Genomic DNA, 71,461 nt, shown 5'->3' with positions numbered 1-71,461 from the left:
ATTCGGCCATGTTCTAAGTGGCTAATCGGCAAGGTAATTTTCTACACTGAAGTTCTCTCATGGAACTTGGGTGGGATGGATTGGCGGATGTGCTAGGTGGAGTGCCATAGTATGGGCATGTTAGTGGGCAGAATCTCCTCTCCCACACACACGAATTTGAGTTTGGCAAGGAACTGTGTCAATACTACTATCCTTTGGCTTTCCAATGGTGATTTGGATTGTTTTGTTTTCTTGAATCATGGTGGTTTAGTTAATTTGTTAACAGGTGTTTCAGTTAGGACTAAAAGTAGAGAGTGGTTGACTCGATTGAATTTGGCAGAGGATAACCCATTTTTTTAATAATTGGTGGTTTAGTTAGTTTTAATGAAATGGTTCATGGGCTCAACTTCTATTTAGGTTACTATAGTGTATAGTATAGTTGTGTGGACTCTCGGTGATGAAAAATACCCAATGCATTGCTTTATGTTGTCCAGTGTACTACAGTTTACTATCTCTATTGACAAATCTGCAAGATGATGCAAAAATATTGCTTGCTGGTAGGCTGTGAACACATAGGCTATGTACAGACATGCATGTTGTAAGCAGTGCTCTCGCAAAACGGTGCTCCCTTTCCTTACCGTTGTTGCTAAATATTTGTTTTGTGGCATATCAGGGTTGGACGACATAATGCCAACGACCTCACCCTAGGAGTCCACTTCACGGTCATGGCATCCGCCTCCACCAATTATCTAGAGGTAATTTATTCGATGCCCTCCGTTGGATGAAGATGCTCTATTATGTGTGGTTCAGTCACATGTGGTTCATGCAAGCTGCCCTTAAGTCTTTATTGACGTTGGATAGAGCTGAGAAAAATCTTTATATGCTTACAATTTTGTGTGCCTTTTTCTAGGAGTTAAGTTCCAGAGACGAATGGGGAGGTCAACTTTGAGATGCAGCACACTATGTGTTCACGCAATCGGAATGGCCGAAATATCATGCCAATATGAGGGACGTCCGAAATATCAAGCCAATATGCGTTTTATGCCTTTCCTGTTAGGTATGTTATCATTGATTCATATGATTAGTTGGTACTTCAGAATAGGCACACACATGTTTTCCATCATAATCGAGAAAGTACAAATTTTAGATATGGATGTTAAGCTATGAGGAGAACCTTATTGGCTCGGACATCATATTTTTTAGGTAGGCAATCTTTAGTTCATTATGATCAGTTAATATTCCTGAGCGGGGGAAGCCATATTGTCCACAAGGCTTGAGCAAGTCGGATTTCTGATATAGATTTTAAATGATCAAGACAACCTAAGTGGCTCTTTGCCAGGCCACCATTGCCGATACTTATGGAGCTGTTTTTAAATGTGCAAATGTCCAACCCATTAAAACACCCTTTTAGGATACATAAGCAACTGCCAGTATTTGTGGGAGTGCATTTTACAACGATTTGCATAAATTCTGCTGAGGATAATTATAAAATGCACAAAGCATTTTAAATTCTTTTTCCAGTTTTGTAAATACTGAATCAAAATATCGAATAAATATTTTTAGGTTCATTAATAAAGATATAGTGCTCATGTTTAGGCAGTGCCAAGTATTAGATGTTCCATGTCTTTATTAGCTTACTCTAAATTTAAAGTACTAAAAGGTCTGAGTGGTGAGCGCTACTTCTTTGTTATTTTATTGTGTCTTCACATTATAAAAATACAACTGATGGTCTTGCAGGATTTTCTCCCTTCTCCATGGATAAATTGCTTGATGTGTTCCATGGTGCAGTTGAATTAGATACAAGCATGCTACAAATCTTATAGTAATTTAATAAGGCATTTGATGGGCTCGTGTCATTCTAATCTACTTCCCACATTTTAGTGTTGATGTTAATTAGTACTCTGTAGTGAGACTAAGAAATAGTCCTATGGGGAGAATCAGGCAACACCTAATATGTGTGTCGTTTGAGAAAAATGAAACTTCCTACTTTCCAACGGTCGGGTACGTATGTACATGTAAAAAGCACCATCTTAGACAAATATATCATTCACCAAGTTTAGTGAAAGTTAGCTTAAATACCATGTATTTTTCCGCACGCAGATTATTGCCTACTGTAGGTCATCCTCTATATATATATATGATAGTCTAATAATAGTCAAGCATGACAAAAAACTTCACTCCAGTAATTTTGTTGCTCCATAAGAGCTAACAATTGTTAAAAAAACAAATCACATACTCCATGTGTCCCAAATTAAGTGACTCAACTTTGTAGTAACTTTGTAATGATTTCATCTCTTTCTAGGAATAGGCACTTTATTTTCACTCTTATGCAAAAAGACTTTAAATCACGATTTTTATTTTATTTTTTCATGATATTCAGAGGAATATTAGCTTGAGTACCATAAAGAGGGTGACGCAAGTGGTACTTGACATACCATGGCGTCCAATGTCTAGGTTAGCAGACCCACATCATGTTTTGCTCTTTGCGTTCTGTACATCAGCAATGGACAAGCGCAGTGATGGAGTCCTAAGAAAGAACCCAAAAATAACTGCACTGTCTTATTCACATTTGAGGGAAAAACTACTTCAAGGAATGAGGTTAAGCAAAGATCGATGCTCAAGATGTTACGAGACACTTCTCATGCATGTTGATATTCTCCTTTTTTGAGTTTCCTTTAAGGTGCAGTATTTTCTTTTATTTGTTATACAAAATAGTGCATCTGTTTGTGATTTGATATGAAGGCATGTAATTCCTTGGAAAACTCCCACACTATATTTTGATCCAAGTTCAGTTGTACTGATGTCGATTAATACATTTACAGTACATTATTAAGCTCTTTGTCGTAACGCGACATGTCACCACTCAGTCTATTTACTGTACAACACTATTGATCTTGATTAAAGTAGGACCGAAATGGTGCAAGCAAAGGATCTTTTTGAATGGGAAACAATAGGAGAGTGTCAGAATTATATTAATATACTATTAAATAAAGTATAGTATAAGGATCTTTGGAAGAAATCTTTGTAAGAATAGACATTTAAGGAAAACATAAGGAAATAAGCTATAAGTTGTTGTATCCATAAATTGAACTCATTGAGGTGTTTGTTCTTGAATCTACCTATCCAGATCATACTTAAGACCCCTCTTCCACTTCTGTATCTAAGGGCTTTCATCCTCAGAAGTCTTCCCATTCATACACTATATATTCCAGCAGCTCAAAATGAAATACCCCACTGCAAATGTTTCCCTTATGGAATCATGGGCTAAGGCCACTTTAACAAAAACTGATATAAATCTATGCCTATTGGGGATGAATTCTTACCAACATTCTATAGCAAAAGGATAGTCCCAAAGGAAGTGTGGGTTTGTTTTTTCTGACTTATCTGAGCATAGAACATTCTACATGTATGCCTATTCTAGGAAGAGAAAGAATTTCCTGTGCAGTAGATTGCCAGGTATATTTTGAAATATAATTCCTTATTTTTTTTGCAAGGAGGTTTACATAGATTTAAGATTATTCATTATTATTCTAAGAATTCTGAATTTCTGTTTTCTATTTAATCATCCTAACTATTCTTTTTTGGTGCATTCTTCATTTGCCATTCTCATCTAATATCATACAGTATGTTTTTGTTCCTATGTGAAACTAATAATTCACATCTCTACCTTATACTACTTTATTGTTGTACAAAAAAGCTTTTGTAACCATGATGCTGATATACGTGTGATAGGTACTTCATGTGCTACCACGTTAGTAGGCAGGTTTCAATAGAAGTATTAGAAATTACATTCTTCCACATTAATCCAATATTAAGTAACCGGTTTTGGTTCTATTTTTATTGCAAACCAGTTCATTCTTCGCAAACAAGAAATCCTACATGTTGTCGAGAATTACAACTACAACAGATCTGGTTACTTGGTGGGAAGAAATATCCGTCACATTTTATAACTATCATACTTTGTAGTGCTTATAACAGGTGATAGATTCTGAGATGTACTATCAACTCATGTCTGCTTATTTCATTTTGTGGAATTTAATTATAGTAAAAAACATTCAATATAAATATGCTTCAAGACATGTAGTTGGTGCAAAGCAGGGAGAGGTGTTTTGGCTCCCTCGTGCATTTGCACCCGAATAAACAGCAACACACAAAAAAAATTAAATGTTTTTGAAAAATCTATTTTTTTATGGATGTTTGTGTTACTGTTGCACACATGCTTGACAATTTTCATGCAAATTGGAGCAGTGGTGTTTTGTCGATAAAAAGCATATTTGAATGTAACATTTTGGGGGTAACAATTGATGTTCAATTCATTTTTTTTTTGCACAGGCCAAAATGCTTAACCATTTTGCCTGAAAAAAATTAGGTACCATTTGACTGTGACAAAGAACACACAATTTTTTTTGCGATTTTTTCACATTTCAAAATTCATTTTAGATGGGCTGGAGCACGTGCTCCCTGGAGCCGAATTGCATTTCCCATGCAAAATATCATACTATCATACTGACTTTGTTAGCTATGGTGGTTTGTGTATGGATCAATAGAATTAAATTATGTAGAAAAATTACATCGAACCACTTGCCGATAAGCTTTAACCCGAAATGGCATTCTGAAGTGTGTAGTCAAACTATAGTTATGTTTGACAACTAATTTAAGAAAATTGTTCTGATTTGCTAGGTCAAAATGGAACTTCAGATTATATGTAATTTATGTAGTAGTACTAATATATACATAAAAACAGTGGCCCCGGTTGCACCATGAGAACTACGTCCCTATCCAAAAGTAAAACATAAATGTGTTCTAGAACAGAGTTAATCCAGAATCAAAATCATATAATTTCAAACTGATTTGAGACCATAACATATTTAGTCCTATTGGTGACTATGAACAATATTCGATTCTTTTAGTATAACTTTCGAAAATGTATTCTCAATGTAAGATATAGTCATGTACTTAGATATGTAAAATTTAAAATTCAAAGAAAAGGAAAAATAAAGCTAGCCCGCGCGTAAGCACGGGTTGGCGACTAGTATATTACAATGATGGGTTTTCTCAAAATTGTCTTAGGTCTTCGTGAGCAAGCAAGTTGGATGCACACCAACTAGTTTTTCTTTTGAGCTTTCACATACTTATAGCTCTAGTGCATCTCTTCTATGGCAATCCCTACTCATTCACATTGATATCTATTAATGGGAATCTCCATAGCTTTTTGATACGCCGAGTCAATGTGACCATCTCCTCCTTTTTTGTCTCACAACCACCACCACACTCTATTCCACCTATAGTGCTATATCCATGGCTCACGCTCATGTATTACGTGATAGTTATAAAAAGTTTGAGAAAATAAGAGTGTGAAAACAATTACTTGGCCAATTTCGGAGTTGTGCATGATTTACATTAGTTGTGTGGGGATGATGGAGCATAGCCAGACTATATGATTTTGTAGGGACAACTATGCTAGGTAGCATTCCACATCAAAAATTCATTCTTTATCACTTCCCTACTCGAGGACGAGCAGGAGTTAAGCTTGGGGATGCTTGATATGTCTCCAACTTATCTATAATTTTTGATGGTTTGTGCTATTATCTTGTCAAACTTTGGATGTTTTGCATGCCTTTTATATATTTTCTGGGACTAACTTATTAACTCAGTGCCAAGTGCCAGTTCCTGTTTTTTCCATGTTTTTGACCCCTTTCAGAGAAGATTTTGAAACAGAGTCCAAACGGAAGAAAATCCCCGAAAAGATTTTTTCCCGTAGCGGAAGAAGATCCGGAAGCTTGAGAGCCAAGGCAGGGGAGCCTCAGGGGCCCCACAAGCCCCCACCCCGCGACCAGGGGATCTTCAATACAAAGCTCTCCATGATCTTCATGGAGATCTATCTGATGTAATCTTCTTTTGCGGTGTGTTTGTCGAGATCCGATGAATTGTGGATTTATGATCAGATTATCTATGAATCTTATTTGAGTTTCTTCTGATCTCTCTTATGCATGATTTCACATCCTTGTAATTCTCTTCGAGTTGTGGGTTTTGTCTGGCAAACTAGATCTATGATTTTTGCAATGGGAGAAGTGCTTGGTTTTGGGTTCATACCGTGCGGTGACCTCACCCAGTGACAGAAGGGGTAGCGAGGCATGCATCGTGTTGTTGCCATCAAGGGTAAAAATATGGGGTTTTCATCATTGGTTTGATATTATCCCTCGACATCATGTCATCTTGCTTAAGGTGTTACTCTGTTCGTCATGAACTCAATACACTAGATGCATGCTGGATAGCGGTCGATGTGTGGACTAATAGTAGTAGATGCAGAAAGTATCGGTCTACTTGTCTCGGATGTGATGCCTATATGTATGATCATTGCCTTAGATATCGTTATGACTTTGCGCGGTTCTATCAATTGCTCGACAGTAATTTGTTCACCCACCGCGATATTTGCTATTTTGAGAGAAGCCTCTAATGAACACTATGGCCCCGGGGTCTACTCCACACCATATTTTCAGCCTTACACTTTTTACTTCGTTGCACTTTTCGCCTTCAAATCTCATTTTGCAAACAATCTTGAAGGGTTGACAACCCCTTTGAAGCGTTGGGTGCAAGCTTGTTTGTGTTTGCGCAGGTACTCTGGACTTGACGAGACCCTCCTTCTGGATCGATACCTTGGTTCTCAAACTGAGGGAAATACTTACTGCTCCTGTGCTGCATCACCCTTTTGTTTTCAAGGGAAAAACCGACGCAAACCAGAGCAGTAGCAAGAAGAATTCCTAGCGCCAAGGAAGGACTTTTGTTGCCGTAGCAACTCGTCACCATCAACATCTTCATCAGCACCATCTCATCTCCAAACCCTAGTTCATCTCTTGTAACCAATCTCTGTCTCGCGACTCCGATTGGTACTTGTAAGGTTGCTAGTAGTGTTAATTACTCTTTGTAGTTGATGCTAGTTGGATTACTCAGTGGAAGATTATATGTTCAGGTCCTTGATGCTATTCAATACCTCTCTGGTCATGAACATAACTATGCTTTGTGAGTAGTCACTTTTGTTCCTGAGGACATGGGATAAGTCATGCTATAAGTAGTCATGTGAAGTTGGTATTCGTTCGATATTTTGATGTGTTGTATGTCGTCTCTCCTTTAGTGGTGTTATGTGAACGTCGACTACATAACACTTCACCATTATTTTGGCCTAGAGGAAGGCATTGGGAAGTAGTAAGTAGATGATGGGTTGCTAGAGTGATAGAAGCTTAAACCCTAGTTTATGCGTTGCTTCGTAAGGGGCTGATATGGATCCACTAGTTTAATGCTATGGTTAGACTTTGTCTTAATTCTTCCTTCGTAGTTGCATATGCTTGCGAGAGGGGTTAATCATAAGTGGGATGTTTGTCCAAGTAAGGGCAGCACCCAAGCACCAGTCCACCCACATATCAAACTATCAAAGTAGCGAACGCGAATCATATGAACATGATGAAAACTAGCTTGACAGAAATTCCCATGTGTCCTTGGGAGCGCTTTACCTCCTATAAGAGTTTGTCCAGGCTTGTCCCTTGCTACAAAAGGGATTGGGCCACTTTGCTGCACCTTTGTTACTTTCTACTTGCCACGAATCATCTTATCACACAACTATTTGTTACCGATAATTTCAGTGCTTGCACAGAATACCTTGCTCGAAACCACTTGTCAAATCCTTCTGCTCCACGTTGGGTTCGACACTCTTACTTATCGAAAGGACTACGATAGATCCCCTACACTTGTGGGTCATCAGGCATCTTTGGCCTCTTTTTTTTTATTTCCTCACATGGGACAATGCTCTAATAATGATGATCATCACACTTTTATTTACTCACAGCTCAATGCTTAGAACAATGATGACTCTATAGGAAATGCCTCCGGGAGTGTACTGGGATATGCAACGATCTAGCTTAGCGTATGACGTTGAAACATCTCGCTAGCTATCTTACAATCATGCAATGGCAATATGAAAGTGACGTCACAAGTCATGAGACGGAACGGTGGGAGTTGCATGGCAATATATCTCGGAATGGCTATGAAAATGCCATAATAGGTAGGTATGGTGGCTGTTTTGAGGAAGGTATATGGTGGGTTTGTGCACCGGCGAAAGTTGCGCGGCACTAGAGAGGCTAGCAATGGTGGAAGGTGAAAGTGCATCTATACCATGGACTCGCATTAGTCATGAAGAACTCATATACTTATTGCGAAAGTTTTATTAGTAATTGAAACAAAGTGCTAAACGCACTCCTAGGGGAAGGGTTGGTAGGTGTTAACCATCGCGCGATCCCGACCACCACACAAAGGATGACAATCAATAAATCGATTATGCTCCGACTTCCTAACATAGCGGTTCACCATACGTGCATGCTACGGAAATCACTAACTTCAAAACAAGTATTTCTAGATTCACAACACCCATAACTCTAATATTACCAAATCCATATCTCAAAACTAATTGTTAGGAATCCAACTTTTCTTACTAATCAATGCACTTGAATATGGAAGTTTTTATTATATCCTCTGTGGATGCCTGTCATCTTTAGGACTACTTTCATAGCACAAGCCAATTACCAAGTTACTGAGAGAGAGCACTCTCAAAAAGATATAAGTGAAGATCGAGAGTTTTTATTTCTTCAAAATATGATACCGCCATGCTCTAAAAATATCTAAGTGAAGCACTAGAGCAAAGTTATCTAGCTCAAAAGATATAAGTGAAGCACATGCGAGCTAAATTCCCTAACTCAAAAGATATAAGTGAAGCTCAATGAGTATTCTAGCAAATTCAAGATGAGTGCATGTCCCTCTCAAAAAGGTGTGCAGCAAGGATGATTGCGACAAAACAAAAAGAAAATACTCATATAATACACGACGCTCCAAGCAAAACACATATCATCTGGTGAATAAAAATATAGCTCCAAGTAACTTTACCGATGGATTGAAGACGAAAGAGGGGATGCCTTCCCGGGGCATCCCCAAGCTTAGGCTTTTTGGTGTCCTTGAATTTGGCTTGGGATGCCTTGGGCACCCCCAAGCTTGAGCTCTTTCCACTATTCCATGGCTAGTACCCCCGATACTATCCATAGTTTCATCAAAATAAGCAATCAACACAACAAAAACAGAATCTGTCAAAAACAGACCAGTCTGTAGCAATATTTATACTTCGTATACTTCTGGTATCTCAAAAATTCTGAACAATTATGACAATTAGGGCAATTTGCATATCAACCAGTAGAAAAACGAATCAACTCAAAAGCTCTTTCTGGATAGGAATTAAAAATAATTTCGTGAGCACAAAGTTTCTGTCTTTCTCAGGATGATCAAACAACCATCACCAAAACTGGTCATAAAGGTTTTACTTGGCACAAACACAAAAAGAAACAAAAAAACACAATCATAACAGAATTATGATGGTGTGGACACAACAAAACAGAAATCAAAAAGCAAATATAAATTCATTGGGTTGCCTCCCAACAAGCGCTATTGTTTAACGCCCTTAGCTAGGCATAAGGCGATAGAATCAAGTATAATCATGCTTGGTGCTCAAACCATAAGTAGCCATCATCATGGATTCATAAGGCAATCTTATTTTCTTTCTAGGAAAGTGTTCCATGCCCTTCTTTAATGGAAATTGAAATCTAATATTCCCTTCCTTCATATCGATGATAGCACCAATAGTCCTAAGGAAATGTCTACCAAGAATGATGGGACATGTCGGATTGCAATCAATATCAAGCACAATGAAATCTACGGGTACATAGTTCCTATTTGCAATAATAAGAACATCATTGATCCTTCCCATAGGTTTGTTAACAGTAGAATCCGCAAGATGCAAATTAAGAGAGCACACATCAATCTCATTGAAGCCTAGAACATCACATAAAGACTTTGGAATAGCGGAAACACTAGCACCCAAATCACACAAAGCATTGCATTCATAGTTTTTAATCTTGATTTTGATAGTAGGTTCCCACACATCATGAAGTTTTCTAGGAATAGATATCTCCAACTCAAGTTTCTCTTCAAGAGATTTCATCATAGCATTGACGATATGATCGATAAAAGCCTTGTTTTGGCTATAAGCATGTGGAGAGTTTAGCATGGATTACATCAAGGAAATACATTCAATCAAAGAGCAACTATCATAATTGAATCCCTTGAAATCCAAAGTAGTAATTTCATCACTACTCAAAGTTTTGATATCCTCTACTCCACTTTCAGTGCTTTTAGCATCAAGATAGATAGACTCTGAATCATTGGGGCATTTCTCAACCAAAGTGGATTCATATCTAGCCCCATCATCATTAGGATTGACATTAGAAAACAAGGATTCAATAGGAGTCACACCCAGCACTTTGAGATCTTTGTGATGAGCACGAATTTGGGCGGTTCTTTCTTTACTCTCATTCATGGAAACACGCATAAATTTCAAAGTTTCATCCATATTAATCTTGGGAGGAGCACATCTCAATTTCAAAGCATCAATATCAAGAGATATTCTATCAACGGTCCTAGCCAAGTCATCAATTTTGAGCAGTTTTTCTTCTATGGACGCATTGAAAATCTTTTGCGAGTTGATAAACTCTTTAATATTAATCTCAAGATCAGAGGCTAATTTATTGTAATTTCCATGAGCATTGTTGTAGGAATTTCCAAAGTTATTAGAGGGATTACTAGGAAAAGGCCTAGGAATAAAGTTACCTCTATAAGCATTGTTGTTGCCAAAATTATTCCTACCAACAAAATTAACATCCAAGCTTTCATTGCTATTCTCAATCAAGGAACACAAAGGCATATAATTTGGATCTAGAGGAGCACCTTTACTAGCAAACAATTTCATTAACTCGTCATCTTAGCACTCAAAGAGTTAATTTCTTCTATAGCATGCACTTTTTTACTGGTAGGTGACCTTTCAGTGTGCCATTGAGAATAGTTTGTCATGATATTATCTAGGAGTTTTGTGGCTTCTCCTAATGTGATTTCCATGGAAGTTCCACCGGAGGCGGAATCCAAGATATTTCTAGAAGCAAAATTCAAACCAGCATAGAAGGTTTGTATAATCATCCAAAGACTCAAGCCATGAGCGGGACAATTTCTAATCATCAATTTCATTCTCTCCCAAGATTGTGCAACATGTTCATGATCTAGTTGCTTAAAGTTCATGATATCATTACAGAGAGAGATAATCTTAGCCGGTGGAAAATACTTGGATATATAAGCATCTTTACACTTGTTCCAAGAATCAATACTATTTTTGGGCAAAGATGAAAACCAAGTTTTTGCTCGATCTCGTAAGGAGAACGGAAATAGCTTCAATTTAATCACACCATTGTCCACATCTTTCTTCCTTTGCATATTGCATAACTCAATGAAGGTATTAAGATGGGATGCGGCATCTTCACTAGGAAGGCCGGAAAATTGCTCTTTCATAACAAGATTCAGCAAGGCAGCATTGATTTCATACAATTCCGCACTAGTGGCGGGAGCAATCGGAGTACTAATAAAATCATTATTATTAGTATTCGAGAAGTCACACAATTTGGTGTTTTCAGTCATGGTGACTCAGCAAGCAGACAAGCACACAAGCAAACAAAAAGCAAGCGAAAGAAAATGGCGAACGAAAAAGGCAAATATTTTTGTAAATTTTGTTTTTTTCAGAAGTGGGGGAGAGGAAAACGAGAGGCAAAAGGCAAATAATGTAAATGCAGGAGATGAGTTTGCGATAGTTACTTGGATATGCTTCACTTTGAATACTCCCCGGCAACGGCGCCAGAAATTGGCACGTTGACGGGAGACTATTCTTGACTTGATCCTCCCCGGCAACGGTGCCCGAAATTCTTCTTGCTACCTCTTGAGCTTGCGTTGGTTTTTCCCTTGAATAGGAAAGGGTGATGCAGCACAGTAGCAGTAAGTATTTCCCTCAGTTTTAGAACCAAGGTATCAATCCAGTAGGAGTATCAAGAAGAGGCACCAATGTACCTGCGCAAAAACAAACAAACTTGCACACAACGCTATAAAGGGGTTGTCAATCCCTTCACAGTTATTTGCAAGGTGATATCTGAAGGTGGAAAGTGCAACAAAGTAAAAGTGTAGATCTGAAAATATGGTGTGAAGTAGACCCGGGGGCCATAGTGTTCACTAGAGGCTTCTCTCATGATAGCAAGTATTACGGTGGGTGAACGAATTACTGTCGAGCAATTGATAGAATCGCGCAAAGTCATGATGATATCTAAGGCAATGATCATACATATAGGCATCACGTCCGAGACAAGTAGACCGATACTTTCTCCATCTACTACTATTACTCCACACATCGACCGCTATCCAACATGCATCTAGTGTATTGAGTTCATAACAAACAGAGTAACGCCTTGAGCAAGATGACATGATGTATAGGGATAAATTCATGCAATAGATATAAACCCCATCTTCTTACCCTTGATGGCAACAACACGATGTGTGCCTCGCTACCCCTTCTGTGACTAGGTGAGGACACCGCACGGTATGAACCCAAAACCAAGCACTTCTCCCATTGCAAGAATTATAGATCAAGTTGGCCAAACAAAACCCACAACTCGAAGAGAATTACAAGGATATGAAATCATGCATATAAGAGATCAGAGGAGACTCAAATAATATTCATAGATAATCTGATCATAAATCCACAATTCATCGGATCTCGACAAACACACCGCAAAAGAAGGTTACATCGGATAGATCTCCATGAAGATCATGGAGAACTTTGTATTGAAGATCCAAGAGAGAGAAGAAGCCATCTAGCTACTAGCTATGGACCCGAAGGTCTGTGGTGAACTACTCACGCATCATCGGAGAGGCAATGGTGTTGATGAAGAAGCCCTCCGTGTCCGAATCCCCCCTCCGGCACGGCACCAGAACGGTCCCCAGATGGGATCTTGCGGAGACAGAAGCTTGCGGCGGCGAAAAAGTATTTTCGTGGCTCTCTCTACTGGTTTTGGATTTTTAGAGAATTTATAGGCGGAAGAAGTAGGGCAAAGGAGCCACGGGGGGGGGGGCCCACAAGCCTGCTAGGCGTGCCCCCCAGGCCGCGGCTAGGGGGCTTGTGACCTCCCCCGGGGTCCTTTGCATCGGTTCTCAAGTCCCGTGCGTATCTTCTGTTATGGAAAAAATCATTCCGCAGGTTTTATTCCGTTTGGACTCCGTTTAAAATTTTCTTCTGTGAAAAAGGTCAAAAACACGGAAAAAAACAGAGACTGGCACTTGGCACTGAGTTAATAGGTTAGTCCCAAAAAAAGATATAAAATAGCATAATCATGCGTACAAAACATCCAAAGTTGACAAGATAATAGCATGGAACCGTAAAAAATTATATATACGTTGGAGACGTATCTGCCACCCACAATTATTTAAAAGGGTTTTGATGGGGTTATAGTCCTAGGGTAGGGTCATAGGCCTGACCTGTAGGTCCTACCCAAGGACTACCCCTCCCAAAGGACAAGGGCCTTAATCAGTTCCGACTGAACTAAGGAATCCCCATCATCTAGTCGGAGACTAACATTCGGAGGATATCAAGCTGACCGACTGGATACCACTCGGTACACCGTAACCCCCTGGAGGGAAACGGCCGTACGTTTCCGGGTGCATTTATTAGCATTTAGAGCATACGTTACCTGTAACGTACGCATTCAATCCCCACTACTCCACCCCTGTACCGGAACCGTTGTGGAGGGCAGCGCACTCTATATAAGCCGCCCTCCCCCACTGGTAGAGGGGTTAGCAACTCATTGTATTCCCTATTCCACTCGACAACAAAGCTCCCTGAGCAAAGAGACGTAGGGTTATTACCTCCACCGCAGAGGGGCCCGAACTCATACATCCTCACAGTAGCTGGGACTCTGCACATCCTTTCCGTACCCTACACATCTACTGTCAGGCTTATACCCATGACAGTTGGCGCCCACCTTGGGGCACGCGTCTAAGCGACTTCCAGCGAGTTTGCGACTACTTCCTTTCGTCATGTCGTCCGGTGGAGATTCGAGCATGGGTCACCAGATCTTCTTCGGCGCTCTCTCCTTCATCGTCGACGATTCGGCGTGGCTTTGGGACGCGCCCCTCGACGTCGAGGCGCTTCCCCGTCGCGGGGCTACGCACTTCCGTGCCGGCGCCCGCGACATTCTTCTTCTCCAGCAGTCGGCTCCGGTGTGGACCTACACCGCCATCACGCGCCGCGTCAAGCGGTCCCACCGTCCGCGGCTCCAACGTTGGGTGCAACATGCCCAGGCGCGCCAGAACGCATCTTCACAAGTGGCAGTTCTAGAGTCAGTTGTGGTTGCCCCGCTGTCCCAGCGCTCGGGCTCGATTCCGACTGAGTTTCCTTCCGAGTACGCGGGTCACGGGCCTGCAGCAGAAGTACACATGGCCAATTCCCATGAAGATCCCCGTCAAGTTGGCCGGAACGAGCACGAGATCGGTGAAGCGTCCGGCGCGCGTCGTCCACCTCGCCGTTCTGCTAGTCGGCACACTCGGCGGAGCAACGTGGAGCTGTTCCGCACACCCCTCCTCAACTTGGCTGCAGCTGCCAAGATAGCCGATTCCCTCCAGCCGACTGATTCAGAGGCTCGTAGAGGGATCGAGCAGATCCGAGCCCTGTTGCACACGGCGCAGCAACAGAATTCGGCGGTCTCCCAGTCGCACAACAGGATCTATAATAGTTATGTTCATGCGAATACGCATCGGTCGGTTCACAGCCCAGGTTCCCATCAGCGGCACAGAGGAGGCAGCCGTTCCATAAATCACGAAGATCGCCGTCGTTCACGCACCCCTCCGCGGGGTGGGCCCTACGGGCCCCGACATCATGATGATCGGCGTTCAGTCGGTGACACTTACGACCCAAGGCCCGACGCAAGAGGGCATATCGCCCAGCGGAGGGTCGACAGGGGTCGGGCCCACCGCGATGGTCGCGATATCGACCGTCCGAGTGGAAGCAGGACCATCGTGTCCGGTCCCGAGTGTTTTAGTCGAGCCATCCGCTCGGCTGACATCCCGCCCAACTTCCGATTGGCAGCGGGAATCAGTAAATTTACAGGAGAGTCCAAGCCAGAAACATGGCTAGACGACTACCGAGTGGCAGTCTAGATTGGAGGAGGGGACGACCATGTCGCCATGAAGCACCTCCCTCTGATGCTCGACGGCTCGGCGCGAGCGTGGCTGAACCAGTTGGCCCCCTCAAGCATCTACAGTTGGGCAGATCTGGCCCGAGTGTTCATCAGGACCTTCGAAGGGACGTGCAAGCGCCCTGCTGGCCTTGTGGAGCTCCAGCACTGCGTCCGGAAGCAGAATGAGCCGTGACTTCATCCAGCGCTGGACAACTCTCTATCACACGGTGGAGAACGTCACCGAGCATCAAGCAGTCTGCACCTTCAAGGCAGGCGTGCGGTACAGGGATCTGTACCTGAAGTTCGGCCGAACAGGCGACATCTCCATGAGCAAGATGATGGAGATAGCAACATGCTATACAAATGGTGAAGAAGAGGACCGCATCCGAAGCGGCAAGCACAAAACAGTCGCTGATGGCGATGGGGGCAACACTCGGAAGCAGAAGCAGAAAGCTCCGACCGCTCCGCAAGCAGAAGCTGAGCCGTAACCAATGCCAAGTTCAAGGGCAAAGGGAAGGCTCAGTTCACTCCCAAGAAGAAGCAGTTCAATAACCCCATCCTGGACCAGCCATGTCCGGTTCATACGAAGATGGATGAAGAAGGCAACCCCATATATGCGAAGCATACCACTCGACAGTGTCGCCTCCTGATCCAGGGGTTCAGCGAAGGGCAACCGAGTGAGAAGGACAATGAACAGGATGAGGAGGATAAGGAGGGTCCGTTCCCCCAAGTCCATGCAACCCTGATGATCTTTGCTGACGTCGAGAGCAAGACCCGACTGAAGCTGGTGAACAGAGAGGTGAACATGGCCACCCCTACCAACCCCAAGTTCCTCAAATGGTCTCAGACTGCGATCACCTTCGACCAGTCGGATCATCCGGCACATGTACCCACCCCGGGGAGACAGGCCCTGGTCGTCGACCCGGTGGTAGAAGGAGTCGGACTGCGCAAAGTCCTCATGGATGACGGCAGCGGCTTGAACATCATGTACGCCGACACCCTCAAGGGGATGGGCATCCCGATGTCCAAACTCAGCGAGAGCAGCATGCAGTTCCACGAAGTCGTCCCTCGACGGAAGGCCAAATCAGTCGGCCAGATCGCGTTGGACGTCGTTTTCGGCTTCGACAAGAACTTCCGCAAGGAAAAGCTGACGTTCGAAGTGGTTGACTTCCAGAGCGCTTATCACGCAATTCTGGGTCGCCCAGTGTATGCGCACTTCATGGCCCGTCCATGTTGCGTATACCTGAAGCTGAAGATGCCAGGCCCGAAGGGTGTGATCACCATCACAGGCAATCGGCAGCGGGCTGAAGAGTGTCTGCAGCAGGGACCAAGAATCGCCGACCAGCAGATGGCCGTCCTCGAGCTGGACGAGTACAAGAAAACAGTCGACCCCGCCGACCTGATGCGCTCGAAGAAGCCAGCTTCAGATTCTGCATTTCAGTCGGCAGGAGAGACGAAGAAGGTGAGCATCCACCCGACGGACGCCACTGCTGCCCCGACGAACATCTCCACCACCCTCGGTCCTAAATAGGAAGTCGAGCTCACCCAATTCCTCCGTGAGAACTGGGACATCTTTGCATGGAAACCCTCGGAGATGCCAGGTGTACCCAGGGAGTTGGCTGAGCACCGACTGCACGTGGATTCCACGGCTCGGCCTGTCCGAGAGCGCCTGCGCCGGTCCTCCGCGCACAAGAGGAAGGCAATCGGGGAAGAGGTGGCCAAGCTGCTGGAAGCCAACTTCATTCGCGAGGTTCACCACTCCGATTGGCTCACCAATGTTGTCATGGTGCCCAAGAAGGACAAGTCGCTCCGAATGTGCATCGACTTCAAGCATCTCAATAAGGTCTGCCCGAAAGACCATTTTCCGCTCCCCCGCATAGATCAAATTGTCGATTCGACTGCGGGTTGCGAGCGTCTGTCATTTCTTCATGCCTACTTGGGCTATCATCAGATCCGTCTGTATGGTCCCGATGAGTTAAAAACAACCTTCATCACCCCATTCGGGTGCTTCTGCTACATCACTATGCCATTCGGCCTGAAGAATGCAGGAGCTACCTTTATGTGCATGATCCAAAAATGTCTCCTCGATCAGATCGGTCGGAATGTGGAGGCGTATATGGATGATATCGTAGTCAAGTCATGCAAAGGTTCCGACCTGCTGACTGACTTGGCAGAAACATTCGCCAACCTTCGTAGGTACGATATCAAGCTCAACCCCGCCAAATGTTCATTCGGCGTTCCCAGCGGAAAGTTACTCGGTTTCTTCGTTTCCGAACGAGGGATCGATTTCAACCCCGAAAAGATCGGGGCCATCGTCCGAATGGAGAGGCCGGTCGGAATACACGATGTTCAACGGCTCACAGGTTGCCTAGCGGCTTTGAGCAGGTTCATCAGTCGACTCGGCGAAAAAGCACTTCCTCTGTACCGACTCATGAAGAAATCAGATACTTTCGAGTGGACAGATGAAGCCCAAGTCGCATTCGACGACCTCAAAGTCCTACTTTCCACCCAGTCGGTTCTTATTGCTCCGCTCAGTAAAGAGCCCCTTCTTCTGTATATCGCGGCTACAAATCAAGTTGTCGGTACTATTCTTACAGTCGAACGAGAAGAAGAAGGCAAAGCATACAAAGTTCAGTGGCCAGTGTACTACATCTCTGAAGTCCTGACTCCTTCCAAGCAAAGGTATCCCCACTATCAAAAACTTATCTATGGGATTTACATGACTGCGAAGAAGGTGGCCCATTATTTCCAAGACCACTCGGTGTCTGTCGTTTCTAATGCTCCATTGTCGGAAATTCTCCACAATCGAGATGCGTCAGGCCGAGTGGCGAAGTGGGCGATGGAGATGATGTACTGCGATATCAAGTTCGAGGCCAAGAAAGCTATTAAGTCTCAAGCTCTGGCTGACTTCATAGCAGAATGGGTAGAACAACAGCAACCGGCCCACATCTGCTCGGCCCATTGGACAATGTTCTTCGATGGGTCCAAGATGTTGAATGGCTCCGGCGCTGGCGTTGTGATCATATCACCAAAGGGCGACAAGCTCAAGTACGTGCTACAGATACACTTCGATTCCTCCAACAACGAGGCAGAGTATGAAGCTCTCCTCTACGGGTTGCGTATGGCCATCTCACTCGGCGTCCGTCGCCTGATGGTCTACGGCGATTCGGATTTGGTGGTCAATCAAGTGATGAAAGAGTGGGACGTCAGAAACCCCACCATGACTATATACTGCAATGCAGTGAGGAAGCTTGAGAAGAAGTTTGAAGGTCTAGAACTTCACCATGTTCCAAGACTGAAGAACCAAGCAGCTGATGAGTTAGCAAAACTCGGATCCACTCGGAGACCAGTCCCGAGTGACGTCTGCCTCGAGCACCTCCACCTCCCCTCAGTCAAAGAAGATCCTTTCACAGAGGAGCCGGTACAACCAAAGAGTTCTACGGATCCGACTGAAGTCGATGTTCCTGCTGTGGTTGATCTGGTCATGGAGATTCTTGCCGTCATCCCCGATTGGACTGTGCCGATCGTTGCATATATTCTGAGGCAGGAACTACCAGAAGACGAAGTCCAGGCCAGGCAGATAGTCCGCAGGTCGAAGTCATTCACTGTCATTGATGGCCAATTGTACAAAGAAAGTATCTCAGGTGTTCTTCAACGATGCATCTCCCCAGAGGAGGGGCACCTGATTCTGGAGGATATTCACTCGGGGACCTGCGGTCATCATGCTTCTTCGAGAGCAATCATCGCCAAGGCATTCAGGGCTGGTTTCTTCTGGCTGCAGGCTAGCGAGATGGCTAAAGATATGGTTGACCGATGTGAGGGCTGCCAGTTCTACTCCAACAAGTCCCACAAGCCGACGTCTGCGTTGAAGACGATCCCTCTGGTGTGGCCGTTTGCAGTGTGGGGATTAGATACAGTCGACCCATTCAAGACAGGCCAAGGTGGATACACACATCTGTTGGTGGCAGTCGACAAGTTCACAAAATGGATCGAAGCGAAGCCCATCAAGAAGCTCGACGCCTCAACAGCCGTCAAGTTTGTCAGGGACATCATCTTCAGATTTGGTGTACCTCACAGCATAATCACGGACAACGGGACAAACTTTGACTCGGAAAGATTCAAAGGTTTCTGTACAAGCCAAGGCATCCGAGTGGATTTTGCTTCCGTAGCACATCCTCAGTCCAATGGACAAGCAGAGCGGGCAAACGGACTTATTTTGCAAGGTTTGAAGCCCCGACTCCTGCGAGAGATAGGACATGCCGCTGGCGCTTGGGTTACCGAGCTACCTTCAGTGCTTTGGGGACTTCGCACAACCCCGAACAGATCTACAGGGCGATCACCGTTGTTCCTCGTTTATGGAGCAGAAGCGGTCCTTCCGAGTGACTTGCTTCACAATGCGCCACGAGTCGAACTCTTCTTTGAAGCCGAAGCAGAACAAGCAAGGCAAGACGGAGTGGATCTCCTGGAGGAGGAGCGCGAGATGGCACTAACTCGCTCGACCATTTATCAACAAAATCTGCGGCGTTTTCATGCACGCCACGTCAGAAGTCGCACGTTCCAAGCAGGCGACCTGGTGCTCCGAGTGGATCAGCAAAGACCTCACAAGTTGGCTCCGGCCTGGGAAGGACCCTTCATCATCTCCAAGGTGCTGAACAACGGAGCATACAGACTCTACAACATCGAGAGGGAGACAGACGAGCCGCGTGCATGGAACGGAGATCTCCTAAAGCGCTTCTACACGTGACTGTCGACTGAAGCAATGTAAAGAACAAGTATTGGTGAAATAATATAAAGCAGATTGAGTTTTTTGCAGGTTCAAAGTTCTTCCGCGGTCGCAGACTCCGGTCTCAAAAAAACTCGGGGGCTTAGCTGCGATCCAGAATCGCCTAAGTATTCACTTTCTCCGAGTGTGCACTTCACGTCACACTCGGGGGCTTAGCTGCGATCTAGAATCGCCTAAGTATTAACTTTCTCCGAGTGTGCACTTCACGTCACACTCGGGGGCTTAGCTGCGATCCAGAATCGCCTAAGTATTCACTTTCTCCGAGTCTGCACTTCACGTCACACTCGGGGGCTTAGCTGCGATCCAGAATCGCCTAAGTATTAACTTTCTCCGAGTGTGCACTTAACGTCACACTCGGGGGCTTAGCTGCGATCCAGAATCGCCTAAGTATTAACTTTCTCCGAGTGTGCACTTCACGTCACACTCGGGGGCTTAGCTGCGATCCAGAATCGCCTAAGTATTAACTTTCTCCGAGTGCGCACTTAACGTCACACTCGGGGGCTTAGCTGCGATCCAGAATCGCCTAAGTATTAACTTTCTCCGAGTGTGCACTTAACGTCACACTCGGGGCCTTAGCTGCGATCCAGAATCGCCTAAGTATTAACCTTCTCCGGGTGTGCACTTAACGTCACACTCGGGGACTTAGGGAATTCCACGGACCCTCAATGAGGTTCATGCAGATGTCAAAACATCTGACATGTTCCGAATGTTTGCCTTTGGCTTCACCAAGAAACGCTAAACAAAAACTCGAGTCAACATTGCAACAGAAGATCAAAAGATTCGATTTAAAGTTCACACAAAGATAGTGGCTCGGTGTGGATCAAGCTTACCCACACCGAAACAAGAATGTAACGGCCAACAGCAGTGGCCCAAGTTTCTTACACGTCAACACTCGGCATAACGAGGATAAAGTTTTTCTTACGCGTCAGCTGGATCGGCATCAGGACTGGAGGGCTCCACGACGGTGTCCAGGTCGATTCCATCGGCGATGCTAGTGGCACTTTCAAGGAACGTCTCCATGAAGTCTTCAAATCGAAGTTTCTTTGTGTTGGCGACCTTCAGCGTCTTCAGCTTCTCCTCACGCACCTCCTTGCAATGAACCCGGACCAAGGACAGAGCAACATCTGCACCGCAACGAGCCGCCGATTTCTTCCATGACTGCACTCGGTCGGGGACCTCCTCCAGTTGACTCAGCAAGTTGTCCATCTCCTGTCGCGACTCATCTTCCGGCCAAAGCTCCTTGTCGATCCGGCCGACGACTTCTCTCAGTCGACCGATGACAGGACCAACTTTGCCCAGGCGGATGTGCGCTCGGAGCAGATCCCGGTTGGCTTCTTCGCCGAGTTGAACGTTCTCAAGAATAGACCGCTCCACATCAGCGGCTTCAGCTTCAGCGTCACCACAAAAATCTGCGACGACAAGACACGCAAACAATAAGCGCCGAGTGCTGACATACATAACACAAGTACTCGGAAAAAGCAGGACTTACCAGCAAGACGCGTCATCATCTGCCGAGCCTAGTCGCTGACATATTTCTCATGTGCTCTGCAGCGTTTGTTCAGCACGTTCATTTGCCCCATCAGAGCACTCCTTTGTTTCCCCATCTTGTCAACTTCCTCCGTCAGCACCTTGTTGGCTTCACGCGCCTGCTCCAGCGACTTCTCTCGCTCCGCCAGCACCACCTTCATCCCTTCCATTGCAAGCAGTGCCGCATCCCGCTCACCCACAAACTGATTCCTCTCCGCCCTGAGAGTTTCATATACCGTCCCCATTTCACAGGTTTTCTGCCAACAAACACCAAGGGACAATCAGAAAGTTCAACAAATAAAAGTCTAAGTTCTTCAGACCCCTGCCGACGCAAGAAGTCGACACCGGTCTCGGGGACTACACCCAGTGGGTTCACTAAGAGTGACCCCACTGGCATGCAACTCAAGCTGGCCTTCCCTATTGAGATGCATGTTTTCACCTACGCCTACGAGGCCAACACTACCCGACATGAGTACAACTTACTCTCGGAGACTCTTACAGTAAGTGCACTCCGAGTGTAACAACTGCTCGCAGTCGGTCATATTATTTACAGAAACGACCAAAGTAAAGACAGTGTGTATAAAGACAACTGTCGGTGCAAGCACTCGACAGAAGTCTCGGGGACTACACCCACTGGGTTCACTCAGAGTGAACCCAATGCAAACAACAGCTGATATCCAAGAACACCCAGTGGGTTACAAGAGAAAAGTAAATACTTACTAGACCACATACTCGGATATCATCCCGCAACTCCAAGCTCCGCTGGTACAAGGACGCAACGGAGTCGTAGGCCCTCTTGGCTTCTCCAGCCATCACCTCCGCCTACACCATAGCTCCCTTGGCCGCTCCCACCTGCTCCTCCGGGAGATGCTGGATGTTGAACTCGACATTCGACGAGCCTGGCAGCGTCGGAAGTTCCCGAGACATCCCAAGGTCCGCTCCAGTCGGTTCCTCTTCCACCAGCACCGGTTCAGTCTGTGGCAGTGCGTCAGCGGCGAGAGCAGCAGCAGGTGGAGCAGCCTCAAGAACAGGCGCCGCAGCTGGTTCGGCTCTCCCCTGGTCACCCTCGTCCAAGCAAATCGCCCCTGACAGGCCGAATGACGCGAGGTATCAGGGAAAGAAAGAAACAGGACCTATTCGAGACGCGATAGTATAAAACACTCGGCGTCATTACAACGCACCTGGCTGGGACGAGACGACGTTGTCCGTGTCCATGGGATCGTCTTCTTGGCTCACCGGAGAGGTGCAAGAAGTAGCGACTCTGTCGAGTAAAATGCATTCGACCAGTAAACAGGAGTTCACTCGGATATCAGAAGGAATTGGGAGATGGATATGCTTACGTGGAGGTGACAGGGACAGCAACCCTCATTCGCGGCAGAGCCTTCCGAGCCTTAGGCCCACTCGGTTTGACCGCTTTAGAAGACTGACCTGGAGGTTCAGCATCAGCATCCCTGGTCCTCTTGGCACTTCGAACACTCGGGACCATCGGGACAGTGGGCGGAGCACTCGAAGACGCGGGAGGAGCCGAGGGGACGGCGGGCTCGTGTCGGCGCTTGGTCCGATGCTCTAATTGCGGAGGCGGCGAGTCCTGTTCCTCGTCTTCCTCCTCCTCCTCGCTAGCCTCCCCCTCCGATTCCCCGCTGTCGGAGACGTACTCAACACTCTCCACGCTCCCCTCCTGGCTGCCTTCCTCCTCCTCCTCGGCCGGATTCCCATTTGAGACGGGGGAGAACCAGTTGGTCCACTGCTGCATAAATTTCAGTCGGCAATATCAGACATCACGCAGAGATTCAAACAAACGACAAGAATTAAGACAGTTAAGTACACTCGACAAGTGCTGCTCACCTGATTCGGAGGAGGATGATCCGCGCAGTAAGGCTTCACTCGCCGAGATCCCTTGGGATTCTCGCAGGGGCCTGTGATCTGGAGTACCCACGAGGTCACCCTCTCCTCAGTCACGCCCACCACGTTGGTCCGAGTGGAGTCTTCGGGCCCCGCGTAATGCCACATGGCATGGTCGCGAGCCTGTAGAGGCTGGATACGCCGACCGAGGAAGACCTCCAGCAAGTCTATGCCAGTGACCCCCCTCCTGACGACATCTACGAGTGCCTCAACCAAAGGTTGGATGTCGTTCTTCTCCGCCTTCGTGAGCGCGAGCTGCTTAGGCGGGGCGGGCCGATCTAAACTAAAGGCAGGCAGCTCAGTCGATGCATTCGGACAGGCGATATCCTGGCAGTAGAACCACGTCGACTGCCAGTTCCTGACCGATTCACTTAACTGAAGAGCGGGGTAACTACTCCGACTCTTTTTCTGGAAACCTAAACCCCCGCAGAGCTGGAGGAGATGCGTCTTATCATCCGACTGGCTAAGTCGTTTGATGGTTTGGGATCTGGCGGAAAAGATGTGTTTGAACAAACCCCAATGGGGAGGGCAGCCGATGAAACACTCGCACAAAACTATAAAGGCAGAAAGATGGGCAATGGCATTCGGGGGAAAGTGATGAAGTTGAGCCCCGAAGTGATTCATGATGCCCTTGAAGAAAGGATGCGGAGGCAAGGAGAAACCTCGGTGGACGTGGCTGAGCACCAAGACGCGCTCCCCCTCCCGGGGAGCCGGCTCGACCTCGTTCTCCGCCGGCAGCCTCCAGGATTTGTGCACGATCATCCCGTGCTCCACCAGCTCCAGCAGATCCCCCTCCGTCACCGTGGAGGGGAGGAAGTCGCCCTGAATCCACCCCGCCGGCAGCGGCCGCTGCCGCCATTAAGCAGGCGCCGCCGCCTTGTTCTTCTTCTTCTTCGCCTCCATCTTGCTGGTTTGACCCTTGGTCATGGCGGCAACTGCGAACCCTCGGGAGAAAGGAGAAGGAAAGATTTTAGGAGCGCTGGAGGTGGTGAGGAAGACGGAGCAGGCGAGAGCGAAAGATTTGGCGAGCGTAACGAAGAAGCCTCGCCACCGAGATTTAAATAGGGTTCCGACTAGGCCACTGGCGGGTGGCCCCGAAACCTTATCCACCCGACCGGCCGCGGCGATATCAGTGGAGGAGTTGAAGGCGCGAGAATCGAGGCGTCAGGCGCTACTCAAGCACGCCGGCGTCATCCCCGCTGGGCGCGCGGAAACCGAAATTTGAAGATCCCGGAAAATCCGCCGCTGTCAGTTGACAGGTCGCGTCAAGAGATACCCCGAAAACACTCGGCGTCCGACAGTTCGTTCCACGGAGGTTTTCACTTGGATCGTTGGTCAGAAAAGATAAAATGGATCGAGGCAATCAACGCCCAAGCCAAATCCGTTCCAGCCGGATTCAAACTTCAAGCATTGCCTCGTCGTTTCAACCCCAATCCATTCGGGGACTAATGATGGGGTTATAGTCCTAGGGTAGGGTCATAGGCCTGACCTGTAGGTCCTACCCAAGGACTACCCCTCCCAAAGGACAAGGGCCTTAATCAGTTCCGACTGAACTAAGGAATCCCCATCATCTAGTCGGAGACTAACATTCGGAGGATATCAAGCTGACCGACTGGATACCACTCGATACACCGTAACCCCCCTGGAGGGAAACGGCCGTACGTTTCCGGGTGCATTTATTAGCATTTAGAGCATACGTTACCTGTAACGTACGCATTCAATCCCCACTACTCCACCCCTGTACCGGAACCGTTGTGGAGGGTAGCGCACTCTATATAAGCCGCCCTCACCCACTGGTAGAGGGGTTAGCAACTCATTGTATTCCCTATTCCACTCGACAACAAAGCTCCCTGAGCACTGAGACGTAGGGTTATTACCTCCACCGCAGAGGGGCCCGAACTCATACATCCTCGCCGTAGCTGGGACTCTGCCCATCCTTTTCGTACCCTAAACATCTACTGTCAGGCTTATACCCACGACAGGTTTTAAATAACTTGAATATTTTTAATAGGCCAAAATAGAAACTTCAAATCTGCCCTAAGGTATTTGAAAAGAAAGGGGTTTTGGACATGGTCCAACTCAGGGTTTTGATGGGCTCTTGTTGCACCCACTACACTTCACAAGATCAATCACAAGGACACATGCAATCACATACACCACCAAGGAGACACAACCACACCAATATGAAACAAGGAAGACAAAAGAAATAAATGCTATGCATGATGCATGATGCACATGAAATGACAACATCACCAGGTCTCTCATCCATTCACATAGCATCACAAGGTTGCCAAACATGGAAAGGAGTTACAAAGGGGAAGGAAAAGCATTTGGGCTATCACATTTCTGCATCCCCAAGCTTAGGATCTTGCCGCTCCTTATTCCTTTGTCCATCGTGATAATACCCAAAACTTGAGAGCTTCAATCACACAAAACTCAACAAAACTTCGTGAGATCCGTTAGTATAAGCAACGTATCAAATACTTTAGGTAGTGTTATAAATTGATTCATATTACATTATTTCATAATAGATACTATAATCTAACTTGTCCATGGCTTATCCCCCCCCCCCCCCGATACAATCCATAGCATCAATAAAACAAGCAAACTATGCAAGGAAAAAAAGAATCTATCTAAAATAGAAGAGTGTGTAATGATCTGTAAATAACCTATAGCATGTAACTTCAAAATTCTGAAAACTTATGATGACCTGAGGAAAATTCAACTTAATTATATGTTCGAGTAAAATCACAAAAATTCTACACTGGATGTCAAAGTTTCTATTTTTGCACCATATCAATTCTACTTATCATACAAGTCATCCCAAAGATTTACTTGGCACAAACACTAATTTAAACATAAAAATACTATTATTATAGAGGCAACAATCATGTTAACTTAAAATAACAGAAAGTATTGGGTTGTCTCCCAACAAGCTCTTTCTTTATAGCCATTAAGATGGGCTTGTGATGGTAATGATGCTCACAAGAAGGATAATAATTGAAACATAAAGAGAGCATCATATAGCATGTGAAAAGCACATTTAAGTCTAACGTACTTCATATGCATAGTTATTTTGTAAGTAAACAAATTATCAAGACAAGAGGAATCTAGCATATGCATGTAGAAAGAATGAATCATTAATAATTTTAACACAAAGAGAGGTAAGTGAGTATCATGAAAATTCCTATAACCATATTTTCCTCTCGCATAAAAATTAAATGTAGGATCATATTCAAATTCAACAATATAGATATCATATAAAATATTCTCTCCATGATCCACATCCACAAAAGTTTTACAATCTTCCAAGGTAGTGGGATCGCCATTAACTAAAGCCGTGACCTCTCCAAACACACCTTTATCAATATATAGAATCATAAGATTGAACACTCTATGAATATGCGGGATTCTTATATAAAGTTGACACTCTTCCAAATATACTTTCTATATTATTGAAAATATTATTATCCATAACATATTAATCATGAGGCTCAAATAAGTTTTCAAGATCAAAAGAAATATCATCACCCCAATCATGATCATTGCAATGAGTACTGGTCATAACAAAATTATCATCCCCAAGCTTGTAGCTTTGCATATCACTAGCATAATTGACATTAGTAGAATTTATAGTAACATCGTTGCAATCATGCTTTTTGGGTGCAATAGCAATAATTTCATTTTGAACATAAGGAACTATAGCAAGTTCATCTCCATAAGTATCATCAATATAGACATTGTGGCCATAAGAATAGTGAGCATCACGTTCATCAAGAGGAGATATTTCAATCGAATCAATGGAATAATAATTTTGTTCCAACATAGCAGACATCCTCTCAATAAATTCTTTAACATAGGCATTAGAAGCATAGTTTTCATACAAATATTTAAGTATGACTAAGCTTTCAGATTTGTAGAAACTAGCATCATACTTTTCAATCAAAGAAGCAATTTCATAAACACCGATAAAAGCAACGAATTCTTCAATTTGTTCGATATCATAGTAACTAAGAACACCCTTGGCATAGGAAGATAAGATTTTATTATCATTAAACTCACATAGATAAGATTTTTTAGGGTTCTCAAAGCAACAAGTCATAAATTTCACACACATTCCAAGCATAGCACATCAAACACTTTATTTGATGACATAAGCGTCTCCCCTTTTGAGACAACCGGTGATGCACAAAATTAGCATGCTCATCTGATGATTTTCCCTCAACTAAGCTAGTTGAGGTTTCAGCACAAGCACAAACGGATCGAACACGATCCAAGTAGAAAGGTTTATGTGGATCTGTATATCTTTATTTTCTATTTGTGTGTGATAACATGATTATTGCAAGCAAACAAGTAAACAAGCAAAGGGAAATATGTTTGTATTTCTGATTTTTTGGAGCAAGAAACATATAACAACAAATAAAAGGAAAAATAAGTGAATGATAAGTTGTGTGAAGTTACTAGATAGTTGGTGATGACATTCCCCAGCAACGGGCGAGAAATCATTCCTGATACTTATGATATGTGTTGGGTTTTCCATGAAGAGGAGTGAGTAATTATAGCACAATACGGGCAAGTATTTCCCCTAGTTAAGAAACCAAGGTTTATCGAACCAATACGAATACCAATTCTCAACCGTCTTCAGTGGATGCACACAAAAGAGCAAACAACTTGCACCCAACGCGGGTAAGAGGGTTGTCAATCCCCTTGATCTAGTTATTTGCAAGCAAATGACGTGTGTAGATAATTGTAAATTGAAAAATAAAATATGAATAATGGCATCAAGGTAAATACAAGTTCTGTAAATATATAGGTGAATAGACTCGGGGGGCCATAGTGTTTCCTAGTGGCATCTCTCATGAAAGCAACATATGGTGGGTAAACAAATTACTGTTGGGCAATTGAGAGAAAAGCGGATAGTTATGTGATGTTCTCGTCAATGATCATGTGTATATAGGCATCACGCCTAAAAGAAAATAGGACGACTCCTGCATGCACCTACTACTATTACGCCACTTCAAGGGTGCTTCTATGCTTGCCTCTCTACGTATTAAGTTCATGACAAACAGAGTAATGCTTGGAGAACGATGACATGATGTAGACAAAGTAAACTCAATCAATACGAATAAACCCCATCGTTTTATCCTTAGTAGCAACAACACAAAGACGTATCGTGTCCCCTTATGTCACTCGGATATGGAAACCCGTCAGGTTGAACTCACTACACTGCAGCCCTCACTGAAGAACTATCAATCTACTTGGCCAAAGCAATTCAATAGATTGGAGAGATTTATGAAGCTATGATCATCATGAAATTAAGAATCATAATAATATCAGAGGTGACTAAAATACTTTTCATGAATAATCTACACATAAACCCAAAATTCATCGGATCCCAACAAACGCACCATACAAAAGTATTACATCGGATCGATCAAAGAAAAGATGCAATGACCATTGTATTGAAGATCAAGATCGAGAGAGAGAGAGCCATCTAGGTACTAACTACGGACCCGTAGGTCTGTGGTGAACTACTCACACATCATCATGAGGGCAACAAGGCTGATGAATAGGCCCTCCATCATCGGTCCACCCTCCAATAGGGTACCAGAACGGAGCTCCAGATGAGATCATGATGGAACAAAGACTTGCGGTGGTGGAAAAAGTGTTTTAGGATGGCCTTTAGGGTTTTCGAAATATATGTGAATTTATAAGCCAGAGAACGGGTGTAGGAGGTCCACAAAGGAGGGACAAGCCATCAAGGTGCGCCGACGCCCCTAGCCGCGCCCTACTGGATTTTGCCTCCCTCGTGTGGCCTCCGCTCTTCTCCCAAGGCTTGGAGGTTTTCTTTTGTTCTAGAAAAAATCATAAAATTTTTTGGGGCAATTGGACTTCGTTTGCTAGTGTAAACTTGAAAAGTAAAAAATGCACATAAAGAAACAACTTGCACTAGGCACTTGGTCAATAGGTTAGTGCTAAAAAATAATATAAATTGGTAAATTATTACTCGAAAAGTATTCTAGAATGATAATATAATAGCATGGACCAATCTAAAATTATAGATACGTTGGAGATGTATCACTCCTCGATGCTTTCTCTTAGGCCCAAGTATAGTGTTGTGTCATGTACTCCACGTTCACATGAGACCACTAAGAGAAGAGCAACATACATATCATCAAAATATCAAACGAATACCAACATCACATGATTACTTATAATTAGACTTCTCCCATGTCCTCAATAATGAAAGTAACTACTCACAAAGCATGTTCATGTTCAAGTTCAGAGATATATCCAATATGCTTAAGGATCTGAACATATGATCTTCCACCAAATAAACCAACTAGCATCAACTACAAGATATAAGCCATGCTACTAGCAACCCCAGGTACCAATCTGAGGTTTTGAGATAAAGATTGAATACAATAGATGAACTAGGGTTTGAGATAAGATGGTGACGGTGAAGATGTTGATGAAGATCGGTCCTCCCATGAAGGAGGGACTGTTGGTGATAACGATGGCTTCGATTTCTCCCTCGTGGAGTGAAGTTTCCTTGAAGGAATCGGTCCGCCGGAAAGCAAAACTCTCCTTCCTAGGTTCCGCCTCGAGACGACCGCGCTTCATCCCAAAAATCTTCCTCTAATTTGTTTCTAGTTAAAATAACACCTTATAGGAGAAGATGGGCCCTGGGGGCCAGGCAGGTGAGCCACGAGCCTCCTTGGTGTGCCCTGGGAGTAGGGCGTGCCACATGGGCTCATGACTCCCTGGTGGGCCAACTGATGGTAATTCCTTTGCTACTATTTTCTATATATTCCAAAATAATTCTCCATAAATTTTCAGGTCTTTTGGAGTTCCACAGAATATCCAACTCTTATATAGCCCTTTCCAGTCCAGAATTCTAGTTGTCGGCAATCTCCCTCTTTGAATGAAACTTGCAAAATAAGACATAAAATGCATTAGGATTGCATCATAAAGTGAAATAATGATTCAAATCATAATAAATACTGATGGAAAACATGATGCAAAATGGATGTATCAAAGAGGGCCATCTTCGTCATCGCGCATACGGGGCTTCAACATGTCACCACTGCCAACGTCATCATCATCACCACTGTCATCATTATCATACTCCACATCTTTCTCATTGTAACAACAAGATCCCTAGTGGACCGCCTTGTGTGTTATATGAATCACACATCCATGTACTCCATTACTCTCGTCATGATGGTTTTTTACTCATGTGTGAGTAGAACCCTAGTTCTCGGGTATATGGATGAAGCTTGGTATGTGTAGGATCTGAAATGTTATTTTGGATATGAGATTCCCTATTGAATGCTTAGTTTAATAACTTTGTGAATGTTGTGAAGGGGCCTCACTCAACATTTGGTCCTTATGGACATAAAGTATATCAGTATCGTTGTGAAGGGCTAGGATGTGGGGCTATATTTTTTTTGAAAGATCCAGCTACGCTGGCGATTTTACTGATAGCACAAAGCAATGGGAGAACAAACTGGGGCGAAGATCCGAGGATCGGCGGACGTTGGACCACAGGTCGGTCGAACTTCCTAAAAATAAAAGAGAGAAAAATAAAAGAAATCTAAAAAGGCTCCTAATGAGGAATCTCTCATGGTGGGTCCCCGGAGGGGCTCTGAATGCATCTAGCTCCCGCTATCCTCCATTACTCCATTGTGATTGTGATCACTGAGATGATATCTCTAGTTCTTGGTATCTTATTCTGGAAGGTGCATTAGTTACGCTCCTGCCAAATAGCCCAACAGGTGAGAAGTCTCATCGTGTTGGTTCCCTTCTTCCCTTTGCCCTCGGTTTCTTCCTGGGATTTTAGCGCAATGGTTGTCGCAGATTGCCGTTTCCAGTCCTCTTTTGGTTTCAGAGGGCCACAACCTTTCCATTGACTGATCTTGCTCCATACCTCCTGCGAAGCCAGGCAAGTCCGGAATAGGTGCTTAGAAGACTCTAGGTTTTGGACACACAGCTGGCAGAAGTATTCATTGGGCAATCCCCGCCGTTGCAATATGTAGTTGCACCACAACCTTTCTTGGAACATTAACCAGGAAAGAATCTTCATAACTCCCAGCGCCCAAGCCTTCCAAATCGGCTTGTCATAGCTGGAAGAAACTCTTTCGTGAAACTGCATGGAGCATGCAGATCTCGCCGTAGTTGTTGGACTTCTCCATGCGCCAGGAGATGTGGTCCGGTGTGCTGTCCAGTAGTTGGACGCCTCATTGTTGAAGCAGCCGGTGCAAGTGGAGGAAGTCTTGCACCAGGTGGTGGTTGTTGTCGTGTGCGAGGTCACCGATCAAAACTTCATTCGTAAGCGCCTCCCGAACCGTCCTTTGCTTCCTTCAGGAGTGCTTATACCCAGTGACAGTAAAATCCTCTTGCTCCTATCCTTTGCAGTTGACCGGGGAATTATGGAGAACCCTTAGATATGTCCCGTCTCTTGGGTAACCCTTAACTATCATGAGTTGTATCCCTATGGGGGGACTATGATGGTGTCGTGCGTGGCATGAAGTATACTTCGAATATAATATGTTCTCTACCTCGCTCCACGCAGCATACTCGTCAAGAATGGCTCAAGTATCCATGTCATACTATGCCTAGATATAGGTGCGCTATAAATATACCAATGGGGATTTCGGACTCCTTGAGAATGCCTTACTTCTATGATGTTCTATCAAGTTATTTAGAAGTTACTCTCTGATTACTTTTATGTTATTTATCTCCAGTTTGTCCTATTACTCAACTACTCTCTCCGTAAACAAATATAAGTGCCTTTACACCATTATGTTAGTGATCTAAAGGCTCTTACATTTCTTTATAGAGGGAGTACTATTTATTAGCTTTCTCACTTTGCTTTAAGTCTATAATTATCTGCACGCATAAAAATACATAATTCACTACAGGAGGCAAAACTCTGATTCATGTGCTCATTGTGGGATCAATACGGTTACTTCGAAAATGCTAGAACTAAACCACGTACCACTTCATTCTTTTTCTTTACTGGGCGCACGTGTGTTGGGCCGGCATATTGGTTGGTCAGGATGGCTACCGTTTGGGCTTTATTTTTGTTTCTCCTTTCTATTTTTTTGTTTCTATTTTATTTTTGTTTCCTTTTGTTTCCTTTTATGTTTTGTTTTTCTTTTTTAATCCAAAATTTGTTTATAGTTTGAATTGACCAACTTCAAACTACTTTCAATCCTTTGACACACAAAGAAAAATAGGGCATATATATCCTTGGAAATTCCTTCCATGCCCTAATACAAATTTTGAAATAGTTTTATGCATAGAGAAAATCATTATGACCTTTAGTTAAACTCCAAATTCCTTTATGATTTAAATATTCGCCAACTTGATTTTCAAACACCAAATATGCAAAGGAATCATGGGATATGATGCTTCTAAGTGCACATACTGAATTTGGTAATTTTGGGATGTGACGACACTAACTCTTGTTGTGATGTTGATGCTTCAAAAACCTGGACGATGTTGAAAGGTAGCAACTGAGGCTCTTGGCTGCAACGTTGGAGGTGTTGCGATGGTGACAGTCTATGCGGCCATGCCGATGCTATGGCTAGGTCAACCCCTCGAGGTGATGTGCACTTTTGTAGAGCGATGTATGACGTGGTGTCATCGGTTTTGTACAGTGTCGAGGTGTTGCAGGGACTCGGTTGACGATGCTACAAAGCAACATCGACGGACATAATGCTACGTTGACAAGGCACGGGTGACAACCGAGGGGGCGTTGCAACATGGGCGGCATATGTTGCGACCGGGAGACGTCGACGACTCGAAGGGGTTGTAGTGACAACGACGATGTGTGAGGACTGGGATGCCGTGACGGTGAGGCATCGTACCTACTTCCTCCACCCACATATATAGGGCCTAATACATTTTTTCAAGGTAGACATTGGACAATGGTAAAATTACTAGTATATAAGTACATAATATAAAAGTTATATCACTAGAAATTCCTTTCACATACGAATTTGATGGTATACTTTGTTTAACATGCATGTCATATATTATGGTGCTAACTCATGGTGAAAGGTCATCTTGAAAAATGTATTAGGCCCTATATATATGGATGGGGAGTATGCTGTTGTAAGGATGAGGACGTCGGTTTTGGGGAAGGACAACCTGCATTGCAATGGATCTATTCATAGTGACTGAAGCGGCGTCCGTGAGGAAGGCATACATTGGCAGGAAACACAATCCAACAGCTATAGACGTCAAATTTGATGGTTGTCGAGTAGTTGACTCAAGCATAGCGCGGGCCTATGAAGAATAATAGTAATTTTTAGAAAGAGGGAATGTGTTGGATTAGCCTAAAAACATGTTCATGGACAACCCGTCCCAATGACCCGACCCAAAAAACATGGGCCGGGCTCGAGCTTTGTTTTGCAACCCGAAAGTATATTCAGGCCGCACTCAGTCTTTCATTTTTACACTTCTCGGGCCGGGCTTTCGGTCTTCGGGCCGGGCTTACCCGTAACTGCAAATATCATTACAGCCATGCTTTCGGGTTTTGGGCCTATATTCTGGCAAGTTCGGGCTTGAGAAAATATGCATTTTCGGGCTTTGAGCGGGCTTGGGCTTGGAGTTGGCTTTTTGAAGCCCGGCCTGGCCCGGCGTATAATCATTAGCAGTGGGGATAAAATCGTTTTCGTTTCGTCCGACAAAAACCACACAATTTTTCTCCCGAGGTACATGAATAACGACAGATGCGAAGAGTGGGTCATTCACTGCTCACCCTACGGAGTCAAACTAATTCTTCACAAAGTTGCAAGTCAAATGATGTTCCTTCAATTATTACTGGAGAGTAGAGGACCAGCAAAGCCGTGACCACCTTGGCCTCTCTTGATCTCTTCTTCTTCAACGGTGGTGGTCACACTCACACCGGTTGTTTTCCCCGACCACCATGTCGACGCGCCACGGCCCGTTCTACCGCCTCGCCGCCACAATCCTCACTGCGTTCCTCCTCACACCACCGACCGCGGCCCAGCCGCCGTGGCAGATCTGCGGCAAGAGCGGCAACTATGCGGCGAACGACACCTACCAATCCAACATCCGGCAACTCTCCGCCACCCTCCCGAAGAACGCATCCGCTTCCCGGACGCTCTTCGCCACCGGCAGCTTCGGAACCCTCCCGGACATCGTCTACGCGCTCGCGCTCTGCCGCGGGGACGGCAACGCCTCCGCGTGCGAGGCCTGCGTCACCACCGCCTTCCAGGACGCGCAGCAGCTCTGCGCCTTCAACAAGGACGCCACCGTCATCTACGACCCCTGCTACCTCCGCTTCTCCAACCAGAACTTCCTCGCCACCACCAGCAACGACAACACCATCGTCCTCAAGAACACGCAGAGCGTGAGCTCGCCGGTGGACGTGTTCGACGCCGCCGTCCAAACACTCCTCAACGCTACCAACTACGCGGCGGCAAACTCGTCCAGGCGGTTCGCCACGGGGGAGGAGGCCTTCGACACCAGTAACCCCACCATCTACGGGCTCGTGCAGTGCACGCCCGACATGTCACAGGCCGATTGCCGGAGCTGCCTCGGAGACATAATTACGCAGATGCCGCAGGATCTCAGCGGGAGCATAGGCGGGAGGATGATTGGGGTGCGGTGCAATTTCAGGTACGAGGTTGTCCCTTTCTTCTCCGGAAGCCCGACCCTGCGGTTGCCAGCACCTCCAGCGCCGCCGGCTCCTCCTCCTGCGACTGTTAACGTCACGCCGACGGCGACCCCACGAGGTGAATTGCAGACACAAAATTTCCTCAATTTGCAGTTTCTTCTATCATACCTGCATGGCCTATTCAGTTTAACATACCTGCATGGCCTATTCAGTTCAGGACACCTTCTTACGGTTTAGAGCATCTCCAATAGTCTGTATGTTCAATCGTTGGTATAAATGTCCACGTCAGCAACCAACAACACATCATACAAACTCTTCAATGGATTGCATGTTAACCGTATGTAAAATAACTAAACGGGTCCACTAAATGTTGAAGAAATGGGCATGCTTGCCTCGGAGCTTGTGTCTGAACCGTTGCTTCAAGTTCATACGGTTTCATTCTCTCTTTCCTTTTATTACGTGCCATATCATCCAAATCGTCTATGTGGCAATTTTACCAACGATAATCATACGACTATTGAAGATGCCTTTAGTAGAAATGTCCGGTTAGAAATTGTAGGCAAGCGAGCAACATCTGAATTACTGACAATGGATTAACTGGAAACTAAGATGTCAACAGATTTGGGTAGAGGTCATTATCAGGATAATCCCATAGCGATATAGACCGGCTTTGTTTAGTTAATGATGTAGACATCTCTGTAGTCCCGTCCCTGTCATTTGCTACTTGTTTGACTGGTATTGCTTTAGGATGCAATCCACACTGACTTTTCTGTGAAGCATTCAACACTCGGTTATATTTCTAATGCCGGTATTAGAAGATATCACTACACGTTGTTAAATGATTTTTTTAAGGAATTATAAATCTCATGTTTGACACAATGATTTGTTTTGATTGTTAGAACCTATCCTGAATAGCATAGTGTGACTTGTTAGTGCTACATTACTAATTACTTCTATCATGTTCTTGGCCAAGCTGCACTAAGCTTCCCAATGCCTTCGCTTCAGACGTCAAAATTAACTGCAGAGGAAAGAGTCTACACACCTTTTTTTTGAAAAGAAAAATATATTAATATCATGACTTTATCAATTACATTCAATCTTTATACCAACACGATATTGAAAAACATTAAAGATGCACACAATCAAGAACAAAAATAAAAAAATAAAGACCCCGACATAGTGATGAAACACTCACACCAACAACAACACTCGAACCATCACCAAAGGCAACGCCCGGACTACAAAAGAGGTTCTCCAAAACCGACGCCTTCAAAAAAAAAACAATGCACAAACATTGTCGCTGGAATGCATCCTGCCATAGTGTGCACGCCCATGGAACAAGGAGGTGAGCTCGCAACCGTTGCCTTCCGAAGATCCGACGATCGCTGCCAGCCACGGCCGGGATCCGGCGTCCGCAGCCTCGGCGCCACACGCACCACCAACCGCCTCACGAGGAGTTGCCATCCGCCATCCAGGACCGGCCCATAGGCCGGGGCAACGGGGCGCCCGCCCTGGCCCCCTGAGAGGTAGGGGCCCCGGCCAGGTAGCAGCATAGCATACGTTTTGCGATATTTCTTCCTTAGATCCAGAAAAATAAAAGAAAAAAAATACTCATATGGTCATTGATGACTTTTCTTCCAGAAGTGTTAGGAAAAACAACAAGACCTGATGTGGTTTTAGTTCAAAGACCATTAATCTATGCTATGTACTAAATTGCTCTCGAAATACAATATATTCTGAATTTTGTTTTGTACACAAGGGTCCCATTTTGTTTTCTCGCCCGAGGGCCCCAAATATATATGGACCGGTCCTGCCGCTATCTTGCCACTGAAACAGAGAGGCCCCGCCGCCGCCGCCACTGCACAGGCTTCGCCCGGCTGTGGCCTCCGGCGTCGGCGAGGAGAAGGAGCAGACAACGGAGGCCGCAGTTTGTGGAGATCAGATCGCCGCCCATGTCGCCTGCGGTTAGGCGACGCGGGGGCCCTCTAGATTAGATCAAACCTTTACATTTTAAAATTCGTCTACGCACCTTTACAAACAAAACATGATTGCAGAAAATGTATTAACTACCAGCGCCAAATATTTAAGTATATTTTGAGCCGTTTCTATGGTATCCTGAATACCTATTTCTGAAGTTTATGGCATCTGTTTGCAGGAAAATCGGCAAACAATATTCTGGCTATTGCGCTGCCTATAGTTGCTGCAATTCTGGCTATCACTACTGTTTGCCTTTGTTATTTAAGGAGGAGGAGAAGGAGAAGACCAGCGAGGAGTGAGCTACCACATGGTATGTTGTCTTAAACTCTTAACAGTTTGGAATCATGAATAGGTAGGAACAAAACCAATGAACTTACCGTCGGCTTCGACCTACTAAAGGGTTGTTTGGATGCGTAGTACTTCTTACTCTTCCTTGTACATATTCTTTTTTCTTAATGAAATGATACGCAGCTCTCTGTGCGTTCGAGAAAAAAAAAGAGTACTTCTTTCGGAATTTCGAACTGAACCATTAGGAGTTGAATCCATAGTGCTCTTAACAAGATGGTCCTTAGTAGGGGATATTAGCATCTATTTTTGATAAAACTGAATTTCTGTTTAGATTGAATTTTGTTATCACCTAAAAATAAAACAGTTACATCTAGTTAAAAAAAATATAAAGAGTCACGAAACATGTATACGTTGGAATTGGCTGCAGTGCCTATATAATGCATCTCTATGTGCTTTCTCACAGATTCGACTAATCATGAGGACATAGATAGCATTGATTCACTTATAATTGATCTATCAACCTTACGCGGCGCGACGGGTAACTTTGCTGAGGCGAATAAGCTTGGTGAGGGAGGATTTGGTGCAGTTTATAAGGTACCAGCCATACTGATTCATTAACATACTTTTTTCAGCTTCAACAAGTGATTGCTTACGCTTATGCAGGGAGACCTTCCTGATGGTCAAGAAATAGCTGTGAAGAGGCTCTCCAGGCATTCAGGGCAAGGAATAGGGGAGCTCAAGAATGAGCTTGTTTTGGTCGCCAAGCTTCAACATAAAAATCTTGTCAGGCTTGTTGGCGTATGCTTGCAAGAGCATGAGAAACTGCTTGTGTATGAATACATGCCCAATAGAAGCATTGACACCATTCTTTTTGGTACTAATTTATTTCGATCGTTATTTCAGCAATAGCATAACAACTACTAAAGCCTACCATTGCAAGGAGAAAATCCTAAGTTCTCTTGGGTGTCGGGACTTGGTCCCAAACATTAGCTAGCATAGTTTGGTTGTAAAACTGAACTTTACTCATTCACGGTTCCTTGTTCAAATGCCAGATCCAGAGAGAAGAAAGGAGCTAGACTGGGGAAAGAGATTAAAGATAATAAGTGGAATTGCTCGAGGATTGCAGTATCTTCATGAAGATTCACAGCTGAGAATAATCCACCGGGACCTCAAAGCTAGCAATGTTCTGTTAGACTTTGATTACACTCCTAAGATTTCAGACTTTGGCTTGGCAAGGCTATTTGGAGCAGATCAATCACGGGAGGTCACAAACCGTGTTGTTGGAACATAGTAAGTATGGTCCAATTTGGCCTGACGATACTCAAATGGCATGTCAACTATACTAACATTGTGCTCCTCTTGCAGTGGATACATGGCCCCAGAATATGCAATGCGCGGTCACTATTCTATTAAATCAGACGTGTTCAGCTTTGGAATTTTGATGTTGGAATTTGTGACTGGACGACGAAGTAGTGGCTCCTATAACTTCGACGAGTCTGTAGACCTCTTAAGTCTCGTAAGTTCTTGTGCTGATCCTGAACGCCTTACTGAAGTAACTTGTGTGAGAAATAAATACTGATTGCTAATTCGATACAGATATGGGAACACTGGAGCACGGGGACAATTTCGGAGATCATAGACTCTTCTCTGAGAAGTCATGCACCAGGAGACCAGATGGTGAAGATTTTTCACATTGGGCTGCTCTGTGTTCAAGATAACCCAGCTGATAGGCCTATGATGTCGACAGTAAATGTCATGCTTAGCAGTAACACTGTGTCCCTCCAGTCTCCATCCAAGCCATCATTTTTCATCACCAAGAGCGGCACATACTCAAATCCTTACTCGGAGTCGTTATACCCTACGGCTTCCCAGTCGGCCGCTATGTCAGCTATGGCGTCACCAAATGAAGTTTCAATCACAGAACTTGAACCAAGATGAGGGAAGGATGGCAAAGGACAGTTGGTTTGTTATTATCATCTTAAAGGCCCTCGTGCATTTCTGCTACTGCATTTTTAGTATTTTTTTTCCATTCATCGACACAGTTTTATTCCTTATTTAAAATGGATAAACTCAATTAGATTATATACTTGTAGATTTTCCAATGTGGAATATGGTAGAACAAACGCTCCTACTTGTACAGTTGTGTATTGTAAGCAGCCAAGTACTGGGGAAACCAGTTTACAAGCCCGCACGAAATGATCATTTCCATCACGACCTTATTTGGAGATCTAACTAAACTCCTCGTTTAAAATTGTAGATTTGGGAACGCATCCCGGCTGGACCAACGAACAATTTACTTAATCCTAAATTGACACGATTATAGTTTTTTTAAGTCATCCAAGGACTAACCTGGCAAACATTCTAATAAAAAAGTAGTGACCAGTCTGATGGGTCAAGACCCTAAGAATTTTTTTTACAAAACTTCCAATAAAATATTTGTCACCCAAACAAACATTTTGTACATTTTCTGAACCCGGGTGGGGCTAGTCTTTGATAACTGCGTGCAGCTACTCCCTCCGTTGTTAAATATAAGTCATTTTAGAGGTTTCACTAAGGAGAATGGACGTTTGGCTCCTGAGCACCATGAAAGCCTTTAAATTTAAAATTTAAATTTAATGAAAATATTCATATTTTTACATTTCAAAAAATCTGAAACACAATACAGAGATATGTAAAGGCGTAACACACATGTGTATAAATTTTCAGGAAAAAATACGTTAAAATGAGAGCTCTGTAAAAAAGACAAATCTAAAGGTTTTTAACACATGATACTATTCATCCTCTAAGGTCATGATTTTTTTTATACAGATCACATTTCAACATTTTTCATCCTAAAATTTTACACACATATACATAATATCCTTGTTTACTTGCATAATTTTTGTTTTCAGATTTTTCTAAAACCGAAATTTGTTATTTTTGAATTATTTTCAAAAAAGGGCTTCCATGGTGCTCAGGAGCCAAAATCAATTTTCGTTTCACTAATGGAATACATATGAAGCAAAATGAATGAATCAACATTATATCTATATGTATAGTCGTGTAATGAGATCTCTAAGAAGACTTATATTTAGAAATGGAGGAAGTACATTATTCTGAAATTTGAGGACTGCTCCTATGCTGACGCCGTGGACATGGTGGACGACGTGCCCGAGCCGTTTCTCCTGGCGTAGGACACCGGCTTGGGCGGGGCCTGGAGAGACACCGTGTCGCTGCCGAGCATCATGACCACCGACGACATCGCCGGCCGGCCCGCGGGGTCTCCCTGCGTGCACAGCAGCCCGATGTGCATGCACCGCTGCGCGTCGGTCCTGGAGAAGCCGTCGCCCAAGCACGGGTCTATCAGCTCGGATACCGACCCTGCCGTCCAGTGCTCCCATACCTGAATCATTGAGCTCGTGGCAAATCAGTCAACAGCTATGCTGCAACGCGTCCTTCCTTCTAGATAATCAGATAGTGACCGAGAATATACTGTATTTACGAATAGACACTACTCACAAGCGTCAACAGATCTTCAGACAGCCGGGAGGTGTAGCAGTCGTTGTTCTTCTTCCCCGTCACGATCTCCAGAACCATGACGCCGAAGCTGAACACGTCCGACTTGACCGAGTAGTTCCCGCGCATCACGTACTCCGGGGCCATGTAACCACTGACGATCAATTCAACAAGAAGAAGATGGAGTTCTGAGTCTAGTTGCCTATGAAAAAGATTAACTTGCGTCGTTACTCCGGTGCCATGTACAGTACTCACTATGTTCCAACGACACGGCTGGTGACGCCCTGCGTCTGGTCTCCCCCGAAGAGCCTCGCGAGTCCGAAGTCCGAGATCTTGGGGTTCATGTTGGTGTCAAGCAAGACGTTGCTCGCCTTAAGGTCGCGGTGGACTACCTTGAGCTGCGAGTCTTCGTGGAGGTACTGCAGGCCTCGCGCGATTCCGCTTATGATCTTGTACCTCTTTCCCCAGTCAAGTTGGCCGCGTTTCTCCGTATCTACGCATGGTTCATGAGTTCAGAAAGTAGGACATCAAATTTTGCAGAGGAAATGGGCTCAAGAAATTAGTAGATGAGTAGTATGATGATTCAGTTCGTACCGAATAGGACCTGGTCCAGGCTCCGGTTGGGGACGAACTCGTAGACGAGCAGTCTCTCCTCCTGCTCCAGGCAGACGCTAACAAGCCTGACGAGATTCTTGTGCTGAAGCTTGGCGACCAAAAGGAGCTCATTCGTCAGCTCTCCAACTCCTTGCGTCGAACTCTTGGCAAGCCTCTTCACCGCTATTTCATCGCCGTCCGGGAGAGTACCCTTGTGAGGTGAAAACATGCCACGGTTAGTGTACTAATATAGTACTTCCTGTCAAATTTATATAAAATCATTTATAGATTATTAAAGTAGTGTTCTAAGGCCTTGTTTGGAACCACTCATATTATATAATCCGATTTTTATAATCTATTATGTCTCCGAATAGGATATATTATATTACAGTTTATAAAAACTAGATAATCAGATTATTAAAAACTCATAATCTACTCTACCCCAGCTAAAATCAGATTATGGATTACTAATGACCCATTAGCCTTGAAAACTTAGAGATAATTACCTACTGTCACCGCCACTGTCCTCCAAACATGCTTACCTAGATTATTACCTCTGCAACTAAAAAACAGAAGGCAGACATGTCATTTTATAATATAAAATCTGAATTACAGTTTATATAATTTGACCTTCAAACATGACCACCTAGATTATTTTTATAAATCAAATTATATAATCTATCTTTATAATCTAGATTATCTTCATAATCCAGATTATTATAATCTATTGTGGTTCCAAACAGGGCCTAAATGCTTTTATATTTGTTTACGGAAGGAGTACTACTATAAATGATTATAGTTGGATGGTATATATTCTTCTGCTTCCTTTTTGTTCATTACATACCTTGTACACCGCACCAAATCCGCCTTGGCCAAGTTTGTTGCTCTCTGCGAAACCCCTGGTTGCAGCTCTCAGGGTAGAAATGTCAATGAGCATCGATTCTACGCTTTCCATGTTCTCACCACTAGAATCTGATCAAATACACGTGTTAATTAATTATTATATTAATGCAAGGAAAGGGAATACTCCAATCTGCTTCTTCCAAGCTGTGGAGTTTGAGAAGTTTGCAGGGCTTTACATGGTTGAGTTGCTCCTGTTTGTGGCCTCCTCTTCATCCTCCTCCAGATACAGAGCCAAGCAAGAAGGTTGATTATCAGCAGAGCTGCGATGTAGGCAGCACAATAACAAGGACCGTGGCAGTAACGATTAACTTCCTATCTGTGAATTGACAAATGCCCACCGCAAATGAGTGTCCCAAAGATAATTTATTCATTGCTATAAGAAATAAAGATAACGCTTACACGTGTGCAAACCGCCCACATGCATGGATAACTGCCCGTTTATGGTTGTACGAATCTTAACAATTTTTGATAGATTTTTTTGTGTCACATAAAAAGATAACACTCACATGTGTGGACGTTTATCAGTTTGCACACACGCATGTTCCACACACGTAGAGCTCGCGGCTGCCAACCCAACGTGTGGTGGAACTGACGTCGCGCCCACACGTCCATATGTCTGTCAGTTGCCATGTCTTCCGAGTGTTACATGGCAACTGAGTGGAACTGCGGTGCCCGCATGCACGTCAGTTGTCATGTCTTCCCAGTGTTACATAGCAACTGAGTGGAACTGTCGTGCCCGCATGCCTGTCAGTTGCCATGTCTATGTCTTTCCAGTGTTACATGACAACTGAGTGGAACTGTCGTACCCGCATGCTAGTGAGTTGTCATATCTTTCCAGTGTTACATGACAACTGAGTGAAACTGACGTCGCGCGTCCACACGCCTGTCAGTTGCCATGTATTTTTCAGTGTTACATGACAACTGGGTGGAACTGCCGTCGCGCGTCCACATGCCTGCACGTTTGTCAGTTGTCATGTCTTTTTACTGTTACATGGCAATGCAGTTGTTCAGACATGACGACTGTAGTTGAGCAACTATGGCAACTGTAGTTTTCCAGACATGACAACTGCAGTAAAACAAACAGTTGCCATGGTTCAGTAACCATGACAATTATCACGCGGTGGCACGCGGGACCGCGAGATGGCGGGCCGGATGTGCGGGTCGCAAGAACGGAAGGGCAGACTTATGTATGTTAGCTGTTTTATCCACACCAGTCGTGTGGGCTGTTTTTTTACACATCACACAGAACATATGCGCAAGACCCCTTAACGTCCACACGTGTGGGCTTATCGCGACCCTAAAAAGAGATAATTTGCTCATTGCAAGCGCCACTAATTTAATTCCTCTAGTAACATTTTATCTAACATGCCGTTTACTACATCATGATTCTTGAAAACCTTTTTTAACCTGAAAACTTCTATTTTTTCCGGAAACTTAATTTTTTTAACACCGTACAGATATAAGCCTTTATATAAATGCATAGACATTCATCTTTATAAATACACGCACACATATCTTATCTATATGAATACCTTTAAAAGACTTTATTTTGTAAAGTCTGTAAACTTCTTGACATACACTGTGTAAGTCCAATGGTGTGTGTGAACAAAAATTACAGACTCCGGTCCATTCTGTCAGGTCCATGTGCCTTAGTCCAAGCGGCAAAGGAGCATTTGAAAATGCCAAATACAGTAGTTTGACATGCTATCCCCTTCACCTGGTCAAGTTGATGACTGGAAATTTGTTATCTCTAAACTCATTTAGGGGGTGTTTGGACTTTTTGATGTAGGGACTAAAAAAAGTCTCAAAAAGTCTTATATGAAATAAACAGGAGGGACTTTTAGGGACTAAAAGTAGGTATTTCGGATTATTTAGAGAAGTCCGTGTGAGAGGGTTTTTTGGGACTTTTTTGACATTTTTTTCAGCAATGCCCCTACTTTTAACATAACATTTAATAACTACTACTACATTACTAAGGGTAACATGGTCTTTTTGCATGTCATTTAATGACCTCTAGTCCCTATTTAGTCCCTGAAAACAAACGGACAGGGACTAGGGACTTTTAAATTGGGACTAAAAAAAGTCCCGGGACTTCTAAAACAAACAGGGCCTTAGCGTACCTACGCAGATTTTTTCTTCTTTTTCTAGATGCAAGTCAAGTTGTCAACGATAGCTAGGGAGATGACACAGCCTAGCATGCATGGTAATCTTTATACTCTTTTTATTTTAAAATAACTGTTAAATTGTGATTCAAATTCTACCGTATTGGACTAGACGTAGTACAAATGGTGTGGGCCTTTGCGTTGGTACCGACACGTACGAGTACAATTCGTTTACTTGTCCTCCAAGGACTCTTCTGTATTGCCCCTCATATATACTCCATGTAGTCGCACCTAAAGACGGCATGTCGTCTCGTGCTTGTAATACTCCTCCTTATAGTGATTGCGCCTTCGTACGTCCGTGGTTTTCTCCTGCAAGGGTTTCCACGTAAAAATTCGTGTCTCTCGTGTCTCGTTGATCTCGTTTTATCTAACAAGTGGTATACAAAGCTATGGTTTAAGATACGAGATTTGAGACGAGAGCAGGTTCGGCGTCGTGTGAGCTGCCGCTGAAGCAATCTGGCAATCCGATCCGAAGCCAGATCGTTTTTCCCCTGCTGCTGCGAGAAGCCGAGACCGACAGGAATTTCTTCTGCTACTGCGTCATATAAGCCGAGGCCGTCGCTATCACCCATCAAGTCCCAATCACGCCACGCCCTCGCCTCTTTTTTCTCGCGACGCCAGGCGTTCTCAACGCAGCCACGCGCGAGGAGTCCACCGAAGCCGCTGTTACTCTAATCCTGCTGCCGAGTTGCCGCCGCTATTCCGCTGCAAGACGCGGGTTACTAATCAGCCACGACTTCGTACCAGTTCAGATTCGTTTTCTCTTCATCCCTTGTCATCAAGACCTCATACTAGACAGCTTGTCACGTGGAGCTACTATTTCAGATTTGGTTTTTTTCCCCTCCAATTGCTATATCTACCCAAGAGCTACCAGGTGATATTGTTTCAATTTTGCTGCATCGCATTAATTAATTCTGTCAAGAATTTTCTGTCGGCTTGTACTACTTTGTGTACACAAATTTATCTACTCATGGCTTCCATAAAGTACGATCTTCCGCTGCTGGACTGTGACACAAGGTTTACCCTATGGCAAGTCAAGATGCGGGCGTTGTTGGCGCAGGCCGACTATGATGATGCACTGGATAGTTTTGGGAAGAATAGAATTGAGGATTGGACTGCTGAGGAGAAAAGAAGGGATCGTAAGGCTTTGTCACAAATTCAACTCCATTTGCATAATAATATTTTGCAGGAAGTTTTGAGCGAGAAAACTGCCGTCGCTTTATGGTTAAAGCTGGAAGGGATTTGCATGACTAAAAATCTCACCAGCAAGATGCATCTGAAGCAAAAATTATTCATGCACAGGTTACCCGAGGGAGGTAACGTTTTGAATCATATTTCAGAATTTAAAGAGATCATATCCGATCTAGCTGCAATGGAGGTTACGTATGATGAAGAAGATACTGCTTTAATGTTACTTTGTTCGCTGCCAAGTTCTTATACCAATTTTCGAGACACCATATTATACAGTCGTGATACTCTCACGCTTAATGAAGTTTATGAAGCTTTGAACTCTAAGGAGAAGATGAAATTAATGGTGCCTCATGATGGTTCGAGTTCATCCCAAGCCGAGGGATTATCTGTTCGTGGCAGGACAAAGGAGAAGAACTCACATAATGGAAACAGTGGCAAAAGTAAGAACGGCCAGAGGGGCCGGTCGCAATCCAGAGACAAGAAGCAGTCTTGCAGGTATTGCAAGAGAGACGGGCATGACATCTCAGAATGTTTCAAGTTGCACAACAAGGAAAAGAGGAATGGTACGTATAAACCGAAAGGTAACAAACAAGGTGAAAATTCTGCTAATGTTGCTCGTGATGAAAGTTCCGATGATGCTCTTGTTGTTATTGCTGGATGTGCTGAGACCAATGATGAGTGGGTACTTGACACTGCGTGTACTTTTCATATGTGCCCGCATAGAGATTGGTTTACTACTTTTGATTCTACTACTGCTGCTGGTTCCGTTTTGGGTTTTGATAATTCACCATGCAAGATTGAAGGCATTGGTTCCATTCGAATCAAGATGTTTGATGGCACAATCAGAACTTTGACAGATGTTCGGTATATTCCGAAGATGAAGAGAAATCTTATCTCTGTGAGTGCCCTTGATGCAAAGGGGTCCAAGTATTCAGGTGGAGATAGCGTTTTGAAGGTCGGCAAAGGTTCTCTCATTGTGATGAAAGGTGACTTAAGTTCGACCAATGGTCTTTATTACCTTCGAGGTTCTACCGTTTCAGGTAACGCTACTCCAGTTATTTCAAAGATTTCTGGTTGTGATGCTTCTAACCTTTGGCATATGCGTCTTGGACATATGAGTGAACTTGGTTTGGCAGAGTTAAATAAGAGATGTCTTCTTAAAGGATACCAAACTGGTAAATTGAATTTTTGTGAGCATTGTATCTTCGGCAAGCACAAGAGGGTGAAGTTCAACACTTCGACTCATACAACTGAAGGTATTCTTGATTATGTGCATTCTGATTTATGGGGACCATCTCGCAAAAGGTCATTAGGTGGTGCTCGTTACATGTTGACTATTATTGATGATTATTCGAGAAAGGTTTGGCCTTATTTCTTGAAGCATAAATGGCAAGCTTTCTCAGCTTTTAAGGAGTGGAAGATTATGATTGAGAGACAAACTGAAAAGAAGGTAAAAATACTTCGCACTGATAATGGTATGGAATTCTGTTCTAAGCAATTTGGGAATTATTGCAAGTCTGAAGGCATTGTCAGACACCACACCGTTCCTTATACTCCTCAACAAAACGGTGTTGCTGAGCGTATGAACAGGACCATTATTTCCAAAGCCCGTTGCATGTTGTCCAATGCAGGTTTGCATAGGCGTTTTTGGGCTGAGGCCGCTCCCACTGCTTGTTATCTCATCAACCGTTCACCATCTATTCCTCTTAATAAGAAAACTCCAATTGAGGTATGGTCTGGTTCACCTGCTGATTATTCACAGTTGAGAGTTTTTGGTTGCACTGCTTATGCTCATGTTGATAATGGGAAGTTGGAGCCTAGGGTTGTTAAGTGCATCTTTCTTGGTTACAAATCTGGTGTTAAAGGTTTTAAATTGTGGAATCCTAAAACACAAAAGATTGTTATTAGCAGGAACGTTATCTTTAATGAATCTGCTATGTTACATGATGTTGCATCTACTAATGTTCCAATTGAGAGTGAACATCAGTCTACTGTTCAGCAGCCTACTGTTCAGGTGGAGCATGTTATCGATTCAGGTGATACTTCTGATAAGGAAAATGCTGATGCACATGATGAACCCGTCTTTGATGATGAACATGTCACTCCAAATCAGCCTATTGTTCCACCAAGTTGGAATCGCGCACGTGACAGAGTTAGGCGGGGTATTAATGCACCTAAGAGGTTAATTGAGGAGTGCAATATTGTTTCTTTTGCTTTATCTGTTGCAGAAGAAATTGAAGGTAATGCTGAGCCTTCTTCATATTCCAAGGCTATTATTTCTGGTGATAGTAATAAGTGGATGACTGCTATGCATGATGAGATGGAATCACTTGAAAAGAATGGCACTTGGGATTTGATAAGATTACCTAGAGAGAAGAAACCTATTCGTTGTAAGTGGGTTTTTTAAAATAAAGGAAGGTGTTTCTCCTTATGATGAGGCAAGATATAAAGCAAGGTTGGTTGCTAAAGGTTATAGCCAAATTCCAGGTATTGACTATAACGAAGTCTTTTCTCCTGTTGTGAAGCATAGCTCTATTCGCACTTTACTTAGTATTGTTGCCATGAATGATTTTGAGCTTGAACAATTGGATGTTAAAACTGCATTCTTACATGGAGAATTGGAAGAGGATATTTATATGGAACAACCTGAAGGTTTTGTTATTCCTGGAAAAGAAAAGCTTGTCTGTAAGTTAAAGAAATCTCTTTACGGATTGAAGCAATCCCCTCGACAGTGGTACAAGAGATTTGACACCTTTATGCTCTCTCAAGGTTTCAATCGGTCTAATTATGATAGCTGTGTTTATTTGAAAACTGTCAATGATTCAACTATTTATTTGCTCCTTTATGTTGATGATATGTTAATTGCTGCAAAGAGCATGTCAGAGATTGATGAACTAAAGAAGCAATTGAGTAATGAATTTGAGATGAAGGATTTGGGTGCAGCAAAGAAAATACTTGGCATGGAAATATCCAGAGATAGACCGTCTGGAAAATTATATCTCAGTCAGAAGGGATATATTGATAAAGTTCTTCGTCGTTTTAATATGCATAATGCCAAGCCAGTAAGTACTCCGTTAGCTGCACACTTCAAATTATCATCAGCCTTATGTCCTGAGTCAGATGCAGATATTGGGTACATGTCTAGAGTTCCCTATTCGAGTGCAGTTGGTTCACTTATGTATGCCATGGTTTGTTCTCGTCCGGATTTATCTTATGCACTGAGTGTTGTTAGTAGATACATGGCTAATCCTGGAAAAGAGCATTGGAATGCAGTTCAGTGGATTTTCAGATACATGCGAGGTACTTCTAATGCTTATTTACAGTTTGGGAAAACTAGAGATGGACTTGTTGGTTTTGTTGATTCTGATTTTGCTGGTGATTTGGATAAGAGAAGATCGCTCACAGGTTATGTTTTCACCATTGGTGGTTGTGCTGTGAGTTGGAGAGCAACTTTGCAGTCTATTGTGGCTTGCTCCACTACTGATGCCGAGTATATGGCTATTTCTGAGGCATGTAAAGAAGCTATCTGGTTGAGAGGTTTGTACACTGAGCTTTGTGGAGATTCATCTTGCCCTACCATATTTTCTGACAGTCAAAGTGCTATATATCTTACAAAGAATTCAATGTATCATGAGAGAACAAAACACATTGATGTCAGATTTCACTATGTTCGAGATGTTGTTGCTAAAGGTGATTTGAAGGTATGCAAGATAAGTACTCATGATAATCCTGCTGATATGATGACAAAGCCAGTTCCTACCAATAAGTTTGAGCTTTGCTCAGGCTTAGTTGGTATTTCTCACTAGTCCTATGAACTTTGACGCACAAGGTGTTTAAGCTGATTTGGATGGAGTTATGCACTTTCTTCGACTACTGGAGGGAATTTGGCTCAAGGTGGAGATTGTTAAATTGTGATTCAAATTCTACCGTATTGGACTAGACGTAGTACAAACGGTGTGGGCCTTTGCGTTGGTACCGACGCGTACGAGTACAACTCGTTTACTTGTCCTCCAAGGACTCTTCTGTATTGCCCCTCATATATACTCCATGTAGTCGCATCTAAAGACGGTCTGTCGCCTCGTGCTTGTAATACTCCTCCTCATAGTGATTGCGCCTTCGTGCGTCCGTGGTTTTCTTCCGCAAGGGTTTTCACGTAAAAATCTGTATCTCTTGTGTCTCGTTGATCTCGTTTTATCTAACAATAACTGTTTCAACTTTATATTAGTTTTAGTATAAGATTGTATTAAAATTTAAACATTTATTTTGGGACAGAGGAAGTACTGTATAGCTAGTGAATGATTGCTAAATGACTCATCAGTACTAATGGAAATCTTCCATGGAACAAGGTAATCTGTCACGCTAGCGACCGGATAAAACATACCAAGACTCACCTCCGGCGACCGGCCCTGGAGTTGGAACCGCGGGCCCAACTGCAGGCGCAGGCGCTGGCGAGCTCGGCGGCGGCGCTGCCAGCCTGACCATCACCGGGCCGCCGAGGAAGGAGTACGTCTCGTATCGGTAGCTGCACCTGACCCCAAGTGATCTCGCTCCGACGCGGTCGGCGAGCCGCCTCGGCATACTGGCGATGAGTCCGGCGAGGCAACCACGGCACCTCGCCGGCGTCATGTCCGGCGTGCACTGCGCCCAGCTGTACACCCTGGTGAACTGGCCGCCGAGGTCGGCCTCCCCGGACGCGTACCGCCGCGTGGAGTTGTACGCCGCGTAGTCTGCGGTGGCGTTCACGACCGCGGCCGCCTGGCGGTTGAACCGCCCGGGGTCGGACGTGACGTTCTGGTTGTTGACGCGGTTCGTCCTCCCGACGCTGTCCAAGGAGGAGAGGGAGGTGGCGTTGGAGGTGTAGTAGAGCGCGCAGGGGTCGTAGTAGATGGCGGCGTCCCTGTCGTAGGCGCACTGGTTCTGCACGTCCTGGAACGCCATGGCGAGGCAGCCGGAGCAGGCCGTGGCGTTGGCGTCGCCCCGGCAGAGCGCGAGCGCCCAGACCTTGTCCGGGGCGGCGCCGACCACGGCGGTGGCGAAGAGGTCCGTGGACGACGAGATGTTCCTGGGCAGCGCCGCGGCGACGAGGCCCAGGTTGGCCTGGTACGTGCTGTTGGCCGTGAAGTTGGCTGCCGTGCCGCACACCTGCCACGGATACGCCGCGGCGCGCCGCGCCAGCAGCACGACGGCGAGGGATAGCAGGACGAGGTGGCTCATCGTGTCTTGTGTAGTGTGTGTGGCATTGGCAGGTAGGTCAAGGAAACGGGGCACTGGAGAGTGGAGACAAAGACCGAGAAGATGGACTGACCGCAGCCCGTCAACCCAATCAAATCTTCGACCACCCAACCCGACGGTAGCGATCCCAATCAGAGCCGAAACCTCGTGCCCCAAGTTGCGTTCAACGACTAGTGTACCTTTTTTTTTTTCCGGATGAAGTTGCATGGCAATCCCGGAGCTGTTGTCGATTGTGCAGCCAACTCGTGCCTGATTCCCGCTTCCTACCATCTCTTCCGTTTGCTGCCAGAGACAACCATGCTCGGCGGCTACCTCCTTCTTCTCGCGCTCGTGCTGTTGCCGCTGGCCGCGGCCCAGCCGACGACGCAGTGGCAGTCCACGACGTGCGCCAGCGGCGCCTACGCGGCCAACAGCACCTACCAGACGAACCTGGGCCTGCTGGCCGCGGCGCTACCGGCCAACGCCTCGGCCTCGCCGGCCGGCTTCGCCACGGCCACCGTGGGCGTGGTGCCGGACCTCATCTCCGCGCTCGCGCTCTGCCGTGGCGACACCAACGCCTCGTCCTTCCGCGCCTGCGTCGCGGCGGGCTTCCCCGGGGCGCAGCGCGGCTGCCCCAACAGGAAGGACGTCGCCATCTACCAGGACGACTGCGTCCTCCGCTTCTCCGACCAGCGGTTCCTGGACTTGGTCGGCGTGGAATCCCCCGCCGGCACCTACTCCTGGGACGAGGAGAAGCTCACAGCCCCCGCGGCCTGGTTCAACGCCGCCGCCCTCGCGCTCCTCAACGCGACGGTCGACCAGGCCGTGGCCGCGCGCGGCGACCCCGCCAAGAAGCACTTCGCCACGGGCGAGGAGAGCTTCGACGCGACCTACTACCCAAAGATTTACGGGCTGGCGCAGTGCGCGCCGGAAATGACGGCCGCGCAGTGCCGGAGCTGCCTCTGCGGCTTCGTCGGAGCCGCGCCGTGGTTCTTGTTCCGGAACGGGAGGTCTGGCGGCCGAGCTCTTGGGGTATGGTGCAACCTGAGGTACAGTGTGAGCCCGTTCTACAGGGGCGGCGCCATGGTGAAGCTTTCGGCGCCACCGGCGCCAGCACCCGCAGCCGTGCCTTCCATTGCTACCGCAGAGACGCCAACAGGTCGGGTCACTCATATTGCGTTCCTAATCTCGCGCAAATTTCACATCATATTACGCGCTTGAAATCTCCGTTTGATGTTGGAATTCAATGCAGGGAGGAATGGGAGAGTGGCAGGGATCTCTACAGGCGTGGCTTGTTTCGCTGCCTTGATGTTGATTCTTGCAGTCTTTGCTTTCATTCGCTTCAAGAGAAGAAAGGCTAAGAAGCATGACGACTGTCAGTAGAGTAACTTGTCAATTGCTCAAATCACTACGTATCACTAGTAGTACAATATAATGTATGTAGTGACGTCTCTGTCTTATGTGTGTGTGCAACAGCATTTAACAGGATGGCGAGAGGGAAGTGCACAATCTACGATTTTCCGACGCTGCAAGAGGCAACCGGCAACTTCTCAGAGAAGCATAAGCTTGGAGAAGGCGGTTTCGGGACCGTATACAAGGTAAATAGACAAGCAGGAATAAAGAGTAGAACTATTTCTAGCACTATGTTCTTGTACTGAAAAAAGAAGCTCTGCTTCAGGGAAACCTCCAAGACGGGCAAGAAATAGCAGTGAAGAAACTTATAGATGGTACTGCTGCTACTGGACATGGACTGGATCAGATACGCAATGAGGTGCTGGTATTGACACAGCTCCAGCACAAGAACCTTGTTAGATTGCTCGGGTTCTGCCTGCATCAGAAGGAGATGCTACTTGTTTACGAATACATCAGGAACGGGAGCCTCGACAAGTTCCTTTTTGGTACTGTATTTCCCTGCAACCTTTCCACTCACATCTCCATGTACTCAGAACTATTTTAATGCTCCTCTGAGTTATACTATGCGTTTCAGAATATTGTGCGATTTGAAACTCGAAACTATTTTTTTTTAGAAAGAAAGGATAACCTCCGGCCTCTGCATCATACAGCCCCTTTGTTGAAGATAATCAAATGAATCTCGGTTCAACATAGTCTTCGATAAAGCAGTAAATACGCAAAAGTAAACCAAAAAGTGCCACAACCGATAAAATAGGCCTAGATGCCTAACCATCTATCCTATCACTGGACTGCCATCCAAACCGGTTGTAGATATCCCTTGCTACCGTCTCCCATTGGATAGATCCGGTAACCAAAGGCTCCCTGGTTTCCGCATGAGTGAATAATGACCACGTACGGATCAAGACCGCCACTCCGTGTAATAACTGCAAAAAATAAGTACTGATTTTTTTTTATTTTTTTTTTAGAAAAGGAGGTCGAGCCCCGGCCTCTGCATCGAGTGATGCATACGGCCATATATTATTAGCCAAAAAAAGTCTCCACCGAGTACAAAATGTCTGAAGCAAAAAGGGAAAAGAAGAAAAGAACGATACAAGGCATTACTCATGCCCAAGCCGGAGATGGCAAACAAATAAATAGATGACTAAACACCTATCCTATTAACATGACGCCATCCAAACCGGTTGAAGATACCCTGTGCTACCATCTCCCATCGGACACACCCAGTACCCATAGGTTCCCTGGCGACCACAGGAGTGAGTGATGACCAAGTGCGGATCAGTGCGGTAGCTCTGTGAATAACCTGCAGGAAGTGAAAATCGCGTTGTCTGTTAAACACCAAGTCATTCCTGCAATTCCAAATTGCCCACAACAGTGCACAAGACCCCACGCGAATAAGTTTAGCAGAATGTACATCCACCTCATTTAGCCACATCCCAAATAACGTGGTTATACTGTTTGGAGGAATGATGTTAAAAGCAATATGTAGCGAACGCTAAACCAGCTTAGCCATAGGACAAGTAAGAAAGAGGTGTTGTATTGTTTCTTTAGCCGGACAGAAACTGCATCTAGAGTTACTATTCTAATTTCGCTTGGCAAGATTATCTTTCGTTAGAATTACCCCTTTATGAACAAACCACATAAAGACTTTGACTCTAAGAGGGACTTTGATCTTCCAAATATGTGCCGATTTTGGAATATGTGTAGAATCGATGAGATTCAAATACATCGATTTAACCGTGAATATTCCATTGCTAGTCAACTTCCAATATACAAGGTCAGGAGTGTGAGACAGGTTGACATCCATCAACCTTCTCACAAGATGCAGCCAGCTGATCCATCTACTCCCAATAAGAGATCTGCGGAATTGAATATTCAGAGGAATCTCGCTAAGTACTGACGCAACGGATGCTTGCTGCCGTTGTGCAATATGGTACAGCTGCGAATATTGAAATGCTAGAGGCATCTCCCCTAACCAAGTATCTTCCCAGAAGCTAGTCGATTCACCATTACCAATGATGAATCTAGTTCTACAGAAGAAAGCATTTTTAGTCCGCATCAACCCTCTCCAGAAAGGAGAATCGTTGGATGAGCTGTAACCTGAGATAATGATTTGTTCTGTAAGTACTTGTTCTTCAAAATTTGTACCCACATACCTTCGGTTTCCGAAGATAATCTAAACAGCCATCTGCTGAGTAGACACCTATTTTTAATCTCTAAATTTTCAATTCCTAAACCACCCTGATCTTTGGGTCTACAAATAATATCCCATCTAGTCAGCCTATACTTGACCTTAAGCTCATCACTTTGCCAGAAGAACCGGGATCGATAGAAATCCAGTCTTTTCCGTACCCCAACGGGAACTTCGAAGAAGGATAGGAGAAACATGGGCATACTCGTTAGTACTGAGTTTATCAGCACTAGCCGTCCTCCATAAGAAAGAAGCTTGCCCTTCCAGCAACTCAGCTTTTTCTCAAAGCGATCCTCGATACATTTCCATTCCTTGTTTGATAAATGTCGGTGATGAATAGGAATCCCTAAATACGTAAAGGGTAATTTCCCAGTTTCACAACCGAACAATTGATTATAAGTGTGTTGTTCACTTTTGGCTCTACCAAAACAGAACACCTCACTTTTATTGAAGTTAATTTTCAGCCCAGATAGCTGCTCAAACAGGCAAAGTATGAGTTTCAAATTCCTAGCTTTAACCAGGTCATGTTCCATAAACAGAATGGTGTCATCGGCATATTGTAGTATCGAAACTCCCCCATCCACAAGGTGCGGGATGAGCCCCCCAATCATATCCTTATCCTTAGCCCTCTTAATCAAAAGGGCCAACATGTCAGCAACAATGTTGAATAGAATAGGGGACATTGGGTCCCCTTGCCGGAGACCCTTGAGTGTCTGAAAGAAGTGACCTACGTCATCATTAACCTTAATCCCGACACTGCCATTTTTGATGAAACAATCGACATGCTTTCTCCAGAGCTCATCGAACCCCTTCATACGAAGGGTTTGCTGCAAAAAAGACCATTTGACTTTATCATAGGCCTTTTCAAAATCCACCTTGAAGATAACACCATCAAGTTTCTTCGAATGGATTTCGTGCAGTGTTTCATGTAGCACAACGACACCTTCCAAAATGTTCCGCCCAGGCATAAAGGCTGTTTGCGTAGATTGCACAACGGAATGTGCCATCTTTGTTAACCTATCTGTTCCCACCTTCGTGAAAATTTTGAAACTGACGTTAAGCAAACAGATTGGGCGAAACTGCTCAATACGAGTCGCCCCCTCTTTCTTTGGTAACAACGTAATAGTACCAAAATTCAAATGAAAGAGTTGAAGCTGACCTGCATACAAATCATGAAACATTGCCATAAGATCCTCCTTGATAATATGCCAACATTTCTTGTAAAACTCAGCCGGAAACCCGTCTGGCCCAGGAGCTTTACCACTCTTCATCTCCCCGATAGCCTCCAACACCTCTTTCTCCGTAAAAGGGGCTGATAATAACTCATTGTCAGACTCTCCGACTTGAGGTATATCCGCCACTTGATGCTCATCCATAGTCACAAAACTATGGTTAGAAGCACCAAATAACTTTTTGTAATAATTAGAGATATACAATTTTAGGTTCTCATGACCTACAATCGTTCCTTCATCTTGCTCGAGCTGAATGATTCTCTTTTTCCGATGCTTGCCATTAGCAATCAGGTGAAAAATTTTAGTATTATTATCCCCATGAACAATCGCCCGAACTTTAGCTCTGCTCGCCCATTCCGATTCCTCTTCTCTAAGGAGAGCTCTAAGACTTTGTTCAGCCTGATTCTTTAATGATCTCTCATTAAAATCCAGGATAATAGTCTCAGCCTTACGGTCGAGATCGTCTATAAGTTTAATGAGCCTGCCTTGCTCATCCTTATAGCTCCCAGAGACGTTCTTAGCCCAACCACGAAGGTATTGTCTAAGATGTCTAATTTTGTTTTGCCATCTATCAATGTTGGATGTCCCACCCAACTCTTGATTCCATTCCCGGGCAACCAAATCTAAAAACCCCTCCCTAGTAAACCAGCTTAGCTCAAAGGAGAAACCTAATTTGTTGCCCATATGTATAGCACTACCAGAGTCCAGCAGCAAAGGTGTGTGGTCGGAAATTGCTCTCTGAAGCGCTCGCACCGTTACTAGGGGGAATTTCTGTTCCCATTCAGTGCTAGTAAGAACCCTGTCTAGTTTCTCGAAAGTCTAGTTTTGAAGGGAGTTGGCCCAAGTAAATTTTCTACCTGAGAGCTCAATCTCCCTAAGATCGAGGCTCTCAATAATAGAGTTAAACATAAAAGGCCATCTGCCATCAAAATTGTCATTGTTCTTTTCGTCAGCTCTCCTAATGATATTGAAATCACCACCAATCAACAACGGCAATTTCTCATCACATATCCGAACTAGATCAGCCAGAAATTCAGATTTAAGCTCCTGTTGAGCAGCCCCATACACTGCAACCAGAGCCCATTGGAATCCATCCACTTTGAATTTAATTCGGAATTTAACCACAAAATCCCCCAGTACCACTTCCTGAACATGTCTGTTAAAAACCACATCATTCCTGCAATTCCATATAGCCCAAATAAGTGAGAAACTCCTATACGGATGTGTCTTGCAATCATCGTATCGACTCCATCTACCCACGTTTCAAATAACGTGTTCATACTATCCGGAGGTGTAATGTTAAAGGCTATACGAATTGTTTGTCATAGAACTCTGGCAAGTGGACAATGGAGAAATAGTGCAGAAACTCGGAGCTATATTTGGCGCTAGGTCAGGTCTCATGAAAAATTAGCTGATGATGTAGGGAATTACTGTAGTTTCCATTAGCAAAGTTACTACGTAGAATGACTGTCTACTCCATGTTATTTTTCGTCAATGCAGCTTCTAATAAAACTTGAACAATACGTTGCAGCAGATGCTAGTCGAAGAAATACACTAAACTGGGATGAAGAGTACAACATCGTTCTTGGAATTGCCAAGGGCATAATGTATCTTCACGAGGACTCGAGCGTAAGGATCATCCACCGAGACCTGAAAGCCAACAACATTCTGCTTGACGATGCCATGGATCCCAAGATTGCGGACTTCGGGTTAGCTAGGTTGCAAGTCGGAGGCCATACTCAAACCATGACAGCTAGAGTTGTTGGAACATAGTAAGCAACTGAATACAAAAAGGGCTTTAGTATATTGCAGGTGTCAGGACGTGTGCTTCTATGCCTAACTGATAAATCATCTGCAGCGGGTATATGGCGCCAGAGTACGCAATACACGGAAACGTGTCGCCAAAGATCGACATTTTCAGCTTTGGTGTCTTGGTGCTTGAAATTGTAACCAAGAGGAGCAACTGCGGTTCAAATGATTGCGAGACGGACACGGTGAATCTCCTAAGTGATGTAAGTGGATCTGTGAATCGCAAATAAGTGTCTTAAATTTAATATAACTTTATAATAGAGCTAATATATATTTGAGACACTTATTTTAAAACAGAGGAAGTATTTATTTTTAACGAGTTTGCCGCGCGCTGGTCGCCTGGTTTGGCGCGTCGGGCATCGCTGGCTCCAGCAGTAGCTATAAAATGCAGCGCGCGCTCCGCTCGAGCAGCGCCCAAAAATACAGCGCGCGCCGCTGCAGCAGCGCCCAAAATGCAATAAAACATTCATCAAAATGCAATAACATGTGAAATTTAACACAAACAAGTAGATGAATAAAAGTCATGCCCACAAGTTCATCCAACCAAGTTCAAAATGCAAACCAAGTTTAAAATACAAGTTCATCCAATAAAGTTGAAGACATATAAGACATCAATCATCTTCCTCGTCGTCTTCCTCTTCTTCCGAAGACGATTCTTCCGCCTTCGAAGATGAATCTTCCTCCCTAACTTCATCATGCACCGCATCACGTGTAGCTCCGACGGTCTTGGCAAGATCTTCAACGGCATTTTCATGGGTATGTGTGTGAGGCACATCGAAAGACATTCCACCCATGGCCGGTGGTGCACCCATGCCGCCCATGAGAGAAGCAAAACTCATGCCACCCATGCCTCCCATAGCGTTGGAGGGTGCTCCAAAGCCACCCATGGCGCCGAAGCCACCGCCACCCATGCCGCCAAGGACACCGCCACCCATGCCTCCCATGGCGTCGAGGCCCATGCCTCCCATGGCGCCGAGCCCACCGCCACCCATGCCGCCAAGGCCACCGCCACCCATTGTGCGGATCATGGCTCTTTTTTGAATCAACACTTCTTCACGGGCAAGGTTGACATATTTCTTTTGCGCATCATTGAACAAAGAGTGTCCAAGAAGAACAAGTGCTTTTCCCATTCCAACAACTTAGCTCGCTCCTCCATGCCCACCTTCCTCTCCTTCAATGCCACTTTCCTCTCCTCGGCGGCCACCCTCCTCTCCTCGGCCGCCAACCTCCTCTCCTCGGCCGCGGCATCTTGGTTCCTTGCCATTTTCCTCACCTCGTTGGCTTCTTTTCTTGCCTTCACAATAGCTTCCATAGCATTTGTGAGCTCATCATCTCCTTTCCTCTTCTTCTTTTCGGTTTTGTCCTTCTTGCACCCATCCGATCGTTTTGGTTTCGAGTATGAAACCGAGTTGGTTGTGGGGCTTCTCTTGCCGTCATCAGTTGATGCATCATCCTCCTCCTCATCATCATTCAACTCAATTGTGCGTTTGCGTTTATTGCTCAAATGCAAATCATCCAAATCTTCACGCTTCTTCCATTTCTCATCATCCTTCAACACTTCGTAGCAATGAGGCAAGGTAAAGATTTTTCCTTTCTTGATCTTCCCCTTCTTGGTTGTCCTCGTCTCTTCTTTGAACAAGTTTTGGGCAATGTTGTACTACAAGAAAAACAAAACAAGTTAGCACTTCGGACATCAAAAACAAGTATGATGAACATGTATGAGATGCCACTTACTCTATCATCCTCATTTGTGCCACTTGGGTTAAGCTTGTCAACTGCCTTTTGTGCGGCCGCCCACTTTTGACAATCCGAGTTGATTGTCGACCATCGGGACCGAAGTGATCTCTCGGAGCGGTCAATTCCACTCACGTTCTGAGCATCAAAGTGTTCTTTCATTCGCCCCCAATAAGCATCTCTACTTTGATCACCTCCAACGGATGGATCCCTCGACACTTGCAACCAAGTATTGCATAGTAATTTGTCATCGTTGGTGGTGTAATTGCCCGCTCTTCCTTTTGGCGCCTCGATAATGCCCTCACCCTCCTCGTCCACCTCAAACTCATGGTCGTCCAAATGGATGTCATTGGTTTGAGACCAATGCGAATTGTTGGACCCAACACCCATAGTTGACATGTATGCATCATCGTTGAGACTACAAAGTTTTGTGACAATGCAAATAAGCTATCTATATGATGATGCATTGAAAAAATAACAAGAAAATAAAAGTTGGAATTTTTTTCACCTTGGGGGCATTTCATCGAACACGTGGTGCGCGTCCGCCGCCGGCTCAACGAGTGAGCTCGCCGGCGCTTCGGTAGACGCCGCGACCGGCCGGCGCACTGCAACCTTCTTCTTCGGCTTCGAGCTGCCGGAGCCGTCCGTCGTCTTCTTCTTCGCGGATGTTTTTTCCTTTCTTCCGCTCTAACGGTGCGGCGGCGGCACGGGACGGCGCCGGCGCGACGCCACCCGTCGTCGTGGTCATCCGTGGCGGCAAGAAGAGGCTGCGCGCGAGGCCGACGGTCGGCGGAGCTCCGGCGGTGGCGGCGGCGCCAGCGCCAACGCCCGCCGCGCTAGGATTTTCGACGGAGGCGGCGGCGGGGGGTCGCGGCTGTACAGCGGGGTCAGCGGGGCGCTGGTGTGCGCGTCCATGGTGGCAGGGGCGCTGGCGCCGGCGCGCGCGGGAGAAAGGAGGAAGAATAGGGAGAGTTCGCGCGCGCGCTCGAGTCTGCCGCGCGCCGAAGTGGACGTCCGAAATACACAGTACGGGATGGGGCTATGACCAGCGCGCCCAAATCGTTTTAGCGCGCGCGGTTTTAGCGTGCCCGCTGGAGCTGTCCGCCGCGCTGCGCGCGCGCTATATTTACTTTTTTACCGCGCGACGCTAGTATAACGTGGCTGTTGGAGATGCTCTAACAAACTGATGGAAACAGGTATGGACTTGTTGGACCAAAGGGATGATATCGCAGATGATTGATGAATCACTGGAAGGACATCCCCGAATCCAGGCGCTAAGATGTATCCACATTGGGTTGCTGTGCGTCCAAGCAGACCCTGACGACAGGCCTGACATCCCATCCGTCATTTTCATGCTGAACAGGGAAGATATGAAGCTTCAGCCACCAGCACAGCCTGCATTCTTCTGGATTTTTTCACTCTTTTAATTCAGGAGACGAAAGTAATGTATAAAATAAACTCGATCTGAAACTATTTCATAATCTGACCCTTCTAAAAACGTCAGAACCCGTGACGTTGCTGATGTACATAAAAATGCCTGTCTACCGCGGCGTTTTCGATCCACATTCAAACGCCAGCCAGTCTAGCTTGCGTTGTAGATCATCTACAAACACCACCCTCACTGGCGTTTCTAGACAGGTGCCAAACGTCATTATGCATGGCGTTTCTTACTCATCCCTGCATGCATGCACATGTAGACTCGGTTAAACTATTCCGCGAGGCCATGCAAAGCAAGCTGTAGACTTGGTTAAACTATTCCGCGAGGCCATGCATGCACCTGTAGACTCGGTTAAACTATTCGGTGCATGGGCCTGGCTACTGTTTCGCCTTCCGTATGTGCATAAGTGCATCGCATGACTGTTCTTTGCGCTGCATGCATGTGTGTGGTCTGGCACGATCGGTGGACTATATCTAGCTAGCTTGCCAGGGCAATGTTGGATCACTCGACATGGACAGCAGCAGGATCGCAACCAATTGAACATCACGTACTTATGATGTTTACTTACTACTCCCTCCGTTCGGAAATATAAGACCTTTTAAAGTTTTGACTATAGACTACACACGAAGTAAAATAAGAAAATCTACACATTAAAATATGACTACATACATCCGTATGTAGTATATAACGGAATCTCTAAAAGGTCTTATATTTAAGAACGGAGGGAGTATTAAGTACGTATACATGCCTGATGTAGTGAGATGGAAAGTATCGGGTGATACCAACCCTCAAATGCTACCGTGATACCAACTATCAAAATTCAAATTTAGACATATCAAAAAATTAAAAAAAACATGGATGTTCGCAACATATACGTCGACAACCCTTAAAAAATTCAGATCGAGATTCAGTATACACAAAGAGAAACAAAAAAGACAAATCCATCAAATCCATCACAAATAGTGTCAAAAGAAGACAAAGAAAAACGACAGTATTCAAATCTCAATTTGTCTTTTTATGTTTCTTCTTATGTATTTTGAATTTTGATCTGAACTTTGTAGAGGCAGTCGACTTATGTGTTGCAAACATCCATGATTTTTTTAGAATTTTTTGACATATCCAAATTTGAATTTTGAAAGTTGGTATCACGATAGCATTTGAGGGCTGGTACTACAGGTGTAGCTCGATCGGCCTAGGGCGTCGATGGATCGTCACGATTGTGTTTGGGCCGGGCATCCATGCAGCCGCATGAGCGGTACGTATCGGTGCAAAGTTATAATTGAGCGGAAAGCCTGCACTGGCTTGCATGCTTGCTTGCCCTTCCTTCCCGGTCTCCCTTCTCTCTCGGCAGCGTGCGCCATGGACCATGCACGCATCCATCTTCTTGCCTAGTTAATTACACTCGACGAGACAAGCGACAACGTCGTCAATCACCATACATGAAGATGATGAGCGATACACACTACTCGACCAGTTCAGTCAAAGCATTCTACATGTATGCAATACATACATGTTAAGCCGTATGCAATGCATGTTAGATACATGGTTTTCATCTATGCATGCATATGTACGTACAATTGTACATATTGCATGGAGGTGACACCACCTGCAGGTATTATCTTTGCCTGCATGCGGACGCCAGCACGGGCCGCGCGTGTCCATGTCACCTGCACATGGAGAAAACGCATCGAGTAGACGGCCTGGCCACCTCCTGCACGCATGCATGCATGCATCACTGTAGCTTGCTTTGCATGGCCTCGCGGAATAGTTTAACCGAGTCTACAGGTGCATGCATGCAGGGACGAGTAAGAAACGCCATGCATAATGGCGTTTGGCGCCTGTGTAGAAACGCCAGTGAGTGAGGGTGACGTTTCTAGATGACGTTTTTAGATGATCTGCAACGCGAGCTAGACTGGCGTCTGAATGTGGACCGGAAACGTCACGGTAGACAGACGTTTTTATATACACCAGCAACACCACTGGTTCTGGCGTTTCTAAAATGATCAGATCGTGAAATAGTTTCAGATCGAGTTCATTTTGTGCATTACTTTCGTCTCCTGGTCAAAACAATGAAAAAATCCCATTCTTCTTCGGCGAAGACTCGAACTCACCTTCTCCGCCAAGCCAGCAAGACATCTACGTGTACAACCGGTCTGAGGTGACCTTTGAAAATACCTCTGTGAATGAGCTCACAATTACTGACGCATATCCTAGATATTTTCTTCTATAGATTGTATCTTAGGTAAGCCAAAGATAAACAAGAGTTATCATCTGGCCTCGGCTCTTGCACAAAAAAGGCACTTTGAAACATCCAAACAACAAAATAAAGTATATTAAGCAACTAACTCGATGGCCGAACGCACAGAAATGAAGACAGGGAGATGCTAAGTTATGGCATACAAAAGGTCTCACTACATTGGAATCAAAATTAGAGTTTGTTTACGATATATTATTCGATATGGGACGTTAAATTGAGCGAATTTGACGGTCTAGATTCATTTTACTGCGCATGATCTTGTGTAGTACGAGGGTCATTTTCGTCATTGCTCTGTTTCAAACCGCGTCATGTGCTCCTTCTCAAAAGTAGTCCAACGGTAAAACGGAAACAGAAATATATCATTTGAGTCAAATTGTTCTATTCCACCCTTCTCATCCTACACCCTGCAACGCTAAGGCCAACTCCACCACACGACCCCATTCTATCCGACATCATCCGTTTAGGGTAAAATAGACAAACAGGTCGGCCCAGCGCGAGACGGTCCAAACCCATCCTATCCGTTTTGTGTCCGGCACAACCCATTTCGAACGCAAACTTGCGCGGGATTTGGGTCACGGCGGACATCAAAAGGACACGCGCTCGTCCGCGTCGGGGACGCATGGCAGGCGGCCACCAACCTCCCACCCACCCGCATCAACGCGCACGAGCGGACGGACTCACCTATCATCCGCCCAGGGGATGGTCGCGGTCCTTCTTAAATGAGGAAGCCGTGAACCGGTTGTCCACAGTTCCCCACGGCCTCCTCGAAACCCGACAGTTCCCTCCGCGAGCCCTAGCCTCCTCCTCGAACTCGCCAGTCGCCGCAGCCATGGGTCTGTGGAACTACGGCCGCAAGGGCACCCACGACCGCGAGGCTGACTCCTCGTCGGGACGCCGCCGTGGCTCCGTGAAGGAGGAGGTCGCCTCTCCACCGCGCTAGGCTGCGGCTCCCTTCACCATCGCTCCCAGGCCCGCCGGCCATCGCGACCGGCAGTACCTCAGCGTTGAGGTCTGCCGGCGCTACTGGAAGACGAGGACGCCGGTCCCGTGGAGCGATGTCCACCTCCCCAACGCGTGGCATCTCTCCGTCGACCGCATCCCCATCCCGTCGATGCCGATGAGCGGTCGTGCGCGCCGCGAGGAGATCGGGCGCCGTCGCCGCTTCCTCCCCGACGACCTCTACTACGACTCAAGGTACGCCGCCGACTCCACCCTCCGGGACACATGGCTCACGGACGAGCACGACGTGCAGCGTGCCTCCTACTTCGACGGGATGGTCGCGGGGCTGCGGCGGGCACGGGAGGTGCACGGGGTGTACAGGGGTGCGCGGCCTCATGCCCACGTCGTCGCCTTCCCTATCTCCGTCACCACCTCCACCTCCTTGCATGACGGAGGAGGAGGAGGCCCGGCTCATGCAGCGCGTCATGGAGGACTCCATGATGACGCATGATGAGCGCCAATGGCCGGGCCTGGACCGCGCCATGGTCGATGAAGGAGGAGGAGGTGGCCGCGTTCCCTCCGGAACTGGTGGGCGCGTCGTGGGGCTGGTCGTGCACCGCGCCGGAGATGACGCATGCAGTGGGGGCCGTGAACTGGTGCCCCATGCCACCACGGTCACCGAAGCGGGAGGCCTCGCCACGGGAGGAGGTGTTGTAGGCCAGCTTCCAGCACGTCCCCGCGCATGAGGGACCGCCGGCCCACCTCTGGTCGCCGCCGCCCTACGTCGACCTCGTCAGCGACGTCGTCGACGACGAGACCGGCGACCAGTGAAGACGGCGACGGCGACGACAACGACGTGGCTACTTTCTTTTATGTTAACTATGGCAAACTGAACCGTTTTGTGGTCGTGAAAATTGGACCTTTATTAATGTTAATCTGATTATGTTTTTAAGTTTTTATACTGCGTAGATGCGGTCGTACGGTGGACGCACGCACGACCCAACGGAGAGAGACGGACATGAATGAACCCATTATCCTCTCAAACGGACAAAATCTAATCAAACCGGACGTTTGTTTAGGATGGTGCTAAGGTTTGAGCCCCGGTCGACCGGATTGAGTCCTTTTGTCCCTACCTCGCGAGCGGCACTCTGCCTCCTTTCCCCAAACTTCTTGTCCACTTGCACTACCCCTTTGTGACTCACTCGGTCGTGTCACACCCAGCGTCCGTGGGCAGCGGCCGGAGACAGCCGCCCCTCGTCAGCCCCCTTCCTCCTCTCCTACCTCTCCCTCTTACCACCTGCCAGGCCCGACTGCGAGCAGCAATGGACGCCATCGAGAACCGGGCGTACCCACCTACCTGCGTCACCCGGGGACCACATTTGGCTGCTCTCCTGCAAGCTCGCTGGCCAGCACCTCCTCAACGAGCTTCGTGCACGAGAAGGAATAGAGTCGCGTGACTGCATGACAACAGACATGAGTTCTGCGACTTCATCCACCTCCTCACCGACAAGATATAGGTAACTTAGATGATCGATTTTTAATCCCGTGTGAAATAATTTGAGTACTATATATATATATATATATATATATAAGTGTTATGGTGATTGACGAGTTTACATGCCGTCCATCCACACTAATCTGACGGTGAAAAAATAAGAGTTACGAGAAGTGACGAAAATAAAATTACGGGAAATTACACGTAACAGTGGGATCAATACAAAATTTCGGTGGGATCAGTTACTTTACCATTCTTTCTCTTTTATAAAAAATAATATCTGTAATGATTTTTCAGATCCGACGGTTAGAAAAAATTAGAGACAGAGTTACACGAAATTACAAGTCATAACTCGTCAATCACTGTAAAAGAGCTCATAGATATTGAATCTTTGTTATTTCAATTTTGCTGCTACATAATACTTGGTTCATTTTGGATTGCAAGGGGAGAAATGGATGATAATCTATTAATTTCATGTTGTAGTAGCGAGAATTGATAGTGTTAAGTATTGTGATTAGTTAGAAAATATAAGATAAACTAAGATTTATTCTGTCTTGTCTTGTACTCCAAATTAATCATGTACTTCTATATATATGTCCATGAATCTCAAGCAATATAACAATTATTCCACCAATCCTTTTCTCTTTTAACATGGTATCTCTCGCAAGTTTCTAGACTTAGCCGCCTCCCACCGCTTCCGCCCCGCGCATCGTTCCGGGGCAGTCGGCCTCCATGATCGCCGCCGTGGGCCGTGCCGCCGTCTGCCAGTCTTGTTGACCGACTACCCGAGAGAGTCTTTTTTCCGATCTCTTGATCCGGGGTTTTCTCTTTTTCGTCGGCCACTTTGATCGGGTTTTCTTTCTCGGTTTCCAGTCTAAGATCGGTTTTTGTCGCCCACCGCCGCCATCGACTACCGCGCCTCTAATCCGACATCGGCGTTATCCGGCCTCTACACCGACCCGACGGCCTCGCGCGGTGCGGCGAGCCCTCACGGCCGTCAACCGCGCGTTTGCTCGCCCGTCGCCTTGCATCGGCCGTCGCCGCCCTTCTCCGACCGGGACTGCTTCATCATCACCCACCTTCATCGTCGGCCTCGCCGCCTGCCTCGGCCCGGCTGCTAGCTGGTGGCTGCGTCGGCCTCGCCGGCTGCCTCGCGCCGGCTGCATCGTCGGCCATGTCAGGCCGGCTGTCGGCTCCAGCTACGACCTTAATCGGCCGCGTGGGTCCGCCTATGGTGCAACCGTCATCGCCGACTTCATCTCAGACGGCGCCACCCTGCCTTGACCGAGCGACGTCCTCGACCTCGCGCACGGTCGGATTGATCACCCGCCCGCGTGCGATCCGCCACATCTATGCCATGCGACCGATCTGGCCTGTCAATTGCGCGCGCCTCCGCAGGTCCCGTGAAGACTGACCCGAGTAAAACGCGCCCTTCACAAATCGAGCACCGGGCTGCCGTAGCGTCTCCCCATCGAACCGCAGCGCCGCCGCCGCATGGTTCTTCTCGTGGCTGCACCAACCCGCGATCCGCCGCTACTCCGGCCCTTCGGGATGTAGCGTGGCGGCACGCCGTCCCCGCTGCTGCCCGAGGCCGTCCCCGTGGCTGCACCGACCCGCGCACCGCCGCTACGCCGCCCCGTCGGCTGTCGTGTTGCGGCACGCGGTGTACGCCGCCGCCTCGAGGCTTGTGTTGGTGAATGTTCTTGGTGCTCGCTTCTTCATGTGTAATTGGTGATTGGAGTAATGTATGAGACCCTATATATGATTAGTTGATGGACTTGGACATGGACTTGGACATGTGTTTTTTTATTTGATAGATTCAAATTAGATATCACTATTTGAGGATTCTTGGCCAATATGTGATACTTGGTTGATTTTGGATTGGTAGGCGAGAAAGATGACAATATATTAATTTTGGATTATAGTATAGACTATTGATAGCGTTTCTTGGTGAATATTTATTATGGTCGGTTCTTCATGTGTAATTGGTGGATTGGAGTAATGTATGAGACATTATGTCTGTGTGGTTGATGGGTTTTGGCATGTATGTTTTCTAATTGATAAGATTCAAAAGAGATATACGCTATTCTGGGATTCGTGTACACTAGTGGAAAACGGGCCTTTGGTCGGGACCCTTTAGTCCCGGCCTGCCTCTGGGCCGGGACTAAAGGCCCGGCCACGTCGCCCCAATTCTCAATGCCTCCCTCGAGGCTTTAGTCCCAGCCCGTAAGGAGCCTTTAGTCTTGGTTCGTGTCCCAAACCGGGACTAAAGTGCTACGCGGTGGGCAGTGGTGGTGGCAATCGTTCGTATACCCCTTTAGTCCCGGTTGGTGGCTCAACCCGGGACTAAAGGCCTAACACGTGGCCTGCTGTAGTGGTGGCAACCGTTGGTATACCTCTTTAGTCCCGGTTGGTGGCTCAACCCGGGACTAAAGGCCCAAATGGTTTGCATCCCGCGTCGTTTCGTGCGATGAAAAGCACGAACCGAAGCAGAGTCGCCATTTCTCTGTTTCTTCTTCTCTCTCGCTCTCGCTCTCTGTTCTTCTCCTCTCTTCTTCCACCATGCCAACTCTCTTTGGAGAGGTGCTCGCACATGGCAAGACCATGCTCGATGTCGTGTACACGAACGAGAGCAGGGAGATGTCGTATTTTCTTGAACAGTTGAAGGAACGATGGCTTGACGCCGCAATGGATCATGAGAAGTTCTTGGGGCTTGATCTGGAGTACACGGTCTATCAACGCGGTGTTGCCGTCATCGAACTATGCTTCGCACACCATGTCTTGATCTTCCAATGGGCGAGGTAAGTTTTGAGGCTTTCTTTGATCCAAGGTAATGACATTGTAAGTTTATTTGTTTCAATCATAGTTGGTTCCCTTCAAATAGTTGTAGTGAAACAATTTTGATTAGTTGAAGGGGAACACAATCTGATTGGAATAGTGTTCCATAATCTGAAAAATCGTATTAGAATCAACTAGTGTTTAATATGTTCCATTGGAATCATAGTTGGTTCGCTTCAAATAGTTGTAGTGAAACAATTTTGATTAGTTGAAGGGAACACAATCTGATTGGAATAGTGTTCCACAATCTGAAAAATCTGATTGGTTCAATATGTTCCATTGAAATCATAGTTGTAGTGATAGAATTTTATGCGGTGTTCTTTGATCCAAGGTTATGAAAATTGCATATAGCTAGTGATCTCTCTAGGTTCCATTGGATAGCAATATGATATGTCATAGTCATGAAAATTGCATATAGCTAGTGATCTCTCTAGGTTCCATTGGATAGCTATAGTGATCTCTCTAGGTTCCATTGCATATGTTCTATTTGAATCCTAAAGATAATTTTCTCTTTAGTTGTAGTGAAACATGTTTCCTTATTGCAGTAGTATGTAACATTTGTTCCATTTTAATTTGTTTCTGTTTGCAGTAGTGACAAGCATTGTCCAGAACTCATGGACTTCCTTCGCGGCGGCATCACTTTTGCTACCGTTGACATAACGAACGACAAGCTGAAGATGAGGTACAGCTTCGGTATTGAGATACCAACTGGTTGCCTCACTGATCTCCAAACGGTATTCAGGCTTTGACATGTCAGGACTTCGATGGATCATATGGCAGTTGCCTTGATCAACGAGGAATATGGTGATATGAAGACCAATTTCCCAAAGTCTCAGCACAAACTTTGGGAGAAGGCCCCACTTGATCGTATCAACATTGAGTATGCAGCAAAAGATGCATACGTTTCATACGAGTTGTACCGCAAGATTCGAGTCGTCAACTATGGCCAGCGTCACCTCGAATAAGGTGGACATTCTGATTCGAGTCGTCAACTATGGCCAGCGTCACCTCAAATATATATATATCTATGATAGCTATTATTATGTACTGTTTGAACTAGTATCATGTACTTCTTGGACCAATTTATATATGTCTAGTTTCTGTTTGTGCCATTATAGTTTCCAAATTTGAATGGTTTAGCCCTTTCTAACTTCATTTGCTACTTTTGAATGGTTTAGCCCTTTCTAACTTCATGGTATCATGTATTTCGACCACATATATATACAAAAAGTCTTCAGTTCAAATAAGTTCAAAAAATGAAATCCCTTTTGTAACATATCTGTTTTTGATTAAAATAGTCATTTAAAAATGAAAGACCATTAGTCCCACGTGGCGTGCAGCGGAACCACGTGGCGTGCCGCGGAACCACTTTTGTTGTGGGGGTCGCTTTTCCTTCTTCTCCTTGTGCTAGATATTTGTTATGCATTAGGGAAAGAAGGAATAGCGACCATCATCGACGGTCAAAAAATCAGGTGAGGGAGTGTCCACCATACATGAGAGAAGAAGAATGCCGACTGTTGTTGTGGGGGTTGCTTCTCCTTCTTCTCTTTGTGCTAGATATTTGTTATGCACTAGGGTAAGAAGGAGTAGCGACCATCATCGACGGTCGAAAAATCAGGTGAGGGAGTGTCCACCATACATGAGAGAAGAAGAATGTCGACTGTTGCTGTGGGGGGTCGTTTATCCTTCTTCTCCTTGTGCTAGATATTGGTTATGCACTAGGGGAAGTAGGAGTAGCGACCATCATCGACGGTTGAAAAATCAGGTGATCTAGTGTCCACCATATATGAGAGAAGAAGAATGTCCACCATATACCATAGGTGAGCTAGTGTCCACCATATATGAAATTGTTGAAATTTTGTGATGTGCCTTTAAATGGTGCATTTTGAACACACAAAAAGTATGGAGTTCAAATAAGTTCAAAAAATAAAATCCCTTTGTAAGAGATGAGTTCTCGTTCGAAACGCTGATACTTTGAGAGAGATTGTCCGTTTTGTACACGAAGTTCATCCAGTTTTTGTCGTACCCCTCTCAACTTTTTAACACATGCTATGTGGGTGAAATTATGATAGCATGCCAACTTTCAACATTTTTAGAGTTCATTTGTAGTGCTTTTCAATTTCAGGGTCAACTAGCTCAAAAAAAAAGTAAATGCACGAAGAATACCAAATGAAGTCATAAATTGTTAAAATTTTGTGATGTGCCTTTGAATGGTGCATTTTGAACACACAAAAAGTATGTAGTTCAAATAAGTTCAAAAAATGAAATCCCTTTGTAAGAGATGAGTTCTCGTTCGAAACGCTGATACTTCGAGAGAGATTGTCCGTTTTGTACACGAAGTGCATCCAGTTTTTGTCGTAGCCCTCTCAACTTTTTAACACATGCTATGTGGGTGAAATGATGATAACATGCCAACTTTCAACATTTTCAGAGTTCATTTGTAGTGCTTTTCAATTTCAGGGTCAACTAGCTCAAAAAAAAAGTAAATGCACGAAGAATACCAAATGAAGTCAGAAATTGTTGAAATATTGTGATGTGCCATTGAATGGTGCATTTTGAACACACAAAAAGTATGGAGTTCAAATAAGTTCAAAAAAATGAAATCCCTTTGTAAGAGATGAGTTCTCATTCGAAACGCTGATACTTCGAGAGAGATTGTCCGTTTTGTACACGAAGTGCATCCAGTTTTTGTCGTAGCCCTCTCAACTTTTTAACACATGCTATGTGGGTGAAATGATGATAGCATGCCAAATTTCAACATTTTCAGAGTTCATTTGTAGTGCTTCTCAATTTCAGGGTCAACTAGCTCAAAAATAATAATAAGTAAATGCACGAAGAATACCAAATGAAGTCAGAAATTGTTGAAATTTTGTGATGTGCCTTTGAATGGTGCATTTTGAACACACAAAAAGTATGGAGTTCAAATAAGTTCAAAAAAATGAAATCCCTTTGTAAGAGATGAGTTCTCGTTCGAAACGCTGATACTTCGAGAGAGATTGTCCGTTTTGTACACAAAGTGCATCCAGTTTTTGTCGTAGCCCTCTCAACTTTTTAACACATGCTATGTGGGTGAAATGATGATAGAATGCCAAATTTCAACATTTTCAGAGTTCATTTGTAGTCCTTTTCAATTTCAGGGTCAACTAGCTCAAAAAAAAGTTAATAGTTTGGATAGTCAAAATAATTACTTTTGAAAATAGAAAATAGTTTTGCATTATTTATTCAATTTCAAACCCTTTTCATTATCATAGTTTTGTCAAATTCTCAAATATGAAAAAAGAATTTCAATAAACATAGTTTTTAATTGAAAATAACAAAA

At 45.2% G+C, this 71,461-nt stretch overlaps 4 protein-coding genes and 1 long non-coding RNA gene across 6 annotated transcripts in view; 3 read left to right on the top strand and 2 right to left on the bottom strand.

Annotated features, from left to right (window-relative positions):
* LOC123425825 overlaps nucleotides 1-1,696 on the top strand; it is a 2,090-nt gene extending 394 nt beyond the window's left edge. The window contains exons 2-4 of the long non-coding RNA XR_006621902.1: nucleotides 1-33; nucleotides 653-734; nucleotides 890-1,696. The exon at nucleotides 1-33 is cut by the window's left edge and continues 97 nt beyond it. This is a non-coding gene — a long non-coding RNA (uncharacterized LOC123425825). The remainder of the gene's footprint in view (nucleotides 34-652; nucleotides 735-889) is intronic.
* A 32,455-nt stretch (nucleotides 1,697-34,151) lies between these two features.
* Nucleotides 34,152-39,439, top strand: LOC123425824 (cysteine-rich receptor-like protein kinase 6). The gene is made up of 7 exons (XM_045109560.1): nucleotides 34,152-35,096; nucleotides 37,134-37,265; nucleotides 37,707-37,837; nucleotides 37,907-38,117; nucleotides 38,296-38,533; nucleotides 38,609-38,759; nucleotides 38,840-39,439. The coding sequence occupies exons 1-7, from the start codon at nucleotides 34,265-34,267 to the stop codon at nucleotides 39,179-39,181; spliced, it is 2,037 nt and encodes a 678-aa protein (XP_044965495.1). The 5' UTR covers nucleotides 34,152-34,264; the 3' UTR covers nucleotides 39,182-39,439.
* Nucleotides 39,440-40,156: 717 nt separating this feature from the next.
* On the bottom strand, nucleotides 40,157-42,290 carry LOC123425823 (cysteine-rich receptor-like protein kinase 6). The gene is made up of 5 exons (XM_045109559.1): nucleotides 42,177-42,290; nucleotides 41,333-41,543; nucleotides 40,994-41,231; nucleotides 40,742-40,892; nucleotides 40,157-40,625 (listed from the first exon to the last, which is right to left on the bottom strand). The coding sequence occupies exons 1-5, from the start codon at nucleotides 42,285-42,287 to the stop codon at nucleotides 40,359-40,361; spliced, it is 978 nt and encodes a 325-aa protein (XP_044965494.1). The 5' UTR covers nucleotides 42,288-42,290; the 3' UTR covers nucleotides 40,157-40,358.
* A 7,591-nt stretch (nucleotides 42,291-49,881) lies between these two features.
* On the bottom strand, nucleotides 49,882-50,802 carry LOC123426119 (cysteine-rich receptor-like protein kinase 6). The gene has a single exon (XM_045109904.1). The coding sequence runs from the start codon at nucleotides 50,800-50,802 to the stop codon at nucleotides 49,948-49,950; it is 855 nt and encodes a 284-aa protein (XP_044965839.1). The 3' UTR covers nucleotides 49,882-49,947.
* Nucleotides 50,803-51,096: 294 nt separating this feature from the next.
* Nucleotides 51,097-60,666, top strand: LOC123425822 (putative receptor-like protein kinase At4g00960). Of its 2 annotated transcripts, none has more exons than XM_045109558.1 (7): nucleotides 51,097-51,958; nucleotides 52,052-52,174; nucleotides 52,276-52,397; nucleotides 52,478-52,697; nucleotides 57,167-57,404; nucleotides 57,491-57,644; nucleotides 60,372-60,666. In XM_045109558.1, exons 1-7 carry the CDS (start codon nucleotides 51,118-51,120, stop codon nucleotides 60,600-60,602), a joined length of 1,929 nt encoding a protein of 642 aa, XP_044965493.1. In that variant the 5' UTR covers nucleotides 51,097-51,117; the 3' UTR covers nucleotides 60,603-60,666. The 2 variants fall into 2 exon arrangements, with proteins under 2 accessions (XP_044965493.1, XP_044965492.1); XM_045109557.1 differs by having other exon boundaries at nucleotides 57,164-57,404.
* Nucleotides 60,667-71,461: the final 10,795 nt, after the last annotated feature.

The sequence above is a fragment of the Hordeum vulgare genome, chromosome 2H (genome assembly GCF_904849725.1).
Source record: "Hordeum vulgare subsp. vulgare chromosome 2H, MorexV3_pseudomolecules_assembly, whole genome shotgun sequence".
Lineage (NCBI taxonomy): Eukaryota > Viridiplantae > Streptophyta > Magnoliopsida > Poales > Poaceae > Hordeum > Hordeum vulgare.
Note: the sequence above shows the minus strand (reverse complement) of the source record. Positions and strands in the feature narration are given on the sequence as shown.

Bases quoted from the DNA above. Each gene is read 5' to 3' on its own strand.
- LOC123425824 (XM_045109560.1), top strand. From the start codon at position 34,265: ATGTCGACGCGCCACGGCCCGTTCTACCGCCTCGCCGCCACAATCCTC. The intron at 37,266-37,706 runs GTATGTTGTCTT...GCTTTCTCACAG, and splicing joins GAGGAGTGAGCTACCACATG to ATTCGACTAATCATGAGGAC. The intron at 37,838-37,906 runs GTACCAGCCATA...ACGCTTATGCAG, and splicing joins GATTTGGTGCAGTTTATAAG to GGAGACCTTCCTGATGGTCA.
- LOC123425823 (XM_045109559.1), bottom strand. From the start codon at position 42,287: ATGGAAAGCGTAGAATCGATGCTCATTGACATTTCTACCCTGAGAGCT. The intron at 41,232-41,332 runs GTACGAACTGAA...AACCATGCGTAG, and splicing joins CCTGGACCAGGTCCTATTCG to ATACGGAGAAACGCGGCCAA. The intron at 40,626-40,741 runs GTGAGTAGTGTC...TCAATGATTCAG, and splicing joins CTGAAGATCTGTTGACGCTT to GTATGGGAGCACTGGACGGC.
- LOC123426119 (XM_045109904.1), bottom strand. From the start codon at position 50,802: ATGAGCCACCTCGTCCTGCTATCCCTCGCCGTCGTGCTGCTGGCGCGG.
- LOC123425822 (XM_045109557.1), top strand. From the start codon at position 51,118: ATGCTCGGCGGCTACCTCCTTCTTCTCGCGCTCGTGCTGTTGCCGCTG. The intron at 52,698-57,163 runs GTACTGTATTTC...AATACGTTGCAG, and splicing joins CCTCGACAAGTTCCTTTTTG to CAGATGCTAGTCGAAGAAAT. The intron at 57,405-57,490 runs GTAAGCAACTGA...AATCATCTGCAG, and splicing joins GCTAGAGTTGTTGGAACATA to CGGGTATATGGCGCCAGAGT.